The sequence below is a fragment of the Prosopis cineraria genome, unplaced genomic scaffold (genome assembly GCF_029017545.1).
Source record: "Prosopis cineraria cultivar Desert tree isolate PC_DT_omini unplaced genomic scaffold, ASM2901754v1 PC10, whole genome shotgun sequence".
In the NCBI taxonomy this organism is placed as follows: Eukaryota; Viridiplantae; Streptophyta; class Magnoliopsida; order Fabales; family Fabaceae; genus Prosopis; species Prosopis cineraria.
This window is the reverse complement of record NW_026555341.1, coordinates 13,695,248-13,767,336: the sequence shown is the minus strand read 5'-3', so window position 1 is coordinate 13,767,336 and position 72,089 is coordinate 13,695,248. Positions and strand designations below refer to the sequence as shown.

The following is a 72,089-nucleotide window of genomic DNA, read 5'->3' as shown; positions in this document are numbered from 1 at the left end:
AAAAATTCAGTGGGTCCCACACATTTTTTTTATTCTCTTCTCTCTCTCCCCCTTTTTTTTATTATTATTTTATATTTACTAGTCAGGCGGCGCCGAAAGCAAATTCGTTTTCTTCTTCTTTTCTTTTTTTTTTTTGGCTACCTTTTCCCCCTTTTTTATTATAATAATAATTTAATATTTTTTTAATTAATTTTTTTTAAAATTTTTTTTTAATTTAGAATTATAATCCTAAATTAGATTTAATAATCATTTTCTCTACAATTTCCTTACCTCTAAATATTTTTCAAATTTTTATTAATCCAAATTAACTATTAAAATTGTAAATTGGGATGTTACAGAAATCCATAATCTTACAACATGTGTGTTTGTATGGATGAAGGCAAGTAGGGGTGGACTAGAATGGGTTAAAGGTAAGACTTAAACAGTTAAATCAAATTCAATTTCTCAAAAATTATGACAATTTACATATGTACATTTTAATCAATTTAATATTTTATTTTGTTACATCATGAGAGATTTAAATACTTGACTCCACTCTTATCTCACCTCATTACGTTAGGAGGCATATTAATATGGGAGAATGACAAAGAGAACTTAAAAGGATCAATTAATTCAAGTAACCCTAGTGTCAACTCTAAAAATTTGTAACTCAATCTCTCAATTTTGCAGCTGCATTATGATAAATTTGTAACTTATTTTCCAAATTTTAACATAGTTGAAAATAAAATTTATTTTCCTTATTAAAATTTGGAATACAAGTTTCAAATTTATCATAATAGAGTTGCAAAATTAAGAAATTGAGTTGTAAATTTTTAAAATTTGGCACTTAAGACTAACTTGAATCAAAGGGACCTTTCTCATCAATCTCCCTATTAATATAAATAATAATAGATATATTGGCCCACTAGTCAGAAAAAATAATCTTGTATCTAGAAATATGAACCAAATTTTGAAAATTTGGGAGAATGGTAGGTTTACATTGATATACAAGGGGTTTATCATTGATATTTAGTAAGTTTTATTGGTAAAAATTGAAATTGGCAATGAATTTATTATTGATATATAATGGTATATTATTGATAAACACACACACACTCATACACATAAAATAAACTAGTTATAATGCAAATATAATAAAGTTGAGCTATTTGCTTAGTTTAGTTCTATAATATGGGTTATATATGTAAAAGCCTCTATAAAATTATAAGAAGCACTAATGAGATAACTAAAAGTGATCTTATTTTTGAGCCAGTAAATATAGGATGGGTCGCTCATTTAAACTAATTTTTTTTTAGACTCAATCTTGAAAAATGAAGCATCATGATTGAACACAAGACATGTGATTCAATATTTACATCTCTCAACTATAGACACAATCTTATAAACATGGCCAGCAGCTATGTTCTCAATTCATCACATTTTCTTATTTAAAAAAGTATCCAACACGTAAAATATCCACAAGCATCTCACTTAATAGAATTATTGTCATAGAATTGTAATATTTGAAATATACATATATATATATATTGTGTTCACAAATCAGGCAATTCAATCAAACAAAGTTAGCACGCGAGGTAAATTAAATGGTTTCCTCTCCCAAGAAAAAGCAACAAGAGTTACCTATACAAGCTCCTCAATTAGGGAATGACATTCATCGAGATAAATTATAGTACTGAGAGGCTCCAAACCATGCGCCAAGACCCTAAATCAATAAACCCTTGCCTCCTACTCTCTCCTCAACACCATCTCTCTCGCTCTTCTCTTGAAAATGAAGTATAAGGATGCTCTTTATAAAACAAGTTAGTGAGATGTGTTGGTGCGACTGGTCCTGAGAGATGTGATCTTGTCCATGTGGGAGCAAAACGTCAAAGGGGGATGATTGTTCACACCCATATTATCTTTTGACCACGAACAGATGTACTATTCCTCTTTTGCCTCAATTGTGATGGAAGCAAATTGAGACACCAGTCTCTCTTTGTCCTTAATCTGTGGACAATCGTGGTCATTCACGGCTATATTCACCGGCAGTTGAGATCATAACCTTGAATTCTCTGAAAAAAACCTAGTGTGTTGTGATCTTCCACCTACCCAACTCTATGATTAACCTTAATATAATCATTAAATCAAGCTTTAATCACTCTAAAAACCTTAATTACAAAAATAGGATGTTACATTCCACTTGTGTTCTAGCTTCTAATGGATATTTAGAGGTTTATTTAAGCGTCTAACTTTTGGATTAGGTAGTAATTTAGGGGTTTGTTATGAGCAGTTTAGAGTAAATCTTAATGGTAAACAAGGGAGTTAATGATAATATGAGTGACTAATGATAATGATTAGACTGTTAGGAGTCTAAACGGGCTAATGAGAGTTAGAAATAATTTTAGTTGTGGTTAATTGTAATGGACTTGATTTTTATCACAAGTTTTCAAATATTTTCATATAAAACAAAACCTTTCCCTTTCCCTGTTTTATTTGTAAATAAATATTTTTCTAAAAAAAGCTACCAAAATAAAAAATACAACGAGATTCCACAAAATAACTACTACTAGGCTTAAGGCAAAAAAGCCTAAAAATAGTTCACAACAAGCCCTGGTTCAATTACAGTTTTTAAATATCATCAATCTAGCTAAACACATATTTTTCCTATATAATACCATTAATTTATACAATCCAGAATAAATAGCCTTGGCCAATAAAAAAACCATAGTCTAGATTAGTGTACTCAAAAGTCATCTAGTTTAAATAAAAGGATTACACAGTTCTAATCAAATACCTATAACAATTTTTTCAAAATAAAGTTATATAATTAGTTCCTAGGTCATGGCAACTATAGTCATAAAATAAACAAAAAACCATGTGTGAAGTCGAGAGAAAAAAGCCTAAACTCACTTCTTTGAGGCCCTCCAAGAGCTCTACCTGACTGCTCACTTGAAAATTAGTAAGAAATAACATGTGATATCAAAATTCACAGTAACAATTGCATAGCCTAATCTACACTAACATACCTTTTGAAACCAATCCACAAACATGTGTGTGTATATTTGCAATATATATATATATATATATTAATTTAATTTTATTTTTATAATATAGATATTTATATATAATTTATTTAATAGTTTATTATTATGCTATGAATAAATATTTTAAAAATTATAATTTAAAATAATTAATATTTTAAATTACTTGTATATTACTAATAATAATAATTTAAATTGTATACTTACTTATTCTTATTTAAAAATGAAAATATTTAATAAATAAAACTTTAAAAATTTAAAATTGTATATTATATAGATAAACTATAATATAATATATGGATAATAAAATGTTTTTTTTTTCAATAATTAAATATTTATTAAAAATTAATTTTTTTTAAATAAAATATAATAGAAATAATTATTTAGTAAATTACTTTTTCCATGTTAATAATAAATATAATCTTAAAAAATACTCCCACCGTTTAAAAATGTAAGGCATTTTTAATCAAATCTCACTCCCTAATAAGTAGTTACCTACTTTCCACTACTACCCCTACTTTTCATATTTATCCCTATTAAACACACCTGCACTAATATGAAGTCATTATCAATAGGAATACTTTTGGAAAAAAAGGTAATGATACACCTTGAAAGACTAAAAATATCTTATTTTTGAATATCCAACTCCTCAAAAAATGACTTAAATTTTTTAATGGAGAGAGTAGTAATTTAAAATAATATATTTATTAATATATATGTATGTGGTTAAGTATAATATATTGAATTAAGATTGAAATTACTTTCAGCTCAACTGGTAATAAGAAGGATACAAGATACTAATGAGTGTAAGGTTTGTGAGTTTGAGTTTGATCAATTTACAAATGAAGGTAATAATATGGATATGACAATAATAAATGATGTGATGGTGAGGTGATGCTAGGGTGATACTGATCCTTTAAGTGAAAGAAAGAGACTTGATATAACTCATCGGAGCCACAACAAAATTGAACAGTCTCATTTTGTTTTGTAATAGAGTATTGTCAAACCTGAACGTTGAATGCCACAAATTCTCTATCACAATTCGTTGCCACAACATATATCTTTGGCCCGTATAATATCATTGCCACAACGTACAGTGTCGTTTCCTCGATAAGGTCCACACGGCTAAATTCAAATATCAAATTTAAATACCACAAAACGTGAGAAGCAAGGCAACTAAGAGTAGGGTCTTAGGTTCATATCCACCCAGGGATCCATTTAACTCTCTGCCGGCTGGTAAATTTGATTCTACGACTACAGTACAATAATGTAATTGATTGTCTCATTTCCATCAAATAGATCCTCCATTCTCCATCTGGTTGTTTTAATAAGGATTCATTTAAAATTAGTTAAATTTGTTAACTTTTAATCAAGGAATTGTTTAATTAGTTTATTATTAACGAATATTAAAAGTTTAAAAAAAAAAGATTTTAGGGAAAAATTAATATTTTAAGCAAAGGATTTTATTATGAGGATTGGAAAGGTAATGAGTCTAATAAGATCGTTAAATGTCATTTTTGTCCTCAAATTATTCTTGAACTTTCCCTTAAATTTTATAAAACAGTGCATTTATCTCTTGCTATTAAGAGAGGAAATATCTGTTAAATAAGTGCACTGAGGCCAACAAATGTCTTGGATTCTATTAGATGTTGATTTGCATCAAAAAAATTTTCTTTCTTTTATGTTTTGAGAGTAAGATTGCACTAAATAGAATAAAGATGTTGGTTCCTGAAGTATAGTTTGAAGGATAAAAAAGTAAATAATCCTTCCTAGCCACCATCATAAACCCAATAATATTCCAGCGAACATAGGGAACCCCTGGTGGATCAAGACTTTAATTTTCTTTCTTGGACAACACTTTGGTTATCCATTCCATTCCATTGTTTCAGGATGTGGGAGATGCATTTTATCTCTCATATTGGATTTCACTAGAATTATTTTAATTTTTTATATGTTAATAATATATATTTATTTATAATATTTTCTTTATCAATTCAAAATTGAGAATTTTTAGGTTTTTAAAACTGTTATTATATTATGATAATATTTTTATTTTTTATTGTGTCCTATGCTCTTTTTTAAAGACATACAAGACACGATTGGGCATTAAATAGAAAAATTGTAAAAGAAAATGTATTAAATAATTTAAATAAGTTTAAGAAGAAAAAAAAATAACTGAACTAGCTAACAAATTATATCAAAAGTATTAAAGGGCATTTTTTTCCCCTCAACTATTTATTTAGGAGATAATTTAAATTTACATATCCTACAATTTAAACCTTTAAAGTTTGAAAAAGGTACACTAGGCACCTTGTTGAAGCGAAAATTGTATTACATGAAGTTTAGATACTAAACGTTCCTAACAAATAGTTGGGAGGTAAAAATGTCTTTTAATCCTTATAAAAAAACAAACAACTAAACCAAACTTTCTTTAAAATTGGTTTGGTCGGTTGGGTTGTTGTCAATTTGGTGTCATTAATTTAGATGGATTTTGAAATAAGTTATGCATGACACACATGTTATATGTACAGTGAATCACAAATAACTAAAATTAATTTTAGATATCCTATATATCTTCATGCAAATTCTATACCACATGTTATTTTTCCTACAAAAATAGAATATTATATACAATGCTACCTAGCTCAGCACATCACAATCACAAACTAAGTAGCTACCATATTCTCATTCTCCTTATCTCTTGCAATTTATAAATTCTTTGCATGTTTTAACAGAGATAATCATTTTCCCCATTAGACATAAAATTTACTATGAGGAGGTGTGAACTCGACCTAATACCTCTGGCAAGCCTACCCCTCATGAACTAAAGCTACTATCTGATATTGATGACCAAGATTTTTGTGATTTCAACTTCCTATAACACACTTTTTATTCTCACCAGCCTTCCATGGCAGGAAAGGACCCGCTTTTGTGTTATCAGAAAGGTGCTTTCCTCAACCCTAGTCTTTTACTATCCATTTGCAAGTTGACTTAGAGAAAGTCTAGTCGTAAACTTATGGTTGAATGTAATGAAGGAGTTTTATTCATTGAAGCTGATGCTGATGTCTCTCTTTCCCAATTGGTTACACTCTTCAACTTCCATTCCCTTGCTTTGAAGAGGTTTTTTATAATGTTCTTGGTTCAGATGGATTCACTAACTTTCCCTTTTACTCATACAGTATCCTCATTCACTCATACAGGTATCCTCATTCATTTATACTCTCTCATCCTTAAGGCCAAGTTTTAAACTTTTTAGTCAATAATATAAAACAAAATTAGATTAATTATTTTTCCAATTTTACCCTTGTTTATTTATTACTTTTGAATCCCTAAAAATTTTTACTTTGGTTATTAATTACAAAGAATGATAAAATTAGAAAGCTACATCCTCCTCTTCCTCAAGTTATAAGATACTTGTAGGAGAAATTTAGTATCCCAGAATATGAGATACTTTGAGAATATTAAGGTTTCATTAAATAAGCTTATTGCTATATATTCCTTTATCTGTTTATTTATTTTGTCCCTTTCTCTTTTCAATATATTAAATGAAGAGTATTTTTAAAAGTTTATATTTTTTTTTACAAACATAAGGTTGTTAAGTATATTTAATTAGGTTTATTGGTATGTGAAATTTAGCCTAAAAGTGTTTTGTAATTAGGAACTGAGGAGTATCCTTTTTACTTTTAACGATTTAATGATATAACTATCCTTCCTTATTGATAATGGCAAAGTCTGTTAAGATTAGAGGGAGAGAGAGTGTGTTGTGGTATTTTCGTTATAAATGCTACAGTGTTCACTTCAACTTACTGCAACATGTGCTAATGTTGTGCTTTTCTTCCTTTATCACAAGTTACACGTCTCAAGTGTGGTGGGTTTTATTCTCGCTATTCGCTAAATCACACAGTGATTATGCTCCTAGTATACTCAATTCTTGAATGCCTTAGCTAGATTGCACGAGGTACTTGTGAGTCTTCAATTCCTCCAGTTTAGTGTAGAGAGTTACTAAATGCAAGGGACCACCTTGTATTACATGTACCCATAATGAATACATTGAGGTGCTTGATGATGATGACAATAAGTGATGAACCCATGGTCCACCATTCTTTCTTCTTTAGACCCAGCAAGTTAAGGCCATTCATCAATTGTTTCCTTGTCACCAAGGTTGTCACAACTCTGCATTTGAGGTTCTCACAGCATTCATATGGCGTTGTCGCACCATAGCTTTACAGCTTGAACTAGATAAGGAGGTTCGGTTGATGTGCATTAATAATGTAAGAGGTAAGTCAAATCCTCCATTATTGGGACTTGGTTATCATGGCAACTCTTCTACGTTCCCAACCGTCGTCACCACTGTCGGGAAGTTCTGTAGAAACTCATTTAGAGACGCTCTAGATCTTGTCAAGAAATCTAAAGCTATGACAATGGAAGAGTATATACAATCTGTAGCAGATCTTATGGTGATTAGAGGACGACCTTGCTTTACTACCTCAAGGTCTTGGATTGTGTCAGATGTAACACGTGTTGGGTTTAAGGACGTAGATTTTGGTTAGGGTAAGCCAGTATATGCTGGACTAGCAATGGCTGGTGCTAGAGCTATCTTTGGATCAAGCTTCTTTGTTTCACATAAGAATGCAAAAGGAGAGGAACACATTATTGTGACAATGCTCTTGCCGCACACAGCTATGATGATATTTTTCAAGGAGTTAGACAACATGCTAATTAGCAAAATATGATGATAGAAAAGTATGCAAGCTAACTCCTACTATTAATAAAATCTAACTTTGACTATTAGTTAATAAAAAAATGATAGAAAAATACCTCAAAAATTACAGACAAAAATTTAACCCGATAATTTTGAATTTGGAATTTACTGCGAGGCTAACAATGCATGGTGCTTCAAGCAATAATCTTCCTGAATAACCTCAAATGGTTTCAGAGATTTTTTTGTTAGTGGCTTAACATGTTGGTTACCTGTCATTATTTCATTTATGTTAATTTTAAAGTCTCACAGGAATGAGGGCTATATATTTTAGCATGTAGGTCATGGTTTTTCTTTTAGTAGTTCTTTCTACAATTAACTTATGTGTTTTGCTTATGCACTAGTATATTTTTATTTATAACCCTTCCTTTATCTATTCAAAATGGGTTAAAAGTCACTTTTGCCCCTGTACGTATTTTTTAGGAGCGCTGGGTATCCTATACTCTTAAATGGGACGAACTTACCCTTGAACTATTTTTCAAAGGAGTAAAAACCCTTTTTGTTAATCAACCGTTAATTTTTTTTCATTTTTTGCTAACATGGCATGTGCGTGAGGCCTATGCATAGTGACATGTAACACGTGGCATGTCTTTAGTACTAATTTGCCCTTGAATTTTTTTTTAGGAGCGCTAAGCACCTTAAAATTTTTTTTCTCAGAGTGTTGGTCACCCTAAAATCTTGTTAAAATAAAATTGAATAAATATTGTTAAAATATTAAGTATTTTAACATTTAATAATTTAAATATTATTATTTAAAACATTACACCATCCAATTTAATATTTTAATATTTTTGATATTTTGCAATTTTGTATCAAAAATGAAATGAATGAACCTCTAAGTTAAAAAAGGGATTTTTTTTTCTTCTCATCTCTCTATTTTTCTCTTATTAAGTAACTTTTTTGCAGCATATTAATGAAATAAGCGATATCTTTCAAATAAATATTTTTTATTATTATATTGTTGGCCCTAATTCATCATGTTTATGATTTTACTATTAACACAAAAGCATACAAAGAGTATTAAATTTGGATAATGCAATATTTTGGACGAAGATCATTAGTTGACCTAAAAAATTTAGAAACTTAACCAATATTAAAAATATAAGTAAGTTCAGACACTTACAAAAGGCGTAACGATTTAGATACTGTATTAAAGAATAATATTTGGATATTGTTGAAATATAAAAAATATTAAATTAGGTGATATTATGTTTTTAATAATCATATTTAAATTATTAAATATTAAAATACTTAATATTTTAATAATACTTATTCAATTTTATTTTAACAAGATTTCAGGGTGCCCAGCCCTTCGAGAAAAAGACTTAGGGTGCTTAGCGCTCCTAAAAAAGAGTTCAAGGGCAAATTAGCTCCAAAGAACATGCCACGTGTTACATGTCACTATGCGTGGGCCCCATGCACATGCCACATCAGCAAAAAACAAAAAAGTTAATGGTTGATTAATGGGAGGGGGTTTTTGCTCCTCTGAAAAATAGTTCAAGGGTAAATTTGCCTTACTTAAGAGTATAGAGTACCCAGCTCTCCTAAGAAATAAGTACAGGGGCAACAGTGACCTTTAACCCAAATTGTCAATTTTGAAGTTTTAGAAATTACTATCATATTAAGATAAAAATTTGGGAAAATTGATGAAAAAGACTTTATTGGAAGGGAAATTGGTCCCAAGGACCAACCTTGTCAATCTCCTAGAATTACATGAAAATTATTATGGATTACCTATAAATCAATATGGAAAAAAATTTGTAGGCATGCCTAAGGAATAATTTACATGTAATCTCTAGCAGATTACATGTAAATCAATCACACAGAGAGGATGCCCTTATTAGTGCCTCAGATTTATATGTAAATTACCATTGATTACATGTAAATCGATGTGGTGCCAACATGCCTAAGGAATAATTTACATGTAATCTCTAGCGGATTACATGTAAATCAATCACACATTGAGGATGCCCCTGTTAGTGCCTCAAATTTACATATAAACTATCATTGATTACATGTAAATTGATGTGCGAAAAAATTGATGAGTATGCTTGAAGAATAATTTACATGTAATCTTTAGAGGATTACATCTAAATCAAACATACAGAGAGCATACCACTACTAGTGCCCTTGAATTATATGAAAACAACTATGAATTATATGAAAATGACTAAGTTAAAAGTTTTGCACCCTAAACCAAATCCCTTATACCTAAGCTATACCCCTTACACCCTAAGCCATAATACATGTACCTTAAACCAGAAGCATTTTACCTAAGCTATACCTCTTACACCCAAGCTAGAATCTTTGTACCTTAAGCCAAAATCAAAAAATATATTATGGAGAGTATGAACAATTGTATGCCCATGTTAAACTACATCATACCTTATACAAAAAATAAATAAGATAACACTTACAATAAGTTCTCTCTTTTTTAAGTATTATACATCATATAACAAGGCATGTTAACCTGTAAAATATGTTAATTCAATAATGTAACATTGAGAACAACTACATTGTCCCAAGAAAACAAGTAAATGTGAAAAGCAAGAATAAACAACAATAATTTCAATGAAAGAACATTAATTCCATTAAATTTGGTCTATCTTTCTATAAAGTACAATCAAAATGATAAATAAAGACTATAAGGCACCCCATATAAAAAAATATATACCATAGGGACTTAAGAACAACATTGTGCCATGTTAAACTACATATTATCACATACAAAGAAAAGAAACAAATAAAGGGGATGGTCATAAGTACACTTCAAAGTACAACGCAATTTCATTCAATTTTCCAAGGAAATCTCTTCATCAGCATTTCCTTATAGCTCACTTGAGTTAAATTTGCAGGAGCTTCTTGACTTGAACTTATGTTTCCTCATCTTCATATAAAACCTTATACTTCGGTGCCTTTAAAACATTATGCTTGAAATAAAAATTAGTAACAATCACAATTGGGTCATTCATGCCATGCTAAATACAGGTATAAGATGTTTATCTAAGGTATAATTGGTTCAATAGTATTATCAATTCCCAAACTTATCACTTTTACGTTAAGGTACTTCTGCAAGGGTCCAACCCTTCTTCTAGCAATTTACTCTCTGCAATAAAATAGTAAAATGAATATTAGCACAAAGGATACTGCAAAGTATGCAATATCAAATACTGTAATAAAAATAGACTCAAAATTTTAGGAGGGAAACAAAGAAAAATTTCTCATTACATTATATTACTTAGATTAAATAAAAGATAAAGATGTTGAATATTACCTCTATTGCATTCCTTCATAGATCTTTAGGACATATAAATTTTCAAATTCTAACACTTCATTCTGAAGCATATATTATAAGAAAACATCTCATGTCCACTATTTTTGGCCTTACATCAATCAATTACAACTATTATTCAAATATAACATGTAAGGAGTAAGGCAAGTAAAGTCATCGTTTTGAATATCACTTGAATGACAATTTTCATTTTCATAAGAAAATGAAATTGGATCATTATTAGTTAAGATTAAAAGAAAAACATCAATCAATGCAAATGTTTACATGCACTTTCTCTCTCTTTTAATTTATGAAAACTAGGACTAGACCACCAACTACAACATATGAACTTTGTATATAAGATTGGAAATCCTTTACTAAGGACAACATAAAATGGGGAAATGAATATTAAAGGAAAATAATAGATAGTCAAAACTCTACCGGTTGCACTATGATAATAGTTAACTAAATCTAAGGCGCTGGAGCAATAGAACAAGACTAGAAGCAAAAACTGTCAAATGGCTTTACAGACTTGATCTGGAAAGAGATAACAAACTTAAAGTTTCACCATGTTAGTATTGCAGGAAACTTTCATCTTGTAAGCTTCAAAGGAGGATATATTCTCACCTTTTCTAATTGTGAAACGTTCTTTTGCATGTGTAATGTCATGCAAACATAAATAAGGAAATATTCACATATTGTAAACATTGGTTTGGAAGGTTTTCTAGAATTTTTAACTATAGAAAATAAGTTATGGAACGAACAATAGTATAGAATCATGTTTAAAATTCTAGGAGCCCCAGTTCAAAATTAATTGCATCATTGGATAGAATTCATCAATTGGTTGTTCATATTCAATGGGTTTCAAACTTCATTAGTACAATTTATTTAATAGAGTGGAGATAATCATTCTTAAGTCTTCTTCCAACAATATTAAAATTTTCTCATTAACACTAAAAGATAAAAGTGTCAAAAGTATATCCTTTCAGTTCACCAAAATGCCTAAGTGGACTTCGCATCAACTTCTTAGTTTTGTAAATAACTCTTGAAAGATTATACAGTCTACAATGTGTCATCCCTCAAAAATTAACCATGACCTGCATTGGACATATGCACAAATACACATCCCTTAAGCCTTGATTAAGAAATCTCTAATTTGATATCTGAATTTATATGAAATATGATTTGAAAATCACTGAAACATTTTCATTTAAACAAAAGGCTTTCTAAATTTTCTATAAAAATTAAGTAGAACCTTCCCTATAAATGGAACCTCCAAAAATCTCTATAATAGCCATATATAGCCTAAATTAGAAATACAAAGCTCTACTCCTCCATAACAGACAGACAAATAAATTATAAATAATAATCCTACCTATAGTTAACATGGAGCAACTAATCATAATTTCAAAATATAACACATAATTAAGCATTTACATCAAATGGAATGTATCCTCAAAAATCTTCTAATCAATCCCGCAATGAGCCCTCAAAGGTTAGCAAAAAGGTATAGCGTCAATTATGCTATTTGAGACCAAATAAATGTTTTATAGTGAATAAATCCCAATATTAATAAAATTTAAAAGGATAAATTGAATAAATAACAATGATTATATAAATTAAAAAGACAACAATTTCATATAAAATATTTTATAAATTTTGAACATAAGAGACTTTATATAGCCTTGAGTAAAATCTTAAGCCATTAAATTTATAATATCAAATATCCTTATCACTTGATCTCAAGAAGATAAATAATTAAAATAAATAAATATAGTAGCATTTACTAATTTAAAACAATGGAGTATGAAATCACCAAATAATTAAAAACTATATTTCTGGGGACTTATTAGAATAATTAATAAATATGAACACATAATCTACGGAGGTAAATAACCAGATATGGTTGAAGCCACGAAATAGACATAGGCACACAGTCCACAAGGATAACTAACCAAATATGATTAAAGCTATGAAACAAACGTAGGTACAAAACCCATGAATAACACATGTGAGAATAGAGCTCACGAAGATAAACTAACTAGTCATTGATTAAGGCGCACCAAGGGCTAACGGAACTGTCGTAGCAACCAGTGTTCTATATAAAGTTCCTTTTTAAATCCACTTTCAAACATGCAAAATAATCATTACTTTCAAAATAAAATTTTCTCTCCTCAATATCAAACTCGCATGACTCGTATAAAATATCATTTCTTCTAAATATGAAAGTTAACAACTAATATCTCAAACTTTATCACAAAGTTTCATTATTGTCCTTATTGAATAAATGACCACCAGAATTTGTAAAAGAATTTTCATCAATCAAAGAGAAAATAAATAAATAAATAAATGTTGTGACTTCAAGAGTTAGAGTAACTCAATTAACCAAAGTAATTAATACTAGCAATATATCAATACATGTAAATTATTTAAAATAATATTTTGATAAAAAGAAAATTTATAAATAAATAAATTGATTGGGATGTTATTCACTTACCTGAAACATTCCCAAACATATAATTTTCTCCTAATTAGCCACTTTTATAATACTGTCCATGCCTTAATTCTCTAACGCCCAAAGGAACATTATTGTTATTTCTTTTATATATTTTATAAATTCAAAATCTTCAATCCAAACAAATTGAAAGAATGGAGAAAAGAGAATCTCATCAACATCAACCTTTCACAAATAAGAAGGAAAGTTTAATCAATAAATCCTCAACAAATACATATATAGACAACACTCAAAGTTTCCAAGTTTATCTATAGACAAAAAGCAACTTCTATTGTAATATAATTAATATTATCATTGGTATATATTTAACTTTCATAAACTTAATTCCTCAAACATTTTATCAAGCACTATTTGAACTCAAAAGCTAATAAAAGAACCAACAAACTTGGTTCTTGAATTATTGACCCCTAAAATTTTCTAACTACAATTTCAACCTTATATTACAAAGAATAATCGCCTATTATAACAATATACCCAACAATAATTCACTTATCACATTCATTTGCTACTAAAAACTAACATCCTCCTATCAAACAATTCATCAATTATTGTGTGCATTCAAACTAAAACCGCACAATTATTCTTTAAATATTTTTCCCAAAATTTCATGAACATCTATATAGATTTACCAAACTTTTGAAATTTCACTCCTTCAACTAAAATCAATTTAAACTCAAATAAATGCCAAATCTAAACACATGTTCATCATGCAGCCACCAAAGAAAATATAATATCGCTACTTATCAAAAGTGAAATTCTTAATCTTCAATTTAAGCTTGTTAGAAAATTGAACAGTGAAGCAAACTTTTAGCAATCAATTCTTATTCAAAATTTTAGCAATTTCCAGTCACAATACATACTCAAATCTGACAAGGGAGAAAGTGGAAGTTGGCTCACCAATAAAGCAAAAAGAAACGAAGAAAAGACAACCATAATTGCAGTGACAGAACATGAAGATAAAGAAGAAGGGCTGTGACCTGAAATAGGGAGCAGAAGGACCAGCAAATCAAACCCCCAGCAACAACAGAAACAACTCCCATGTACACACTGGCAACGTGTAGAAGGAATAGAGAAAGGATTCAAAGCATCACAGCACGATACGGACGAAAGAGGAAGATATCGACGGCACAGAGATGAAGATTCGAAGCTCACAGATCTACCACAGTGGCTGATGGAATGGTGACTCTCATAACATTTTCGCCGGCGATTGGAAGGACCGAGGAAGAGGAAAAAATGGAGGGATTCTCTCTCCTCCCCTGAAGAATGATCGATGTTTCAAGAAAAAGAAACAGATGGAAGAGATAAATTGATCATCCTCCTTCTTATTATATATATATATATATATATAAAAATAGCATTTTAGTAATTTTATAAGACTGGAAGACCTCTTATGCATAATGAAGATTCAAGCCCATAACTTGATAAACTACAAGTTGCCATTAGACCAATAATCTTTCTTGTTACCTCCACTACAAAACTTTTTAAAAATACTCTTAAAATACTTGATCATAAATTTTAATTAATTAATTTTTTTAATTTTTTTTGGGTTATTACACAATGGCTCTTCCAATACATATTCTACTAGAAACTAGCAAAAGTCTATTTGAGTACAGAAACCAACTCTAGATAACTAGGGCCACTATCATTGTAATTTGTACAATGTGGAAAAAGTAATTGAGAGATTATTGAACAAAAGGTTATCATTGAACTTCGAAACTTTCTCTTATTCGCTTATTCATTAGCAACTAATAATAGGCCCACAACTACTAGTATATAGAATAATTCAGAAACAATTACTCAATAATCTATAGAGAAAACTTTACCCAAGGAACTTGACAAACTATCTTTGTTTTGCTATAGAGAAAAAGAGAAGAACACAACATGATTCAGTATGCTTTCGAAGTCAATGAGCAATCTATCAAGTCAATGAGAATTTGAAAAAAAACTTCACACCACTGACCTCCACCCTAGCACTGCCTAACAACAAAAAATCACAACTTTCACCATATGGAAGGAAAAGAAGCTATGGATATGAAAATTTAATGATACTAGTAAGCACTTCTATGGATGCCATCATGCATTTGCATATGCTAACATTTTTTTACATTCAAGGACAAATTTTGACTCCTACAACATCCAAATGAAGCGAAAAAAAGAGAGCAAAATTTACAGATAAGCTTCTCTGCATCGAATCTCATTTCTTTGGGGAAGCATACAGAAAGCAAGAATAGAATTGGATTTGAGATGAAACAAATACTTTGGGTTGAAGTTTGAGGGAGCTAAGAAAGTGGAGGAGGATAAAGAGATTGAGATCACCAAATTGTGGGAGACCATGGAAGACACTTCAAGTGAGATAATAGTGAAAAGCTACTTCGTCCAAAACTAGAAGTGAAGATGGGCGGAGTTGCCTATCAGTGGAGGAGGCCTCAAAAGCAATTGTAGCACATTTGCAAAAGTTGTGAAATTAAACGCATATAAACATGAGAGAAGTTATTAGATGGCTTGGAGGATCAGGGTTGTCAGAAATCATTTTTGATTTACTAAAATGTTTTCTCCCAATAACAAAGGGCATTTTCATTCATTGCCTTCATCCTTTTCTGAATAAAATAATAAGATTGGTATTTCAACGTGCTTTGATCCTTAAGCACAATTTAGCTTTCAATCTAATCCTTTTCACCAATTTTCCCTAAAAATTTTGTTATAATAAATACTCTTTGTGCCAAAAACAAATATGATTTCTATTATTGAATTTTGATTTTATAATAAAAAAACATTTTATTCATTTTCTTTCTTTCTGTATTATTGTGTGTGTGTGTGTTTAGGTGTTATAAATAATTTTTAAAATCTATTAAGAACTAGTAGCCCTAAATGGTTTAAAAGATTGGAAAAGTAATCATACAATGAAAAAATGTGTGTAATGATTATATATATTTTGGATTAAAATTCATTTTTGTCCTGATAAAGTATTTTCAAAGAATAAGCTACAGGCACCTAAAAAAAAATTGTGGAGCAATACAACGCATGATCTTTTAAAACGGTTGCAATGTCAAGTCAATCGTTGATCATGATACCTTTTAAAGCAAAGTTAACTATATTGGAAAAAAAAAAGACGACATTAAACTAATTTTGAAAGATATATGTTTATATTATTAATCAAAAAAATTATATGATATATCCATAGCACGTAGAAATATTTTTAGGAAAAAATTAGCTCAGAGCCAAAAATTTGTTAGGGGTCGGAATAACAAAGTATATATAATAAATAAGAAAAAAATTAAATCTATATATATATATATCACTAATATAACATAAATATTTCAACCTATGTATTTATATTCAATTTTACATATATATATATATATATATAAAACAAAAATAAATATATATCTTCATTTTAAGTGTTGCTCATTAATTTTTCATAAAATAAGAATAATTAATAATTATGTTTAAGATAAAATTTTTGAAAATTTACTTCTCAATATAAATTATTATTAAATTAACAAAGATTTCATCTTTCCTATAAGCATTGTATAATTTAGATGTATTTTTAAAATTTAAAGTTTTGTTTAGTATAAAAAATTTATTACTTACTTGTTGAATTTACTATTTAATTTTTTTCAATTGATATTGTAATGATCAGGAAATTTAAGAATTTTTGAAATTAAAAATAGACGAATAAAATAAAAATATTAATAAATAAATTAATTAAATAAATCAATAATAAAAAACAGGGCTTGCAATAGTTGAAAAAAAAATTAAGAGAGATAATGTAATGATACTAAAAATAATATTATTATTATTAAGATTTGTGATCACAAATTTTCGTTTTATTTTTCTTATATATAGCTTTCGGATCAAATAACGGTGCTTAGTGGAAGTTGTGGGTGCTATTTATTCGGCTGTTTCGGGTTCAAATCCCCACTTGTGTAATGAAAAATGATTTATTTTTGATTTAGCATTGTAAAATTACTAGAACGCCCTTGAAAAAAAAAAACCAAAGAAAAAATACACCACATGTCAGATTTTTTCCTCTCCCTCTTGCCATTTTTCATTCCGTGCTCGCACCAGCAAAATGGAAAGAGAGGGCTTGAAAAAAAACATAATAATAGAAAACCCTACTGTGCAATTCTTCATCTCTTCCATCGCCGGTGTGAGAGAGAGGGATGATGAGTGATTTTTCCTTGCTGCCGCTGCTGTAGGTGACGGTGCTGTCGAACCTTCTTATTTTTGTGTCTCTGTTTGCAAGCAATGGATGAGAGGGTGCACGACTGATTCTGTTTCAATCAGCCACCTCCACGTGTTCCTCCTCTTCTTGTTGCCGGTGAGTGGTGTAGTGAGGAGTTAGGTTCGTTGCTGTTGAAGGCTCTGTTGGGATTGGCAGGCTCATCTTCCTCATCCCCTGTTTTCTTCGCTGGTTCCTCTTCATCTTCTTGCTTCTATTTTGCGTCAATACTGTTCTGTGTGTGATGAAAAACTAGAAATCCTCCAATCCATTTCCTTTATTGCTTCTTGCTACTGTGTGTGCAAATAAGAGATTGGTGTCAATCAACCTTAAAATGAAAACTTGGAAGCTCACTCTAAATGAATAATGATGCCTTGAGCACTTTGGTTACGCAGGAAGGAAATTGATTTAGATGTTCTTTTTAAGATTTAAATTGATTTTTGTCAAAGAGTTGAATTTGAAAAGCATGATGAATTTAATTATGAATGATTGAGAAATTGTTGGGAAATATAATTAAAGACTTAATTGATTATTGTATGGTTTGATTTTGAATGCACGCAAAGTATTTGATGGAATGTTTGACAGGGGTATGTTAGTTGTTGTAGCAAATGAATGTAAAATGTGTCACTGTCAAGTAAATTCCAGGTAATTATTCCCAATATTGCTAAGTTGGAAATAAAGTTAGAAAGTTTTGAATAAAGATATGTGATTATTAATTCAAGGACCAGATTTGTATGGTCTTATGTTAGTTTTTGAGTTTGTATAAAGTATTTGATAAGATATTTGAAGAGGGAAGTTTATGAAAACTGAATATACATGAGTGATAACATTGATTAAATCATAGCATAAGTTGTTTAATTTCTATAAGAAGATTTGGAAAGTTTGAATATTAATTGTATATATGTTTGTACTTTATTATATTCAACATGGTTTCTTATGTGTGAATGATTGATGTTGAGACTCTCTTTCTCATTTCTTTAAATTTGTTTGGATTGAAAATTTTGGATTTATAAAGTACATAAAGGAGATAACAAAAATGTCCCTTTGGGCATTAGAGAATTAAAGCATAGACTACATTATAAAAGTGGTTAATTAGGAGTAAATTATATGTTGAGAATGTGTCAGGTAAATGAATAGCGTCCCAAATGATTTATTAATAAATTTATTTTTCACAATTATGTTTAAATACATTCATAACTGATTATATTGTTACATTTTAAATTTTGTTATCAATTGTTATGGAAAAAAATTTCTATTGTACAAAGTTTTATAAGAAGATTTAGAGTTATTTTATAACTAAGTATCTACTATTATTTAATATATTAGCAATGTTTAATTTTACAGTTTAAAGAATGAGTTATTATTATGACTCATGCATGTAAAGTGTGGGACCAAATCAAAACACTAGTTGTTAACGACAATTTTGTTAGCCCTTGACACGTTATAATACACCTAGATAGTAAGGTGTTTGTAGAGATACTAGCCACATGTGCAGGCCAATGCATGTGAAATGAAGGGATGGATATTCATGAGTATTGTACTCACTTCTTGTTTCATGGCTCTTTTTGCACTTGTTTCATGGTTTCTAGCCACACTTGATTAGTTACTTATCTTCATAGATTGTGTCTACACTCGATTGGTTATTTATCCTCGTGGGTTGTATATCCACATTTGTTATCTGTTTTAATAAAGCCTTGCTAAACAAGATTTCAAATTTATTGTTTTTAAACTAATCCTATAAAGTAAGCTAGTTTTTATGACTGGATTTTTTTATAACGATGAAGCATCTCCTAACTATTTTTAACATGAGCCTAATAGATAGAAAGTGAATTTCTTTATAATAATAGGATTTCATGATTATTGTGTTATCATTATATGAAGATGTTTTTTGATCAAGTTTTTAAATGATGTTTGAGTTTTCCTTTTCTACTATTCTAAATGACTATTTTATATAAATTTATGCCTATTACATTTATATTTCTTTCTTTTATTTTATTAAATTTTAAATTTAGCACGTTATCCACCAGAAAAATATTTTGGTTATAGATGGTGTAGATCAACTTTTATCTCAAGGTGTTCATTGAGGCATTTTATCGTTGAAAAGGGAGTGGAGGAATTACTTTAGACAAATCTCATTTGATGTAAATTGAACTTTGTACTAATTTAATGGTTTGGTTTAAGTGATCCACATTGGCTATAAGTAGGATTCTTATTTTTCTTATCAGATTGCATAATTATTAGTAAGGAGCAGAGCTCCTTTGTTTGAAATATTATTTTTTGTTATTGATAAATTTTGAAAAGCCTTATATTAGGGAGAGATTCTATCAAAGTTTTATAGAAAATTATGAATTTTGTTTGCATGAAGAGTATTGAAATAAATAAATGAATAAGTAATATAAACCTATTACTAAATTAAATGTATTTATGGTTTAAAATTTAAAGCTTCGTGAGTTAAGGCTTATGGGATATGAGTTTTGTACACATATCCTATGCCTGTCACACCTTATATTTTTAGGGCGTAATAGATATGTTCTTCATTTAATATATTTTAAGATTTTTGTTGCAGTGCTTTGTAAAATTTGGTAGTAATCATTCTCATAATTTCTTTCATCAAATATAAAATAAAAGAAAAATCAAATGATATCAATGCTTTAAGAGTAATTGTAACATTGTCTTGTTGAAAATAAATAGATCCTATGACAAATATATCTTCAAGCTACTACAACAGTTGGATTATACATGCACAAAAGGCTACTATAAAATTGAAATGAGAATTTCATATTGTGTTATAGGCTTCTATGATATGCCAATTTAGGGGGCCAAAAATATATAACCTTTACATTTTACGGAAAAAAAAATAAATTGTAAGGGGGGCAATAGGCCCAACTGTCCTATAAGTGGAATTTTATAGGTGTAATCCTACTTGTAACCTCATATACTTAATGCCTGCCTACTAAATATAAAAAAATTAGACTAATATAAGATATGCATAATACCATCTAGTTGGGAGTGTGTTTGTGCGTGCGCGTGAAGTCCATCCCAAAATATTTCATTTTTTTTTTCTCTTATGCATCACCATAAATTCTCATGCCAAAAGTCTAGAGCTAAGAATATTGGTTGGGTTTGATGACCTACCAATTTAAGCATATTTTTATAAGAGTTTTGGCTTGAAAAAGTAGAAGATTTTTAAACATAATCAGGCCTAATTAACTACATGATTGGACTCAAACTTAAAGATAGTTTTTTCAAAGGCATTTTTTGCATTCATCTGAACTCAAACTTGAGACGTCATGATTAAACAATCATGATCCTTTTCATTAAGACTAATGCATGCTGATGTGGTGTGTGTGTGTGTGTGTGTTTTTTTTTTTTTTGTATATAAAAAAGATTTAGGTGAGTTGGGTCTTAAGGTCTCATTAGGACTAATGCATGCCTCTAGACTTAAAAAATGCTTATAAAGGTACTTATGGATTACCCACCAAAAAAAAATCCTTACAATTAGTAATAGAATTTAGTTCTACAATCTTGTGAGTTATAAGTCGAATTCTTACCAATTGGACTAATCTTTGTTAATGGCAACGTGTGTATTTGTATGGACGAAGGTAAGCTAGGATGGACTAGAATAGGTCAAAGGTGAGATTTGAACAGTTAAATCAAATTCAATTCCTTAGAAATTTTGAAAATTTACATATCTATATATTTAATTAATTTAATAATTGTATTTTGTTGCATCATGAGAGATTAAATACTTGCCTCTACTCTTATCTCACCTCACCCTTTACGTTAAGAGGGATATTAATATAAGAATGGATAAATTGGCCCATTAGCCCAAAAAAAAATAAATAAATCTTGTGTCCAAAAATATGAGCTAAATTTTTGAAAATTTGAGAGTATGGCTAATTCACAATAATATATAAAGGGTTTATCATTAATATATAGTCAGTTTATCATTAAAATTTTGAAAATTTATAAGGAATTTATTATTAATATACAACAGTATAATATTGACAAATATAATAAATTAGCCATTATGCAAAATATAATAAATATTGAGCTATTTGCTTCGTTTAGTTCTATAACATGAGTTATATTTGGAAAACCCCCTATAAGAATTACAAGAAGCATAATGAGATCCCTAAAAGTGATCTTATTCTTTGAGCCAATAAAATATGGGATGGGCACTCATTCAAACCTATTTTTTTAGACTCAATCTTGAAAAATTAAGCATCATGATTGAACACTGCACATATCATATTCAATATTTACATCTCTCAATTGTAGACACAATCTTATTACATGGCTAGTGGCTGTGTTCTCAATTCATCAAACATTTTCTTATTCTAAAACAATATCCAACACATAAAAATTATCCACAAGCATCTCACTTAACGGAATTATTCTCATAGAATTATAATATTTGATATATATATATATATATATATTTATTCACAAATTAGGAAATTCACTCTAAAATAAAGTTAAGCATGTGAGGTAAATTAAATGCGGTTGCCCCCCGCAAGAAAAAGCAACAAGAGTTACCTATATAAGCTCCTTAATTGGTGAATGGCATTCACCGAGATAAATTAGAGTATTGGGAGGCTTTAAACCATGCTCCAAGACCTTAGATCAATGAAGCCTGGCACTCCTCCTCTCTCCTCAACAACATCTCTCTCTCCAAAATAACCTACAATAATTATCCAAAATAAAGTTATATAATTAAGTTCCTAGGTTATGGCAACGATAATCACAAAACAAACAGAATATGTGAAGTCGAGAAAAGAGAGCCTAAGCTCACTTCTCTGATACCCTCTATATAGCTCCACCTAACTACTCACTTGAAAATTGGTAAGAGGTAACATGTGAGATCAAAAATCTTAGTAATAGTTGGATTCTAATATATACCTATATACTTTTTTTAAACCAATTTGCAAATGCGTGTGTGTGTGTATTGCAATCCTTTCACAAATAGTATACAAAACAAGGTATGCAAGATTTAAAATCATACAAGTAACAATTTCTAAATCAATATCAAATTAAAACAACAATGATGCATTACCCAATCTCACTTTTATGACTCCAACTCTCTTATTATCACTAAATGGAGCCTAAACTAAGGTTATGCCCAACTAAAGGTCCATTGCCATTGGAATAAGAGTCCGTTCCTTAAAAAGGCATTGCCCATCGCCCCAAAATGTCAATGACATTAGGAATTACAAGTAAAAGACTAACATATTGCATTATTTGCATACATTTTAGGATGATATTCTTACATTATTGCATTCTTGGAAGCTTAATTCTTTCATACTTAGACATTTTTAGGCCTTTTGAATCAATTAATTGTGATTTACTTTTAACCTAAAGGTCTTAGTCATTTTGACAATTTTTGGGACATTAGCTTGGTTTGTGTCTTTTGTCTTTCTAAGATTAATGGAATAAGTTTGAGATTCAAATTCATTCTAGGTAGCAAAAAAGACATCAAAAGACATAAGTTACAGGATGTTTCAAGACAAAAACATTAATATTATGTTATCATGTTTTATAACCTAGGACCTTGGAAGTGACATTGTATCTTATAGTTGGCTTTGAGTTTTTATTTGAAATTTTGCACACATGCTTTGATCACTCTAGTGAAGATTGGATTATAAGACAAAATACAAAGCAAGAAGATCCTAAAATGACACATGTGCAAGAGTTGATTCAAAGAGCTTCTAATAACTCTAAACCATGAGGATTTCAACAAAGCAGCCCCTTAATCAACCTCTCATCATCATTTTAGAAGTGTTAAGGAGTTTTGATCAAGGGTGGAAGCCTCTATGAAGAGCTACAAATGTACTCAAATTAATCTAGCTTGATTAGTGGTCACATTTATTAACTCCCTAACCAAGTTAGTTAACTAATTTCAGATTTCTCCTTAGCTTTGATCTCCTAGAACCCACTCTATTCTACTTATTTTACACCCTCACATGCTGATTAGGAAGGCTGGACGTGAATCACTAAGCTCACTCAAAAAAATCACATTGTTTTCATCACTCACGCATTCTCTCACTTCACAATTCTAGATCTACTTTCATTTTGTTTGCTCTCTATTTTCTCTCATTCTCTTCACTTCCAACCATCATTGTCCTCTTCTCAATCAAGGTTTGAATCTATGGAAGCCATTCAAGGAGTAATTTCTATATGGATTATAAAGACAATCACCATGAATTGCTAGATCTTCTTAAAGGAGATGAAGCCTATGCTTGAGTTTATCTAACTTTTCTTTTCATTACATTTTTCTTATGATTCTTCTCATCTTCTTCTTTAATTCTTTTGTTTGTGTTCTTGATGATTCAATCTAGGTTTTAGTTGTCTCATCTTGGCCAAATTTCTTATTTAAAGAATAAAAAGATATATACTTGATTCTTGAACTAGTTGTGCACTCTGAGTGTTTGTGTGTATGCCTTAAGGTTTTGATAAATGAATACATATTTTCATTTCAATTTATTTCTATTTAGACATGCATTAGCTATTGTTTAGGTCTTAAACTGTAGTTAAAATCATAATCTTGATTGGTTTAAGATATTAAACATGATCAGGGCAAGAGTTAGGGTTGGTTTCACGAGCTAAGTCATAGATTGGCATAAGCTTTCAAAGTGTTTGTGAATTAGTCTAATCACTTGTGCCTAGTCCCAAAGGTTATTTAGGCACCTTTATGTTAATTGAAGGGCAAGAACCGAATTGAATCAAGTCAGGAAGATTAGGATGGTGTAGGTGGATTCAATCCTTGAAGAACAACTTTAAATGCTTGGTCAAACCTTTAGCATTTTCCTTTTGTCACTTTATCAAAAATCCAAAACTATAAATACTCCAAACTCTTAATCTCATTTGAATTCTCCTCTACCATTAACTTGTTATGGTCTATGAATTTGTATTGATTGCCATTGCTTGCTTCCATGGGATTAAAATGACCTAGGATGTACTCTCTTTTACATTTTAGTTTTTCTTTGAAAAGCTTGACATGAATGAGGGCTTTTCAAAAACCAATCAATGTGCAAGTAGTGGAGGCAAACCACATGACATTAAGAGCAAACCATCATCCCCAAACAAATAACCATAGCACTAGCCATCCTTATTAACTCTTTTGCATAATATAAAACAAATATTACATTTCACAATAAAATCATACAAGTATGCTTGAAAAGAATTCTAGTTATTCTCAATCATCAATTTTTCAAATTAATTGTATAATAGTCACTAGGATGCTTTAAAAGGAACAAATTGTTGTATAACAAATTTTCATATAAACACAAGCATGCTAGAAAGTTCTAAACCAATCCTCAAGAAAACAATAAACAAGCCCTCTAAGGGCATAACAACATTTCCAAGCATCAATATATATACACACACACACACAACAATAAAAATTAGTATCTCAATACATGAAAGGATATTTTAATATTGCCTATTTTATGAGCTATAACTAACTTAAACATGCAAGAAATTCCTTAGCCACACAAACAAATTAACATACAATATTAAATGATATAAACACCATTATATATATATATATATATATTATAATTTGTCTATTAAAAATAAAGTTCAACTAAACTTCTCAATTTCCCAAATTCAACTTCAACCTTCAAAATCCAAATTTTCATTCTCTGTCAACAATGTAAATATTCCACAAGAAATTTTAACATTTATTCACTATTTCTAAACCTAAAAAATAATCATTTCAATCCCATAACCGCCCAATACTTCAAAAATTAACCTATAAAATTCTTAAATTTACAACCATATCCTTCCAATCTAAATTCCTCCAATTAAAACCCAAAAGTAAGTTAGATTAACTTATCAAAAATTCCAAAAATACAATTTAATCAATATAAATATCCTATATATCATAAATCAAAAATTTTATAACTAAAATGTTAATTTTAAACTCTTAAATCAGTCAAGAGAATAAATCTAAACTAATAGAACTTAAATACTAATTTTTTTCTACTATCTTATAGTTCCTGTTTGTTAAAAGTTAATACTTACTCTAAGCCTTAACCTTAAAATTTATTCCATTTATCAAAATATTACTATCATTAAAAAGAGTAGGAAAATATTTATTAAAGGAGTTTTGAAAATGGGGGTAATTTTAAATATGAAATCTTACCCCTCAAAATTTTCTAAAATCCAAGAACCACCGCTTTGTCTCTTCTCCCCTCCCCTCCCTATTGTCGTGACTTGCTCGAGAAGAAGGAAGAAGGAAAAGAAATTGAATGGGAGATATACATTGGGTGGGTATATATATATATATATATATATATATCCAACTTAATTTACTCACTACTCAAACCTCTTCTGCAACTCCTTTCTTTCGTTTTTTTTATATTATTATTATTATTTTATTTACTCTTATATATATCATTTTATTTTTATTACTATTATTATTTTAATTTTCAAAAATATTAACTTGAAATTTTGTCCTACGTTGAACTAAAAAAATATTTCCTAATTAATTTATTTACATTCAAATATTCTTCCTAATTTCTATTAACTCTAATTAACTCTAAAAATTTAAATTGGGATGTTACATTAATGACCACAATGAGAAATTTGGGTTAATATTTTGATTAAATAAAACTCATGTTATGATTATTGATGATAAAAACCATTGCGGAATCTAAATTAATCCTCTATTGGTGCATTTGAGCTTGTTGGAAGTTCCACTTGGTACTCATGGGTACTCTTGGTTGGCAAACTAAGTTGAGGTAACTAGGAACATAAATTCTTGTATATACTATTTGTTTGTAATTATGAGTTTTGTGAGATATGGAAATAATATACATATGATTTAGAAAATAATGTAAAGTGGGTGATTATGTTATAGTATGTCATTGGAAATGCTTCTATGTGATAGATTATGACACTCAAGCATACGGGTTTAGATATTACTAAAATTGAGTATGAGAACATGATTACATGTAATATGTGCATGTGATGCATTTTGGCACAATCGTGTTGGGTGGGAGTTCATTCTAAGTAGGGTAGTGACTTCAAATCCATGTTATAAGCCTCTACTGCAAGTGGCCCTGGTGGTTGGTGAAAATATGAAAATTGCTTAGTATTGCCATTGTCCTTAGAAAAATGATATGGGTGGCATATCTTGCATCACCGGCTTCTTACAAGGAATGGTATGGGTCAAGCATCATGACACCCTTGAGATTCAAGAAAGGAAAAATTCATGGTCCAAGAGTAAGTATGGTAACCTTTGTTCAAGTAATCATACATGATTTATTTGAAGATTAATTGAAATTGAATTAGTTTAGAATTTATTATTTGGCCTTGAATTGAAATTTGGGGATGTTGAAGGAACCCTAATTGGTAGAAATTAGGGGTTTTGTATAAGTTGATTGGATTGAGGAATGATTAGAATTGATGTCAGAATGTGAAATTTAAAATCAATTGAAACAAAGATTTGGAGAATTTAGTTGGAATTAGTGACTTTATGTCGTAAATTTCATTTAATTGAAATTACAGTTTATAAGTATGTTATTCACTTTGTAGTTTGGTTGTTTACGTTAGTGGCTTACACAAGCTTGCTTAAATTAATATAGAGTGAGGTAACTGCAGTTAATTTATTTTATATTCTCTTTCATTAGATTGTATGAATATTTTAATATGTATAAAACTTATATTGGTGTGAGAGGATTACTATTGGTGGTGAAAATCCATGAATTGTTTTATGTTATAAAATTGTTGGTGAAGTGTGTTGTATTTTGAACGATAACCTGTCATAATAATGAATGTACTATTGCAAGAAGTACATTTTACATTGGTTATTTTAGACATTTTACATAGGTTTAAAAGGGTTGTTAAACATTCTATGGTGGAAAGCACGACTTTTCATCTCGGTTAACAAACTTTCCATGTCAGTTATGTCCAAGCCAATGTGGAAAGTTAGACATTCCATGTTGGTTACAACTACTAACTAATGTGGGAAGTAGATATTTCACGTCAGTTTGGACATAACCAATGTGAAAAGTCATTTTTTTTTTAATGTCCATTTTGTTTTCTACCTTATCCATAAAATAAACCCATAAATTGTCAAGAATATATCTAGCAGGTAAAAATAGCTAGCCAATTAGTAAAATCAATTAGTTATATGTGTAGCTAGCATAATATTTGTCCATTGTGTCTAAAGTAATCAATCTAGCAATTTGATCGACTAATTGTTGTAACTAATGCTACCATAGAAGACTCCATTACTTGATAGTTATTTTAGCCTATATTTGATAGGTTTTATCCATCAAGTAAAAGGGTGCCACATATTAGGGCTATACTTGACAATTAAAAACCATCAAGTATTAAGAGCTTTACTTGATGATTATTTCTAAACAAATGTTAAGTATATGCTTACCTAATTGTTTCTAGAAGCATATACTTGACGGTTATCTACAAATAATCATCAAGTACTTACATAATTGTTTCTAGAAGTGTATACTTGATGATTATCTACAAATAACTATCAAGTATTATAAAAAATACTTGATGGTTATTTATAAATAACCGTCAAGTTATTATGGCAAAAATTAGGCCTCATTTTTTTGGTTCTTGCCATAATTAGTTGATGGTTATTTACAAATAACCATTAAGTATTTCAAAATACTTGAAAATTATTTGTAGATAGCCATCAAGTTTACAAATACTTGATGGTTATATCTAAAGAACCGTCAAGTGTTCATGATATTTTTTTTTAAAGGATGAGCTACTTTCCAAGTAGCCGTCCTATATAAAGATACACAAAATAGAAAATAAAACTAGTCAACCATTATCCAAAAATAATACAATGAATGTTTCTATCAAGATTACTATTAAAGGATAATAAATTAAATTCCTATACCTATAGCCCCTTAAACCCTAATTTGCAAACTAATTAAATTTTCAAAACTAATTAAGTGGCCCGCCTTAGGCATAAAAATTAGCCAAGAAAAATGTAACATGAAAATGTATATACCTACTTAACAAACTATTAGGCTGGCCTAACTGCTGCTGCTACCTACATATTGAACATGGCTTAGGCCACCTCTTTAAGGATTTTCTCTACATCTACAATTATATAATGAATGCAGTAGATGTCCTTGAAGTACTGTGAGCAAATAGTCACAACAAGTTCAAGTTAATAGCTAGCTATTTAAAGTTGGTTAAAATTTATAATTTAAATGTAATTAAATTTAATATGCCTTGTCTGATAATGTGGTAGGTGCATGGGTGATTATGTCTTTCATGAATTACATTAGGCAATAACCACAGTCATTGCTTGATTTGGCTGAAGTGGACACTACAAAAAAACCACATATATATCAATGAAATTGTATAACATGTCATGATTTCTTGATTAAAAATTTAGTCAATTAAATGAATACATTAACAGTGACTCATTTCTCAAAAAAGTCAAATGTCCTCATTTGGGAGGACACATTCTTGTTGATCACAGTGTGATACAACACCATAGCACTAAGAAGAAAGTATCGAATGAATGCAAGAAATATATATATATATATATATATGGAAATTAGAAATAACAAGTAAAAAATATAATTCAACTTACTGGTTAAAAAGTACGACCATATCTTCTCCATTGCTTGGTTCTCCATTAAATAGATCAAGATAAGAACAATATGTTGATATATGATCTAGCAACAACAATAATAACACCACTAAGAAGCCAAATTTTAATGAAAATCATATAATCCACATTAAACACTATATATATCAATTTAAAAAATCAAAATTATAATTACATAAGCCAATTTTCAATCAATTCAAACACTAAGAATGTAAAAATTGATAATTCAAGCAATAAAAAATCAAAAGTAATCTTTCAATTACAGAATAAGCACCATCAAGTAACCAAAATTCTAAATTTCAAACACCCATTAACAAGAAAACCAATGGAGAGACAAAATAATCAACATTCGAATAACTCATTACATATATAACTCAAAATTAACAACCTACGAATTCAAAATGAGGATTAATAATTGAAAAAGCAAGAACCAACCTTAAAAGGAAGAGAATATATGCAAAAATGGAGAAAGGGCAAGCCACAAGCAAAGAATCCAAGAGCACAAGCACGAGCACCTACGGGCATGATTGGCATTGAAAATCAAAAACCCACAAGGAATCAAATGTGAAGTCATGCATTTTGGCTGCTAGAGTGACGCAAAATGGGTTTCAAGTGGTTTGGATGTGTTTTGAATTATTTTAAAGTTGCAAAAATGTGAAGAGGGAAAGTGTTTTGGAGTTATAATTTAAAATGCTAATATTTGATAGTTATTTATATTTGATGCTTGTTTTGAAACAACTATCAAGTATGTTCTAGACATACTTGACTTTTTTTCAAAACAAATGTCAAGTAATTAATTTTATTTCAATTTGTTTTGAAAAATAATGAATTTGATGCTTGTTTGAAGATAACTGTCCAACATATTGAACATATTTTTGATGGTTACCTTCAAACAAGCATCAACTATATGTCTTTCCAACAATAATTAAGGTAAAATATATATTATATGGTTTTTTCAATATAATCATCAAGTATAGTTTTAAATACTTGATGGTTGTTTTGAAACAACTGTCAAGTATTCATTGACTTTTTTATTTTTTGCTTTATCATATGACCGTCAAATATGGGGTGTCTAATTTAACAAATTCTTATAGTGCAACATTATATTTTTCCATTGTATCTAATCTTATCAACTAATTGCAACATCTTACATTGAAAAGTTCTCTTGAAGAATTTGATGAAAGAATTTAAACTAAAATTACAAAATCAAATAAATACCTTATGCAATTTCATGGTACTTCCTACTTTAGTTATCTTATACATGTGAGGGATAATATAATATCCACATTCTATTTATCCTAACTACTCTGGACTGAAAATACACAGAAATTTAAAATTAAATAAACTAGCTTTTGGGTAAATCTCATACAAGTGAATGATGATTAAAGATAGAAGTAAGTGTTCATACTCACTTTTGGGTAAATCCAATAAATCGCTATCTCCTCCTTACGTAATCTAGTCGACATATAATATGTTTAAAGCACTCTATCATGAGTTGTAAATGAAAAAAAACATTAAAAATATACATCGTCAACATTCACTTAACAGGTTTTACTAGGATGAATTTACTTGTTGAAAATCTATTTAATCTTATCACTTAGTTTATTGGCCAGAGAACAAAACCAGTATACTATAGCTTCAGGAAGGCAAGGAATGCAAAGTGACCAATGATACCTGCAAAATATAAAATTGTTTTATATTTATTAAATAACATGAAACAACTTTAGAAATATATAAACATGAATAAAAAATACTTGTCTTTCAATAATCAGCGTTAGATAACATGACAACCTTATATCTACCATATAATTCATCGCATTATGTCTTCCTCCAATGTATTGCATTCCTTTTCCCCTACAAAAGCTTCCTAGCACAGAAATCCAAATTTTTCTTTTTTTTCTATTTCATAGCATGCATTGTAAAGGTTCTCATCATTGAAATGTGTTCAAATTAAAACATTAGTGCCATGAAAGAAATCTATGAAAAATGGAGAAAAGTAAATACAAGATTCCTAATTGGGCAAATGAAATGTCCAGTTCCTTTAAAATTAGAAACTCCTTGAGGTGTTTTTTGTCAATTGGAAAGACATATTGCATTTTTGCACCCACGATACTCATTGGCATTTTAATATTAATGGCCTCTATCATATTCTTGTAAACTTGTTACATCCACATTTGACACAAAACTTTTGGGCCATAGAATGAAAGCTCTTTTTGTTTGGGCTACTGTTGCAACTTTAGAGGTAAGAAATGGCACCGATGCGTTATCGTCACCTATCCAAACATTTGTAACTATCACCCTAACTTGATCATCTCAATTTTTTTAATGATGGATTGAAGACACAAATGTATTGTATACTTGACCTTCAGCAAAAACATGTTTTTTTTTTTGAAACCTTTGAATAAAGATAGCAATGAGTTCCTTTGTCATCTGGTACAGGAGGATCAGGGTCTACTAGTGCCAATGCCAGTGCCTCTAGTAAAATACAATTATCTTTGGTGCTTTGTATCATAGGGGAAGTCTGGACGAAATAAATAAAAAAATTAAATGTTAATAAAATTAAACACTAATCTACATTAAATCAAATGCACACAAACCTAGGATGTATGTTCAACTACTATAATTGTCATGCCCAAGACTATAGATTTCATCTTCTTATAAAGCTGGGTCATTATTTCTTCTTGGAGCAATGCATAAAATTCTCATTCAACCTCTTATCGAACCTCTTTTCATATACCAAGTTGAGTAGCTTCCCTAATCTAGAACTATTCCTAACCTAGTTATTTATATCTATTTCTTTAGATTTAGGTTCTCTCTTAATCTCCCAGTCCACCGAGATTACCTATAGATTTGATTAAATGGTGGCTAATCATGAAATCAACATGAAGAGCAAAAGAAATAAATATAATTGGAAAAAATATATGAATATAAAAGAAAAGAGTCAAAACAAAATAAATTAAAAACTAACTCCCTAATTTAGCTACATCCCTACCTAAACTAGGTAATTTAGAAACATATAATAAAATTAAATAATATCGTTCTAAAATTCTCAATCATTACTACCACAGAATAAGCTAAATATAACACCACATATTTGACATTTATAAGCTAAAAATGACAAATAAAAAAGGATCTAAATCCTTGATGTGTTTTTTTTAAAAAAATTGTCAAATATTTAAACATATAATTGACGATTCTATAATAGTAACTGTCAAATATATCTTTTATCTAAAATTATGTTATATATAAATATATTTGACACTTGTTTGAAAACAACTGTTAAGTATATAAATTATATACTTGACGGTTATATCTTAATAAGTGTCAAATATATAATTTTAAAAAAGAAAATGTTTACTTGATGCTTTCTTTGAAACAACCGTCAAGTATGTTTGGCTAATACTTGACAATTGTTTTAAAGAAAGCATCAAGTAAGTGATACTCGACGATTATTTCATAATAACCGTTAAGTATTTTCTTTTAAATTTATGCTCTAAAACCTTTCCTTTTCACATTTCTGTAACGTGAACGTTTTTAGAAACACATCTAGACTCCCTGAAATCCATTTTTCATCATAAGAATTGCCTGAAAACACAAATTCACACTCAATTCATAGTGGGTTTTGCTCATGATATCCTTTTTCTCAACTTCATGCATGGTTCATTCATCCAAGACTACATTTTGTGTATTTTGGGTTCGTTCTCAATACCTTGCTCTTGAGTTTCTCTTTTGTCTTCTTAATTCTTTTTTAGGTTTAATGTTTAGTGTAAATCCCATCTGAAATTCCCCTTCTTGCTCTTCAACAGTGAGAATCGTGGTCTTCTCTGATCTCCTCCTCCTCTACTACTTCATCCTCATGTAGTGGTGTACTTCTCTTAAGTAAGTTGACCTATCCTTATTCTACCCTTTAATTTCTTCCTTGTGGTATTATTGTCTATTGATTGTAATTAAGAAGTTAATTGGAATTACTGATTGGTATATGAAATTTTTATTCATTCTTACAAATTGAATATATGTATATATCTATATAGCTTGGGGTATTAGGTTCTTTGTTAATAATGAAGTTAAATTTAGGATTATATAAAAATTATTTTACTATTAGGAATTATGATTTTGTTGAAAATTTGCTTCCCTTATTGTGGTAGTATTGATAATTTTGTTGTTGGATAGCTTAACTAGGTCTAGTTGAGTTATATCATGGATTTTTAGAATGAAATTTTTGTATCAATTACTGGGTAATTTGATTGAGTATAATTCAATTATATGAGAACTTGCATGTTGAAATTTTTTTTAATAAAGAGAAGGCATAAAGCCAAAGAAACTCTCTTTTTTAAGCCATTATGCTACTAAATTTTTTACGATTGGATAAAATTTTTGTATCAATTATTGTTGGATAACTTGATTGAGTATAATTTAAGTTATAAGAAAACTTGTAGGATGAAATTTTTTTAATAAAGAGAGGGAAAAAAACTCAATAAACTCTCTTTTTTAAATCGTTATGCTGCTAAAATTATTTCAATGACTAGTATTAAAATATAGATATTAGTTTTAAACAAGATTAAAGAGGAAATGTGCAAACATGTGGTTAGTAACTTATTGATTGATTGATCCTTATATCTAACTCTCCACTATCTAGGAGTAGTCAAAGTCACTAATTGTATTTTCTTTTTAATTTTCTAGGAATTATGGATGAGGAATGAATGTCTGATAATAGTCCATCCAAGGAATATTGGAATAGGGTAGCAAACTTTGTTAAGTTTGCAGTTAAGCATGCGGAGGACCCTGTTAGAATTGTTTGCCTATGTTTAAAGTATAACCTTATGAAGCAGGTTAGTCCAAATACTTGTGAAGAATACTTAGTGATTAATGGAATAGATCAAAATTATAAGTGTTAGACAATGCATGGTGAGACAAGGGATGATATTAGTTATAGCCAGCAATATAGTGAAAACTATGCATCATCTTCGATAGTTTTGACATATGTGCACTTAAGGAAGATTGTCTCAAACAAATGGCCAAAGTGATTGAAGAGAACCTCAAGAATTGTCTAAAAATGTTTGAAAAGTTAAAAAGTAATAACAGACGCTAGTATATGCTAGTTGTAGTGTATCAATGTTGTCAACAATGTTAAAATTGTACAACATGAAAGCAAAACATAGATGGAGTGATGTGAGCTTTACTAAGTTGCTTGGGTATTTGAAAGTAGAATTACTTCTTAAGGAAAATTAGCTTCCTTACTGAACAAAACAAGTGCTACAATCAATTAGCATGAGTTATGAAAAGATACATGCATGCCTTAATAATTGCCTTTTATTTTAGAATGACTATGCATCATTAATTGAGTATCTGAAGTGTAATGCCTCATGCTATAAGTAGAACAAATTGAGTATGATGTAGGCACTATGGTATTTTCCAATGTGCCTAGATTTATATGCATTTATTGTAACATCCCAAGTTTTAATTCTCTAATTAATTAAATTTAATTAGGGTAATTAAGTAAATTGGAGTGGTGTGTGGCCGGAGAGGTCTAATAATCTTATTTGATGCTATTTCAGCCTTACTGTGGGTCTAGTATCAAGGCGAGCCACTCAAGCATCGAAAGGAGAAGAAAAAGAAGAGTTAAAGTTGCTGTGTCATACACCGTGGCACGTAGATCATCCGCCACGGTGCACAGCCATCTCTGAGTGAGGGAAGACCTCTCTGTACCATGTGTCGTGGCACGTTGTGCATCCACCGCGGCACATAGCATTTTCTGTACTTTATTATACGTTAATTAAGACAGAAAAAGAAAGAAGAGAAAAGAGATAAAGAATAGGCGCATCTAAGCTCTGCTAAGGTTTGCTTAGGGATTACTTTGAGAGTATTTTGAAGGCTACAAATATCCAAGGTAAGTATCATTCCCATTAATCTTTCCTTTTCTTCCACATTTATGAGTTTGTGGTTAAGGTATGATAGTTGAAGTAGAATTTCGGTCCATATAGGTTATGGGTCTAAATTTGTTGACTCAAATAGAGTTAATAGGGGTAGATTAGAGTATTAAACCTAGATATGATGAGTATTGGTGTCTTGGGTTGTTGGGCACCATAAATACCCAAAAATCCCATTTATTATGGTGGTTGAAAGTTTGTGATGCCATTAATGGAAATTTAATGGCTCATTAATGCTATTGGGAGCTAAAGGTAACTATTAAACCTAATGGTTAGGCTCCATCTCATGTAAAGTGAAGGTTAGGCAAATTAGAAGTAAAGATTGAGGGTTTAATTAATTGAGTTTGGGTTATTGATGGAATTCAAATTGATTGCTTGTAGTTTTGGCTCTTGGTCACCTTTTTGGAGTGAAAATTCAAGCTTGGAGGCTAGTTAATTGAGGAGTAAACCTTTGACCTCAAAGGTTTGAGGTAACCAGGGGAAAACTCTACTTTGGGTAGTTGTATGTTAATTGATTGTTTGAATGCTAATGGTGGATATTACATGTATGAGATTGATTTTTATGTAATATAATGCATTAGTTTTCATTGAGTGTATGAACATTTGATTGAGCACAATGCTATTTTGGCTTGAAATACAAAATGCAAAGTCAAAATATTTTATTATGAAAATGCTTATGTTTTGAAAATGAAGGCAATGATGAGTAGAGGTAATTGTGTTAGTCATGAAATGAATTTTTGAGAAATAGATGAGAATATACACTTAGGTAGCACAAGATCGTGAGCCCAACATGATTGTTGTATTAGTGAGTTTATGAAAGTGAAAATCGAGAACAAGTGAGTAGTGATTATGGCATGATCAGTGGCGGGAGTTCGCCTAGAGATTTGGGAGTAGAGAAAATTCATATGGTAATTAGGCTGCCCTCCAATGCACAGGGGCTATAGCCTTGTCCCACTGTTTGTCAAGGGACTATCCCATAGTTTGTCGAGAGACTAGAACCTAACTATCTCCACCGATTAATTGAGGAGAATAGCCTAGGGTATAAGACACCCCAGGGATTCGAGAATAGGGGAAGTCATAGTCTAAGAGTAAGTTCTGTGATCTTTGGCTGGGTCACACCTCACAATTGGTGAGCTTAGGTAGTCCAGTCACACGGATGGAGCCCTAATCAGTATTATAGCCCACAGTTTCAATCTGAGGAAATAAGGAGGATATAAGGTTGGTTGATCATTGCCTAAGTAAATATATGACGTCACACATGCTAAGTGGTGGCAGGTCACAAGAGTATGGATCTTGTCACATATCTAAAAATATGGCGACAATGCACCTAGTTATGTGAGTAAAGAAGCTATAAAGAGATAAATGATAAAATGTGATATATAGGGAAATGTTTTATAACTTTGATCTTATGGTGCATATATTTATTTTATAATTGATATATAACTGTATAGGGTAGGTTTAACCTTAGTTATTGAGTGGCTAAACTCACCCCTCTTATTTAATACTTTTCAGGCTCTAGCATTGGTGTTGAGAGGGAGAAGACTAAAGAGTTGGGGAATTAGTACATTCCTTCCTGTATGCCTCTGGTTTTAGATGTAGTTATGTAATAGCATATGTTTGCCAATTTTAGGATGCATATTACCCATACTTGCACTATTTTGGTTTGGAAATGTTATAATTGTATTTTGGGCCCTTAGCCTTGGTTTATGTTGTCATATATATGTTTATAAGGCCAAAATACTAGTGCAAGTATAGAAAAGAAGATTTAAACATGTTTTGAATGTTTTAGGGTTTAATGCAATGCTATCTTACCTCCCCCTTTGTTTTTGGTAAATTGGGGTTGAGGAGTGAATTTCAATCATAATGATGTTTCAATGCTTGAGATGTGTTGTACTAGTAGTCCTAGGTCCATTGGACATGGTCTAGGTGTTAGGAAAAGCTTTTGGCACTTGTTGAAAGTTTTGAACACCCATTTTATATAAAAGTGTTGAAAAGTGGTTAAATGGTGTTTAGGTGTCCAACTTCCTAGTGTGATGTGTTTTGGAAGTGAAGCCTGTGCCATTAGTTAGTACAGGAAAAGGACTTTTCATAGACACCTAGATCACGTCAATCAGATGTCGGACGTCATTTTGATAGTAGAACCAGTGAAAATTCGTGCAATACGCCATGGCACATGGCGCCTGAGCCGTGGAGTGTGGCATAGAGAGCAACACACCGTAGCGCAGAGTGTGTCTGCCATGGCGCATTGCTCTATATTTCAATATATAATTTGTTTTCAAACATTTTCAACTTCTTTCACTCCTCTAAGGTATCCCATGCTTCTGAAAACGTATCTTTACTCTGATGTGAAATATTTTTATCAATATGAATTTGTTTCTATTTAGAAAATTTAGGATTCCTTATTTTTAAATTAAAAACTTGATAATCACTCTTCAGAATTAATCCCTCATTACCATGAACTTGATTTATTAAATGTGTTTAGTGAAGTGAGATATTACATGTATAATAGTGCAGAAGTTGAGAAAAGCTTAACATATCATGTAGATGAAAGGATTAAAGACAGTATGCTTCCTCATCTTGATGATTCTCTATAATGGAGAAAGATTGATTATCAGTACCCTGAATTTAAGAGTGAAAGTAGGAACTTATGCCTTACTTTATCTACTGATAGGATGAATCTATATGGGCTTCAAAGCAGTAGCCATAGCACATGGCCAATAATTTTAGTGATTTATAATCTTCCTCCGTGGCTTTGTATGAAGCATAAGTATATGATGTTATCCATACTGATTGTGGGACCCAAGCAACCTTAGAATGACATAGACATATATTTGGCTTCTCTAATTGATGACTTAAAGATCATGTAAGAATCAGGTGTAAAGGTATATGATGGGTATAGGGAAGAAAAATTTAAGAGCTATGCTCTTAGGTATAATCAATGACTTTCCTGCCTATGGTAATCTATCAGGGTATAGCATTAAAGGGCAACTTGAATGCCCTATTTGTGAAGAGGGAACACATTCTACAAGGTTACAACATGGGATGAAAAATGTTTACCTCGGGCATCATTGGTTTTTACACGAGAACATCATTATCAATGGTTAAGAAAAGCCTTCAATAGAAATCTAAAAGAAGGTAAGCCACCTTTGCCACTAACAAGTAATGAGCCATTTGAGAATATCAATGATTTGGATATTGAATTCAGCAAACCTTTTGTGAGGCACCTTAAGACAAGTGGATAGAAGAAGAGATCTATTTTCTTTGAACTCCTTTATTAGACCACCTTAGATATTTGGCATTTTCTTAATGTTATACATATTGAGAAAAATGTTTGTGAGAGTCTTATTGGAACTTTACTTTAAGTGCTAGGAAAAACGAAAGATGGCATAAAGGCAAAGTTAGACATGGTTTCTTTAGGAATAAGAGAAGAATTGGCACGTCAAGATAAAGGAAACCATACCTTTCTCCCTTTGGAAGCTCATACGCTATTGACATGGCAAGCTCTAGTTTGATGAGCTTTTACCAGAGGCAATTCGTCAATATTGCTCGGTTAATTACCTGAATTGTGTGTGTGTGTGCGCGCGCACGTATGCATATTAACTTGCTTATTTTTTTCACCTAAGTCACCTTTATACTTCATTCGTGGTTTATGGCGGCCTTGAGTTGAGGTTCAAGTTGATTAATCCTCATGACGTCTCTCTCTACAATGATATTACCAAGTAAGCTCTTGATGATACTTTATTTCTCGCTCTATATTACTAAAGGTGAGCTACTAACACTTGTTACAAGTAAATGTTTTTTATATTTATTTGTTTTCTAACACTTATACCATTTTGTAAGGTGACTACCATGACTTCCTTTTATGGAATGACTTGAGTATTGCTTCAAAGTTTATTTTGATTCTTTCTAGTAAGTAACCTAGCCAAATTACTTATTTGAGTCTCCATATTCCTCAAAGTGTTACCTATTTGTGATTCTATATTCTTCATAGAAGCTCGAAGTAACTGCTTGTTTAAGTTAGTCATTCTCTTGGCTAATGCTTTTCATGCTATTCACTTGGTAGGTCACCATTTAAGCCACACTACAACCAAGCCAATATTTAACCATGATTTCATTTGTTCAATAGCCACATTTTTAAAACGTAGCAAAGCTTCATACCAATAGTTGGAAAAAAATGTGGCTATTTTAACCATGGCAAGAAACAAGCCTCAGTTTTAAAAAAACGTGGCTCAAAGCCACACTTTTTGAAAAAAAAAAAAAAATATGGCCATCGCTAACCTGACATATTGTCAGACTTTAGCCACATTTTTCCAAAAAACGTGGCTAATTACTTTTATTTAAAAACATTAGTAACATTTTTGGTAGCAAATTATATATTTTAAGAATTTTTCAAAAATTTAAATATTACATATTATTATATTAAATCCACGTTTAACGTGGCTACTGACTTATTTCATTAAATAAAATTTGATAATTTTTTTTTGAAAATTTAAATCTTTTTCACAAGCTTTTGAACTATTTAAATACTACAAATTACTATATTATATTATTATTATTTTGTAATATTTTGAAAAAATTATTTCACAAAATTTAATTTTCAAATTGTTTTCGAGAATTAAATTTTAATTATTTTTTGATTAGATTATTAACACAAGTTATTTAAATTATTTTTGTTGCTGGTTGATGTATATATTTTTGTTTCTACTTATAAAATATTTTTAATCAATATTTTAGAATCTTATTAATATATAATATTTCCCAAAGAAAAAATATAATTAGAAAATTTAAAACAAATGGAAAAATTAAAAAGACAGATAGAGTAAAAAATAGATAAAATAAAAAATTTACTTACAAAATAAGAAATGAAATAAATAAAAAAATTAATAAAATCATAAACAACTTACATGAAAAAAAAAAAGAGTCAGAGGATATTAGAGAACATGAGAAAATGAGATATGGTGAGAAACAAATGAAAAGCAAGCAACAAATGAAAGCAGATAAGAGCATATATAAAAGCAGATAAAGCCAACGTGGCTTTATAAGCCACGTTTTTGGTACTAAAACATGGCTTAATAAGCCACGTTTTCTAAAAAAAAGTGGCTTCAAGCCACACTTTTGTAAAAAACGTGGCTCAACATGAGCCATTATCAATTTTTAAAAATAATTTAATTTAATTATTTTATTTTTTATTTTATATTAATAAAATCAAATATTTTTATTAATAATTAAAAATAATTAAATCGTCCTAACAAAAAAAACTACTATATTATTAACTGTTGTTATGTAGTTTAATTGTAAATTTAAGTTAATAAAATTTATAATATTAATTATAACTCATTAATTAATTTCTAACAAATTGATTAGTCTTAATAATTAAAAAAATTATTTTATTTTATACTGTACAGAAATAATGATTGTGAATAAATTACTCTACCATAATCAACATTATATAATTAAATATATTTTGTTATGCTAATTTTTTATAGTACTAATTTTAACCAAAAGATATTTATATAATAATAAATATATTATTTTTGTAATAAAAAAATTTTATTTTTTAAATAAAATTTAAGTATAAGATTATGAAAATTATGTTGTTAATATTAATACAAATAATTTATATATTATTCCTGAAAAATGAAAGGAGAATATTATAACTGAAAAAAAAATTAATAAAACATTCTTCATCAAAGTTTTAACAAATTTAAACATAAAGAAAACAAAAGAAACAAATATTCATTAATTCATTACAAATAATGATTTCAAGAAGAAAATTCATTTATGAAAAGAGCCTGGAGAATTGTTCAAATTCATATTTGATCTACTGTTTGGACTAGCATTGGAAGATGAATCTTGCAAATAATAGCAAATAGGTAACATTAGAAAATATAAGATGAAAAAAGCATAAATAAAACAAGTTAAGCATAATTACTGAATTAAAGTGTCGCATTAGCCATTTCATTTCTTCCATCGACAGCATGAATCTTTCTTCCATTTCCTTTTGCATGGTCAAAAATCATTCCTCCCTTTCCCTTTCCCTTTCTCTTCTCTTTCTCTTTCCATAGCCATCCTTTCTCTTTCTAGATCCAACTCTTCTTGCAATCTTTTATTTTACTCCTCAACTTATGACATCCTTACTCTCATTTGGTCAAATTCATTTTCTGCAAAAGGGCCTAATGTACCTTGACTTGAACGAGAACATCTAAATACTTGTGTCGATGTTGGAGCTAATCTCAATCCCCTCACACGTCCATAGTGATTTGGGCCTAAACCTTGTAGTGAAATATCATTACCAACACTAAAATCTAATGAATACTGACTTTCATATATTCTTTGAGCTTTTCCTAATTAAAAAAAGAAAAATTAGAAAAATTTTGAATTGTTAATTGTTAATCAAATAATTATTATCTCACAATGGCTGCAGCCGTTTCTTCATTGGAAGGATTGCCCTCTTTGTTTAAATGAGTTGCTTTGTAAAGCTCTACAAAGTTCACTTGTTGTCCATCTTCTTCTTCCTATAAAAATAATATTTCTATTATTGAATATATATATATATATATATATATTTGATATGACAAATTAAAAAAATATCATATAACCCCTTCTTCTCAGGAAACTGAGAATTCCAGTCGTATGGTAAATCTTCAAATGAACCCCACTTAGAGTATTTTTTTGTGAAATCATCTATAAAAAATAATTATTATTAATAAATATATTTTATTTTGAGAAAAAATTATTTTAAAAAAAATCTTACTTGGGTGTTGGGATTTGAACGATGATCAATGAATGTTGCCCAATCTTCTCTAGAGACACCACTTGACACAGCATTCTTCAATTCTTCTACTGATTTAGTACCATCTTGATTGTTTTTACACAAATCATATTTTGAGTATTTCCACTTTTCTCCCATTGCTTTTAAAATAAACTTTTTGTACTCGAAATCATCAACCAAAAAATAACCCTGCATAAGATATATAAAATATATTAATTAATGACAATTATGAAAAGAAACATATTCTTCTTCTAATTACCTTGACAATATTTTCGTAAACATGATCTTTCATTATGTCAAGAACCTCGCACCAATCAAGATATCTTAATGGAAAATTATTGTAATTAATCGCAAGAATTCCTAAAAAACTTGTCAAGAGCCCACCAATACCTCTAATTGGTTGATTAAGTGTGTTCCACTCTATGTGAATTCTTTCACCATTTTGAAGCAAAAGCACATCTTTTGATTTCAAACATTGAGTGGAAGTGTTTCCACTTTCCTCTGAAAAAAAATTATTAGAAAAAAAATTAGAAAATGTACATAAAAAATATTGACTTTAAATACCTATAACCGTTACTCAAAATCCTCTTCTTTTGGAATCTTGTCCACGACGAGTATGCCTTCGTCTCTACATAGATTCTTGTTCCCTAAGCTCCTCTTGATGCATGATGCCTCCTCTTGTTGAATGGGTGTCCCTTTTTGGCTTTGATTTAAATAGTCATTAAGAGCATCAAGCATGACTCTATCATCTACGGGTGACATTGAGTCAAAAGTAATATATACATAGGCTAAACACTAGCAAAAATACTAAATGATTGGCTAACATCATAAGCTAGCATAGGGTGGTAGTCAAGATAGGAGGTACTATCACGCATATTAACTCATGTTCTCCACCTGTTCATCTTCTTCTTCCCTACAAAGAAAGAATTCAAAATGTATTAAATAAATAAAAATATGAAATAAATAAATTTATATATTTTAAAATATACCTAGATAAATTCATATGAGCTTTGCTACAAGGAAATAACTCTTCTAAGTTTTGGGGATGAACAGGTTCAAAATCATAGCAATTATTTTCATCATCTTCCATGTCATATATATCTCTTAGTTTTAGGTGCACAACCATATTCCAGTTTTTATTTTGCTCATCTTCAACATAATAATCCTATGTGTATTAATCAAGAAAAACCAACTGACGTGATCCCCAATTCATCAGTAATGATCCCTCGACGATTCGAAGTGTTGGCCCACTTGCATTTGAATAATGTCACTGTAAATCTTCCTTGATAATTGAGTTTAATTATATCAACTAACTTTCCATAATAAGCCACACCACTAAAGCACATATCACCATCACTGCTACTTGGATAACTTATTGTGCCAAATGTTCCAAACACACCACAATTTTGAATTGTGAGTCCTTGTTCACGTTCAAGCGTGCAAAAGTTGAACCCATTTACATTATAAGCAATAAATCTTTGTGTAGAATCAAGGGGCCTAGCGGCAAGAAATTTTAAATCAACAAAGTGCGAACCAAACAAATCATTCTATATCTAATAACACAAATATCTACTTAGTTGATCCATGAAGTTAAAGAAAAATTAAATAAAATAATCCAAATATAAACTTACTCTATAAGAAAACCAATCAACAAATTCTCTATGAACTCTCTTATCAACTTCAAGAGATGATCAAGTTCTATTTCGTAATTGTCCTTTTACAACTCTTCGAAATTCCCTATATTAAGAATAACTTAATATTGTTTTCCAAAATAATAAACTCACTAAAAATAACATTATCATCAAATACTTACTCAACAAACAGATCCACTTCTCAATAATTTGTAAGCACGTGCCGATGTGCTTATAATCTCCCTTTGGGAGTGAGAGTAAAATATTCAAACCCACCCACATATTTTCTAACTAGAGAGAATATAGTAAGTGCAGAAAGTTGATAATAGGTTCATCACCAACTCGATGAGGGCGATTGAAAACTGTCTCAACTCCCTCTAAATATCTAGAATAAAATAATAATATTTCTTCACCCACATAACCTTCTGCAATTAAATTTTTTGGCCAAGCTTTATTTCAAACATATGATTTAAATTTTCCCAGTAACCTCCAAACAATTTATAACTTTAATATAAATGTACAATTGTATTGTGAAGAGAAACATATTTTCTAGATATCCAAAAAATATATTTTTCACTCACCTCTCTATAAGATACATCCATCAATATTGCATAGGACCTCTGAGCTTGACTTCTTCAACAAGATGCACAATTAAATGGATGATGATAGTGAAGAAAGAAGGCAAATTAAAAATTTCTAGATGACATAAAGTGATACCAAGTCGACTTTGAAGCTCGTCAAGATTACTCACATTCACAACCTTTTCACACAATTTTTTAAAAATAAAATACAAATAGTCAGCACAGTTGATACTTCTTTTGTAAGAGTATTTTTCATTGCTAATGGAAGCAATTGCTGCATCAAAACATGAGAGTCATGACTTTTTAGCCCCCCAATCTCCTATTGTCTCAAATTAATGCATCTAGAAATGTTACTCTTATCTATCAGGAATGGTGATATTTTTTAATGCTTTAAAAAAGACATCTTTATTAGACTTGCTCAATGTAAACTTGGCCGGATGAAATTTTTCATTATCATCTAGCCACAAATCTAGTCTAATGCCCATTTCTTTTAAATCTTTTTGTGCTTGTAAATAATCTTTTGATTTTCCAGGCTCATTCAATAATGTGAAAAGAATATTGTCACAAACATTCTTCTCAATATGCATCACATCAAGACAATGGCAAAGCATGTTATTTGACCAATAAGGTAAAACAAAAAATATACTTCTCTTATGCCACTGTTGAGAGTCCTTACCACTTGAATTTTGAGCCCTTTTTTTTAGATCTTTCATCATTACCCTTGCCAAATATCACATTAACACTTTCAACTTGGTTCAAAATTTCTCACCCTGACTAAACCTTAGGTGGCATTCTCAACTCTGATTTTCCATCAAATCGAAAAGCATCAAAATGATAGTCGAAATGATAAGCAATCAAAATTACAAGTCAAACATGCTAATCTTGTATGAACATTCCATCTAGACAATGTTCGAAGACCAGGAAAATCACTAATTGTCCACATAAGTGCTGCACGCATCCTAAACATTTCATTGGAGTAAGAATCATATGTTTCCACTCCAACATTCCACAAATCTAAAAGTTCTTGAATTAAGGGCTGCAAATACACATCAATGTCATTTCTTGGAGCTTTTCATTTGGGAATTATCATTGAAAGTATTAATGAGCCCTATTTCATACACATCCATGGGGGAAGATTATAAGGCATAAGAACCACTGGCCAAATACTATAAGCACTACTCAAAATTCTAAAAGAAGTGAAACCATCAATTGCTAATGCCAATCATATGTTTTGAGGTTCTAAAGCAAAATTTGGATAAGTCATGTCAAAAATTTTCCATGCTTCAGAATCCCTTGGATGCCTCATTAAACCATCAATATTCTGTTTATATACATGCCACCTCATATGCTTTGCAGTTTGAAGACATAAACAGTCATTGCAATCATGGCTTTAATGGAAAGTATCTCAAAATTTTCACAAGTTTTTTCACTTTTTTTTAGATATCAATTTCCGTCTTGATGTATTGTATATTTTGCAGGTTTTTCTTTTGTCATCTTCTCCCTAATATAACATACAACATTTGGGAAAACATCAATTTTTTTGTACTCCAATCCTAACTTAGTAATAGTCTTTTTTGCTTCATAAGTAATAATTCCAAAATCATTGATAAAGCTTTGTTGCTTATACCACAAAAACATTTAATATGGTACAATCTAATTAAAAAAGATAATTTTAAATATTTCTCATGCCCATCATATAATTGCTCTTGCCCATGTTGCATTAATTCAAAAAATTCTTTTGTCTCTTCATTCATCCCTTGATTTTGATTTTGTGATAACTCTTCAATTAGAATTGAAGTTTTATTTTCTTATTGCACCCCAAATACATCACAAACTAATTCATGAATATGACCACTTGTCTCATTTTCTTGTTCTCTAATTTTCTATGTTAACTAGACCACTGGAAGTAGTTCCTCTAAATTCACGTTTTTGACCATATAAACCCTAACATGTATATCTAAAAGGGAATGGTTTAGCAATTAAATGGTTTCAAACCTCCTCTCAAACATTTCATTTTCTAAAGTTACACTTAAGATGAGGACAAATAATTTTACCCTCAACACTACTGTTTGCAAAAGCAAAATTTAAAAATCTTTCAAAACCATTCATATATTCTCTTGTGTTGCGAAGTTTAGATATCCAAGATTTATCCATTTTTTATATAAAATAACAAAATAATTATATTTAAACATAAAACTTCAACATAATTTTTATTATTTAAATAAATATAAACAACGTAAATAAAAAATTTCAACATGCATATCATAAATTTAACCACATTAAATAAATTTAATTTAAACATTAATATAGAATTTAAATCATTCTATATAGAAAATAAAAATTTAAACCTAACAAAATATTACTACATAAATTCATGTCATATTTCATCCATAAAATTTAATTTTTCCAATTCATAGACATCAAATGTAGAATAAAAATAAACTAATAAATATTATCCATTTTATATAATTAAAAAATATAATATAATATAAAATAAAAATAAATTACCTCAAGTGAGCAAAGCAGCGAAAGTGAGCAAGATAGCAAAAATGGGGAGTGAAGTGTCAAATTGATGGCTTAAAGAACTTTTTTAAAACCCTAAAAATATATAATAAAATATAATAATAAATATAAATTTAAAAATATATATAAAATGAACAAGAAAAAACAAAAAAAATATGAAGAGGCAGACCTGTAATGCATTATGCACGAATGTAAAATTTTCAGAGGGGGTGGGATGATTTATAAGGCTTTTAAGCCACGGTTTTTCTGAAAACCGTGGCTCTAAGCCACATTTGTGTTAGAAATCGTGGCTGGATTTTCTAACACAAATATGGTCTAGCCACATTTTTCTGCAAACCGTGGCTCTCAGCTTTGCATAAAAATATGGCTCTAAGCCACAGCTTTGTAGAAAACATGGCTTTTATTGATGTCAGTACCCATTACTCGCTATTTGCTCCTTCAAAATATTAAATTAACCACTGTTTAAGAAAAATAGTGGCAATAATCCATCGCTATTACCACCTTTTTTGTAGTGCCAAAGATTGTTCCAACTTTGTTATACGATCCTCAATTGTGTATCTTTGTTGTTGCAAGCATGGTGGTACTTCTGGCCCTTGAATGGAAGAATTTTTTCAAGATAAATTTGGATGATTTTTCCATCCGGGTTTGTATGTGTTAGAATATGAATCATTTCTAAGATTAATTCAATCAATATCAGCTTTCATATAATTAGCCTCCTCCACACAGTTACTATCATAACCTATATGAAGAGAATTATTAGAAGAAACTGAATTAACAAAACTAAAATTTTTCAATAATAAATTTAAACTCTTTGTTAAATCCCATAATTCATGTGAGACGTGTGATGTAGACACTTTATTGGCCATCGCCCTCCTTTCCTAGACTGCCTTCTTTCTTAAATTTACTACTAGCATTTTATAAATCTCCTCCCTTTCTTCGACAATCATATTACTTGGATCACCTCTATAACAACCTAAGAATTTTACGTAGAAATTAAAATAAATGCACTAAAAAATTAAAATATAATAGAGATGATAATTAGAGATGGCTTAATTATCGTCTCTAATAGAGACAGAAATAGAGACTCATTATATTATTAGAGACAGTTTTAATTTTAAAAAATATTTAAAATATAGAGACATATTTAAAGATGACTTATATATGTCTCTAAAAAAAGCATCACAAAATCCATCTTATCTTCTATCATTATTCATTAAAAGTTTAATTTTTTAAAAATTAAAATGTTAGAGACAAGTTTAGAGATGAACAAAATTTCTTCTCTAAATCAGTCATCTCCAAATTCATCTCTAATATTAATTTTACATTTTTTTTAATTTAGAGACTGAATTTGAGACTTTTTTTTATATATATTTAGAGACAAAACTTCAACCATATCTAATTCCCTCTATATATTTCTTTAAAATTTCATGATTTTATTTTTACTAATTTAGAGATGAAATTAGAGACAATTGAAATAAATATAATAGAGATGGGACCATTTTTATCTCTTAATGTGTCTCTAATTTAAAGTAGAGACAGATCTAGAAACGAAATCATATTTTTACTTTTTAAATTTTTGGATTATCAATAATTTTAATACATGTTTGAAATATATTAAAATGCAAATTAATTTTAAAAGATGTAGAAAAAATTTCATCATTGTCTAGTGAGCTTCTCATTCAATGCAAACAACAAAAATTTGATATTTGTGTTTAAAAATATTTATCTTTAGAATTTATAGTGTTTGAAAATGTTTTGCATGTCATTTAAATTTTTATCTTCTTTCTTTTTTTGATACAAAAAGACGAGCTTAGTCTATTGTCTAAGCGAGTTATTGTAATCCGCAGAAATTAAATCAACTAAATTAGCAAGGATATCTCTTATACGATGAAGACCAGGCAAACTATCAATAGCTTGCTTAGCCATATAATTTGCCAGTGTTTCCTTCTCTGAGGATGTGTCTGATAGTTACTTCCCATTCATGTCAAAGCAGGTTTTGAATCTCCTGGATTAAGTTTCGATCATGATGCCCACAGGGCATCTCTTCCGTCGCAGCCTTAACAGCATCTAACGAGTCCGTCTCTGCAATGAGCCTTCTATGCCCCGAATCCCAAGCCACTTTCAAGCCTATCATTAAAGCCCATAATTCAGCAGTAAAACTATCTTCACCAATCTGTCCAAACATAAATCCATCCACCATAGCACCCGTGCTGTCTCTGGTTATACCTCCACAGCCTCCTCTCCCTTTGCTTGGCGAGAAAGCTCCATCAACGTTTAGTAGCAGCCAAGCCGGAGGAGGAGGAGACCACTTCGAGCTACTTCGCATCTCACGCCTACCAGTCATGCTCACTCTGTCCACTTTCATCGTAAAGTGTTTTATACTGCTCAGAGTAGAGTTAACTTGAGCTGTCACAGTCTCTATGGTCATATGGTTCTTTTCAAAGATTGCCTCATTTCTGCATTTCCACAATGCCCAGCAACTAACTACAAATTTTCTGCTCCAATCCGCATGTTCCCCTCGTGTAGATCTGCCTAAATTTCATCGCAGCCACCTTACCTGATTGAGACTGAAGAAAACCTCTTTATGAGTTGGATCCAGAATTTTATTCCAGTAAGCAGCTGCTTTATCACAGTCTTGAAGGACGTGCAAAATATTCATTAATTTATTCTATAATCATAATTGATTGAATGTTTTGTTTCTTTTATGTTATTTATATTTTCCTTTAGTATTTTTTTTATTATTATTAATAAATTTTTATCAAATAATAAAATTGTCTTAAAAGAAATCATTAACAATATTGTATAACAACACATTAAAAGAAGAAAATAAAATCAAAACTCAAAAATATCTATGAAATTGAATATTAAAAAGAATTACTAAAAAATACATTTGAAATGACTATAGATAATATTTATACGGCTAGAATTAATTATGTTAAGGAAAATATCATTTTTATACTAATTACATATATATATATATATATATATATATATCTGTGTGTATATGAATAATGTACATTTTCAGCATAAGAAGGGGAAAATAAAATAAAATTTGAAGTATATAAGAAAATAAAATATTTTATTAATATATAGTATAACAAAAAATTATATAAATAAAACAATATTTAATTTATGGTAATATAATTATTTATGAATATATATATAACATATTTATAATATTTTAAATTTTCAATTTGTTCCATATTAAATAAATTTGATAAAAAAATTTTAAATAAAAAATTAATAAAATATATTTAAATTTAATATTAATGTAAATATAAATTATTTTAAAATTTATTATTATTTATTAAAAAATTCGAAATTTTAAAAATAATAATTAAAAAAAATTTATATGGTCCTAATTATTTTTATTAAAATAATTTTAAAAATAATTGAAAAATTGTGAATAAAATTTATTTGTAAGAAAAGAATGGGAAACATTTAACCATTTTGGGAGAAGAAAAAAATTTAATTATTTATTTATTAATTTTTGACAATAATATGGAGTAGATAAAAGTAAAAAATATTTAATATAAACTAAAATAATAAATATTTTTAAATAAATTATATACTTAAGTATTTTCATTTAAAAATAATATTTTTGTATTAAAAATTTGTTTCATTTTAAATTCATTTTCCTAAAAAATAATACTTTATTAAAAATATAATATAAATAGTCACATAAATAATTTTATCATATTAATACTTGAACATAAAATTATATATATATATATATCTTTTTAATAATATAATATTTTATATATGTGTATGTAATTAAGTAATATATATTTAATTTCACATATAATAATTGTAGATGTATTTCAATTCAACTGATAAAGAATGAGGACTTAAGGCTTGGGAGGTGAGAGGTCAAGGGATCAAATCTTGACCTTGACATATATTTTGTAAAAAAAATGAGATGTGACAAGTGGTTGTAGCTGACATGGCATGAGGTGGTGACATGATGCATGACATGGCATTGGCTAACTCACACATGGGCAGGTGAGTTGGCATGTGCTGATGCACATGTGGCTGGTGAGGTGTCAAGTAATGTGGCACTAACATAGCAATACAAACAAAAGAAATTTATATTTCATTTTGTAGAGACGGATTTAAAGACTATTTTATTCCTTCTCTATTATTTTATAAAATTTTTATAGCATTTTATAGCAAGAAATTTTTCATGAAAATCAGAGACAGCATTTTTTATTTAGAGATGGCAAAACTCTATCTCTAATTGTTTAGCGACACCTCTTTTTGAGACACTGCCATATTTGTCTCTAATTAAATTCATCTCTATTTGTTTAGAAACAGATTTTTCACTAGTTAAAGATGGAATATTGTGCGTCTCTAAATAACATTTTTTTATAGTGATGATGAGGTATTTTCAATGTATTTTTATTAATTCTAAAGTAAATATATTAAGAAGGAATGGTAGAGTGGTGCAGTTTGTGTCAACAACACACTTAAGAGGTCATGTCACAACCCAAAACTGAGGGTGTGATTAACACGGAATATGAGATAGACTCACATTTTATAAGCCTTAATTAACCAAAAAAATAATTTAAGATAATGATATATAATTTATGTCTAAATTTAAAATTAGTAAAGTCTTAACCATTCTATAGAAATTTCAGTAGAGTCTACCCTCTAGTTAGGACTTCCCAAAATTTTCATAATAACAAACTTGTCAGCCAAACCCTAAAAGATGCTTAGCTCTACACTAGTAGATTTCACAATAACAAAATGGGACAAAGACCTAATTATAGCATACATGGAGTACTAACCACCATTGTATAATGTAATGAGTATTTACATTAAAATAAATGATTGAAGCGTGCTTCCACTCTCCCCAAAAGGAACAAAACCCCTTCATGATCACCAAGAGGTGCAGGGTCAATTACATTATTTGAGACAAAAAAATTTTCAATGAGTAGTGTCCCGATCAAAATTATAAATAAAACATGTAAAAGTAGTAAATAATAAAATGTAGTCTAAAATAAATCAATGGAATATTAAATCACATGTTATAACTATCAATAAATGACAAAGTTGATCACAACAAAACCATGAAATAACCCACTAATTTTAGAATTTTAAAGGTTATCAAGCATTGTACAATTAATAAAAAATATACAAAAAGAATTTGAATCATGATATAATGAAGAAAATTTTATAAATAATTAATATAAAATAAAAATTTTTAAATTCAATCTAGGAGAAAATTTACCATATAAAATCATGTACAATTAAATAACAATTTATTTATTAGACTAAATTTCAAAATAATAATAATCTTTCAAAATATCACGTTTTAGTGAGATTTAATCAGGATGATTAACAAGCGTGGACACACAGTTCATGATGGTAAGTCACCAACAAGTACAGCTTAAAACCATAAAATAATCAAGCGCAACTAAAAGCCATGAAACAAGTGCAGGCATGTAGCCCATGAAATAAGGTGAGAACGATGCTCATGAATATCCATTCCTCTATTTCACATGTGTTAGCTTGTGCAAAGGGTTAGCACCTCCTACAAATACCCTGCCAGCTAGATGTACCATAGTGCATCAAGGGTTAACAAAACTATCGTTAGCATCCAGAGTTTTAAACTCAGTCCCTCTAGTAAAAATTATCCAGCATGCAAGGAATTGAACAAAAAAAAAAAAAACAACTCTATTTTCATTTCTAAAATATACCATTCAACTACTATCTTCCATTTCTAAACTCATTTTCATTTTCTCCTTGCACGAATTATTGTATTTAAAGTTTTCATATCAACATAGAGTTAAATAATTAACTTACTTTTAAAAATTAGAACCATTTATTCTATATCAATTTCAATCAATTCTTATTCATAACATAAATCATAAAAATAGAATTTATAAGAATATTTATACAACTTATAAAAGAATAATATCAAAATTTAAAATTTAAATAAATTCTATAAACACTTTGCAAGAAATTATCTAGGACATTACCCACTCATTTGAGAGTTTTTCAATAATTTCTAAAGCTTACTCATCTCCAACTTCTCACTTATATTTCAAATACTTCCATAAAATCTCCAATAAATAAATCATAATTCTAAAGTTATTTATCAAGGAATTTTAAAGCACTTGATGACATTCAAATTTAATCCAAAATAACATTATAGCCTAAAATATACAATAATAAATTCATTATCAATTTAGTAATTTATCAAAAATCCAGCTAAAGCAAGACAAGATATTTACATCTCTTTTGTACCTTCTTAAAGATTGATAAAGTGCCACAACTATCATTTAATTTAACACAATGTACTCTAGGTATTTTAGGATCCCAATTTAATGACCAAATCACTACTTACACATATTTGTTCAAAACTAAAAGTATGGAAATTAAACAGCTTGCATTATTGTCAAATTTTCTATCATGCATTTTACAAACACCTTGAGTGCACTAAGATTCAATTTACAATAAGCACCTAATATGACTCTAATACTTTCTTCAATTTAGCTCCAATTCCTTCCTTAAACATTTCAACAAACATTCCACACATATTCTAATTTGACTTAAGAAACAAACATCTTGATATAAAATAGATAACCCCACCTTCAAGCTCAAATATAAATCTTTAAAGTTTTCTCAACATCAATATAAAATTTTAAACTAGAATATAAATTTCCTCCTTCTTGTTAATGAGTTTCAAATTTAATTATATTAATCCATTAACACCTTCCTTTTCTCTCAAACATTTTGAAAAACACCTTGGGAGCATTTATCAAAATTCAGTCCTCAACAAGACTCCAACAATTTAATCAACTTCCCATACTAACTATATCATCAACCTTCAACTTGGCATCACAACAAAAATGTTCACAGCACCAACCGAAATTTTTATTCAAATTCAAAACTAATTATGACAGCACCAAGAGAAACAGAGATGCGTCTTCGGCAAGGAAAGAAGGAGAATTCACGTTGCTATTGAAACCGAAGAAGAAGAAGGAAGAACAAGTGTCTTACCTACAACTAAAGTGCAGTGGAGCTGCCACTCTTCAGCTCGCCAACCACACCGATAAAGAGAAAGGAAGTTTCACGAAGAGGAAGAACAGAAATTACAGACTAGAAAAATAAAGGATTTGAGCTTACTAACCACACACACTCAGATGCCCAACAGCTAAGAAGGATAGGAAGTTGAAGATGACTCACACACTTGCCTTACACGCCGAGGATGAAGTTGAAAAATTCAGAAATGAAACAGAGCGGCAAACTAAAGTGGGAATCCGGTGACTTCCACATTGCTAAAGCAGATGGCGTTGATGGTGAGAAGGCCGACGGCAAGTTGCTAGTAGTGGAAAAGAAGATCGACAAATATAGAAGCTGATCGGAGAAGGAAGACAGAACCGACTCTCTTTCTCTCTCTCAAAGTAATCTGATATTAGAGATGGCAGAGAAGGTGAGGATAAAAATCTGATTAAAAGGAAATTGGAAAAGTACCACTAGTGGCACAAAAAAAATTATATGAAAGGGCATTAAATATTTTTATAATTTAAAACTAAATAAAAAAACTTTTTTTTATAGAATTTAAACTCTTAATCTTCAAAAAAAATTACTAATATAACTTTTAATAAATTATCATTCTTTATTTGTTATAGAATTTTAACAATTAAATAAAATATTAATTAAGAGAAAAAATTATTTAATTTAAAATTTAAGATCATTATAGATAATGAGTTTGAATCTTTATCTTCATGGTATCAAGAGTGAAATTTTTATTTTTTTGCTGCAACCTTCATAAAATTACCCTCTTACCTATCTTTAAAAAAATAAAACAATAAATAATTAAAATTAGGAGAGTTAGACAAAAACGCAATAAAGAGAGTGCACCTCGTCTTCTCCATCCTCTTTCCTTTGCTGTTCAGTTCACCAGCTTCGGTGTGAAAGAGCTTTGTCCGCCATTGCTGTGAGTTCTTCTTCCTCCGGTCGCCGCTCATTCACTGTAAGTTTGGGTCGCCTATCATCCTCTTGTTGAATCTGAATATCTTAATTCATATGTATAATAAAATATGATAGAATAAAGTAATTCATGCGTATCTGAAGAATCCATGAGTGCTAGAAAAATCTCAATTACCTCGAGTATAGGCAGGTACACAACCCACAGGTCCCTAGAGCCTTCAGAGAGTTCAGAAATAATGGATGTAGAGAAAATGAGTCGTGTGTTTGCGGTTATCAACTCATCGACTTATATAGATTAGATAGGTAATTGCCTTATTAAATAATAAATAATTATATATCTTATTATCTCTGACTCAGTCAGTTAAGAGATAGGGAATAACTGACAGCTACTGGGTTGTGGGTTGGGCCTCTGCCCATTAGGCTTACTTGTGTGGTCCTCCTATCACTGTTTATATAAGATCATAAAGACCAATCTGTTTGGGCTTATTAATTAATGTTAATCCATAATTAAATAAATATTCCAACAATCTCCCACTTGGATTGCATTAATTAAGCAAGTTGTATAAACAAGGCACAAACAAAATTTAAAAAATGAAACTCCACAAAATCACTGAATCCTATGGGGAAACAAGTGATATGATATCTCACAATCTGAATAAAACATGAAATTTTATTTCAAAACATAGCTCAGTAAGATAACAACATAAATCACTGATTCCTATGGGGAAACAAGTGACATGCATAGCGTACCACAACAGAATCATTGAATCCTATGGAAATATAAATGATATAGACGCATCTAACTGAACTGAACATAACTCACAGAAGAAAAACAAAGCCTAAAGAGAAATTGCAACATAAAAGGTTCTCAAACTCCTACTAAACTAGGGCATCAAAGGAATTCACAATATCCATACAAGTTACATGATTTTGAAAAACTTCTACAAGTAAGCCTTTAGTCAATAGATATGCAAGCATCTGCGTGCCAGAAATATGTACCACACGGGTTTGAGACTCAGCAATTTTCTCTTTCACAAATATAAGTTTGATATCAAAATGCTTTGTATGGCTGGAATTTCTATGATTATTAGCATGGTATACTACAAATTTGTTATCACAATAAATGGTCAGAGGATGTGATATTGACTCAACTAGGCGCATGCCAGATATCAACTTCCTCAGCCATATAGTGTTATGTGTAGTCTCAAAACAAGCAATATACTTAGCTTCCATGGATGAAACTGTCGTAAGTGTCTGTTTCACACTCTTTCAAGAGACAGCTCCTCCAGACAACATGAAAATACAGCCAGTTGTGGATTTACGATCATCCAGACAAGAGGTAAAATCTGAATCTGAAAAGCCAACAATCTCAAGATCTTCTAATCCCTTAAAGTCATAATCAGAATACCCAACAACCTCAAGAGAATTTTACCTTCTGTAAGTCAACATATGATTCTTCGTACCTTGAAGATACCTCATAACTTTCTTAGCAGCCTTTCAATGATCTGGACCTGGATCATTTAAGTATCGACCTAGCACTACAATGGCAAAGGCTATATCTGGTCGAGTACACACTTGAACATACATAAGGTTGCTGACAGCGGAAGCGTATGATATCTTTCTCATTTCAGCCCTCTTTTTAGCATCCTTGGGACACTGTAACTCTGACAACAGCTCACCTTTTTGTACAGGAGCAGGTGAAGGAGAACATGAATCTATTCTAAATCTCTTAAGTACACGCTCAATATAAGTGGCCTGTGATAAACCAAGAATACCACGAGATCTATCATGATGAATCTATATCCCAAGAACAAAGGAGGCTTCACCCATGTCCTTCATGTCAAATGGCAAGACAATAGGTGCTTTATCTCATTGAGGAAATTTATTGAATTGCTGGCTAACAAGATATCATCAACATAGAGAACAAGAATGGCAAAATTGTTCCCATCAAACTTCTGGTAGATGCACTGATCTGAGACATTCTTAACAAAATTGAGAGAGGTGATAACTTCATCAAATTTTAGATACCACTGCCTAGAGGCCTGTTTTAGCCCATAGATGGATCTCTTTAATCTACACACTAGATGTTCTTTATCGAATTCAACAAAACCATCAGGTTGTGTCATGTAGACTTCTTCATACAAATCACCATTCAAGAACGCAGTCTTAACATCCATTTGGTGAAGATCAAGATCAAGCTGTGCAACTAAAGCTATTACCACTCTAAAAGCATCTTTGGTGGATACCGGAGAAAAGGTTTCTGTGTAATCAATACCTCTTTCTGGTTGTAGCCTTTAGCTACAAGTCTGACTTTATATCTATCAATTTCACCTCTAGCTCCTCGTTTTGTTTTAAAGACCTACTTGCAACCCACTGGTTTAAAACCCTTTGGTAGCTTTACAAGCTCCTATACTTGATTACGGTACATAAAGGCAATTTCTTCACTCATAGCCTCCAACCATTCAGAAGAATGCGAGCTAGAAATAGCCTCTTGGTAACATATTGGGTCTAAACTATCAATGGCATCTGAATCAAATTCCTGCAAATACACCATGTAATCATCTAGAATAGCAAACCTGCGAACCCTTTGGGACCGTCTTGGTTTAATAACCAGATCCCTATCATCCTCTAAAGGTGGTTCATCTTGAGCTTCATCCTGATCCACGTCATTATTTCCGTCAACATGAGGGGTTGTCAAGATAGGCATAGGCAAGATGTTACTTTCATCATACAAAGTAATATGCCTAGACACAGAGCTCCTACTATCTAAGGCATCTGCAAATAAATAAGCTCGGTCAGATTCAATTACCCTAGTAGTGTGATTTGGATAATAGAATCTGTACCCACGAGAGTCGATATAATAGCCAATAAAGAAACCATCAATAGTTTTTAGCATCAAGCTTCATCTGTTGTGGATTGTAAGGTTTTACCTGTGCTTTACAACCCCAAACTCGCATATGCTTCAGCGCAGGAGTCCTTTCAAAATACAACTCATATGGAGTCTTTGGAACTAACTTGATAGGAACTTGATTCAAAATATAAACAGCAGTTTTAAGTACATCACCCCACAAGAATTCTGGCAGTGAGGAGTGACTGATCATGCTCCTAACCATATCCATGAGAATACGATTTTGCCTTTCTGCAACCCCATTTTACTGCAGGTCCCAGGCATAGTATAATGAGCTTCAATGCCATGCTCTTTCTATAAAGAGAGAGAGAGAGAGAGAGAGAGCGTGCGCCACGTGGCACATAAATACAATAATAGCAGCAAGTCTCCTAACACCTCCCATAATAATCAAACAAATTTATATTAACATTGTACAATTATATAACATTATAATCTTCACAATTTTTTCATTTTCAACAATATAACATGACATCTCATTTGGAAAAAATACTTTAAAATACATATTCACAATTTTTTTCATAAACATAATAAAATAATTTCTCAACAACAATTCATAATTTTCTTAATTATCACCCAATTAACATGAAACAACACTAATTAGAAATTAAAAGTAAGGCTATCTTGTGGCTTTTTCAATAAATTATTCCTTACAATTTTTCTTCAACCACAATTTACAAATAATATATTATTTATAAATATTCATTTTAATTATTGAAATTGATAAAATAACTCTAATATTAGAATTAAAGAATATAACATAATTTCTAATCTTTATTTTAATACAAATCTAGAATTAGTACCATCAAGTAAAATTTTTAACTCCTCTTTTAGTCATCTATAAACACTAATAAGCTAAAATCAATCTCTAAATTAATTTTTATTATCAAAATTTTTCTTTTTATTTCATAAATTTGCATCTAAAATACTTAAAAATTGCAAATTGAGTCTCAAGTCTAAAATCATCATTCTATAGTCATAATAATCTACTTCTCATCCCAAAAAATTATCTCAACTTTAATGAATCAACATATATTTTCAAACGTAACAAAAATCTATCCATAAGAATTTAGGGTTTAACTTATGAGCATTAAATTCAAACCCCATCAATAAATTTATATCCCAGAACATTTATTATACTACTAATAATCTTAGCTATTATATTTATTTATCATAAATTTATCCCTCTTCTAAACCATAGATTATTTTATCATTGGCCAAATCAAAAACTCAGGAGAAAATCTTACTAAAAAATATATTTAAAATACTTATATAATTTTAGTTTAAAATCACACTCTAAATATCTAAACTCTTACCTTTAAAACTTACATTCCCTGCGCCAAAGAACTAGCTCACAGTCGCTCCCTCTGTTTGCGCACGGAAGAGAGAGAAAAATAAAGGAAAAATGAGAGAAGGAAAGGGATGTCCGTGGTTTTTAAAAAGTGTGGGTCCCACCTTTTTTTTTTGCTTTCCTTTCCTTCCTTTTTTTTTTAATATATGTATATTTACACCTTACACCTATGCACACGGATCATCCATCCCTCCTTTGTTCTTCTTTTTTTAAAAAAAAAAATATTAACCCCTCTTTCTCCCCCTTTCTCTTTTACTTTTTTTTTATTCTTTCCCAACACTAATAATGGTGATAATGATGATGACGATGATTTTTAAAAACCTTAACTTAGAATGATATCTTAAGTTAAACTTAATAATCATCTCTTATTAATTTAATTAATTTTAAATATGTTCTAAAATTTCTATTAACTTAAATTAATTATTGAAATTTAAATTAAAATGTTACATGATTCATATAAGAATTGATGTGAAAATATTTAATAAAAAATATTATTTAAACGTACTACATTAGTGGTTTTTACAACCAACGTGGTTTCTATTTCTAACGATGGTTATAATAATAACTAACGTTAAAAATTTTCATAAAATTACATCATTGCCACCACCTCTTTTTGAAAACCAATGTTAATTAGTGACGTAAAATGACATTTTTTTTTAGTAGTGATGATTTTCATGATGAAAGATTATGAAGCGTGTTTTTTAGAACATGTGTTACTGAATGTTGCTATTGAAAATTTTATTGTTGCATTTTATTGGGTTGTGTATGGGTGGATTGGATATGCAGGATGAAACACACTAACACCATGATGTTGTCACCACAAACGAGTTCCCGGGTTGGATTCTTTTCAAACCCTTGGCACTATCCTTGTCCTTTGACCAGGATCTATGTAGGTTCTTGAGACATTTTGACACCTCTTAAGCTTAGTGGGTAAGAGAGGGAACTCTTGACCTAATATGAATTCTGTGACCTTTGACTAAACTACATGCCATAAGTGGACTTGGGTTCAGTTAGAAGTAGGAGAAGGATATAAGGATGATAGATATGAAAAATTTGTAGGAATAATTTTGTTAACGGGTATTATATTTTGTGAGTATGTTATAGCACCCACTTTACCATACCTTATGCTCCTTACTAGCGTATAATATGTAAATTAATTGTTGGTTTTTGAGATTTCGTCTCACCTCATAATTTATTAACATTTTTCAAGTAACAGATCTAGAAGGGTTTTGTCGATCAGAAGACTTTGGAGGCACTGTGATAATTCAATTGTAATGCCTCTTGGATGTTACATGTGTTTTCAAAATTTGTATGCCATTTATGACTCATCCTACTTTGATACCATTCTTGATTTATATGTTATTTGTAATGGATTGTCAACCGCATGATTTGTTTAAATTCTGCAATATAAGAACAGTGATATTAGAGATGGCCAGAGGCCTAGTAACTTATTTTGAATTATTTGTTGATTGACATTCTATATGGACCTTTTTTTTTTTTACCAACGACATTCTATATGGATTAAAAAAATGAATTTCACTTGTGGATGTCAATGGATGTTGTTGGGCATGACTTGAGGTTTGGAATGTATTGATGGGCTTTAAGATGGGTTAGTATGTTTGTGAGCCTCGAATGTGTCCCAAGACCCATCCTCCTTGTATGGAAGTTACTGATTGAACAGTTTTGTTCATTTAACCATGATAGATCTTAAAGTGGGTCTTTTCTTTTCTTTCATGATTAGTTTTGTTAAGTATATATATTTAGGCAAATCCTTTCTACTATGATAGTATCTTAATTAAGTTTGTTTGTTTTTCTCTACCATAGAAGGATTATTATTGGTTTTTGAACTTTGTAGAGAGTTTAAATCCTATCTATCGTGGTAAATACTTTTATGCCATGGTAATTTTGTCTTAAAATTATAAATAAATCATTTTGTTTCTTTTAATCATATAGTAACTTTCCAATGATTTAGTTTAATTATTTTCTACTATGTTAATTAATGCTATTTAAATGAGTTTAATCATTTCTTCGATGATCATAATAGAGTGTTAAGTGTTCGGGTTGTTAGGACGGTTATTACATCTAGTATTGAACGTGTGCCCTTCATTTATGTCTAGTGCCAGACATAATTAATCACTTAAATGGTCCCCACTCTTTTGTCAGTATTTGTGGATGGACTGATGGACACAATGCAATTAGGCTGTGTCCGCAACCAGAAATAGGCAGAAGCTAATTTTTGCCCCTATTTTCACTTCTAATCCTTCCTCATTCTTCTCTAGATGCCTCAAAGACTCAATAGTTAAATCAGTTAGTCTAATTCTCAATAATTCAACACAATTCATGTTTATTTACTGCAATTCATCTAAGTTAAAGAAATTAAAAATTTAGGATATTAAGAAAATAATAATGTGCTCTAATTGTAATGCCTTACGCCCTATACTTGGGGAACTTATTGGGTACCAAATGAAAGTGGCATGATATTTTTCCCATCATACTTAAATTTATAAGCATGTATACTATGCAAAAGATGTGAAAAATTTGACATAGTTGATCATACATTAACAATCATGAAATTTGACAAGTCATTGGTAAATTATCTTGACTGATGTTAGTGAATTCTCAAATCACTTTAGTATATTCATAAGTGATATTGGAACTTTTCAAAGCTTAGTTTCTAAAATTGTGAGAGATAATCTATTTTCAAATAAGGTTTTATATTTTCACAAGATATAATAACAATATTCCCATGCCACATTACTATATTCATAAGTGGCCTTGTAACATTCCAAAAGTTTATGATACTAGGGAAAAATCTATTTCCAAGTGGGGTTCATGTTTTCTCAAGTTACAATAATAATTTCCCATTTTACGTTAGTAATTTCAGTAGCCTTATGTTATTATAGTAATTACACTTGCACATAATTAAATTTGAAATAGACATCAACATTACATTATACTGATTTCAATATATATACACTAAATTTGCATCCCTTTTTACATACAAAATATCTAATTTATCTAAATGGTACTTGTACAGTCTATTTTTTAAAAAATAACGTAAACTACAAACTTATTTACATGACTTGTCACCACCACAAGTACAAAAAATATGGCATAGATGTTTGTATAAAAAGTTATTCAATAGCAAAACACACTAAATAAATAAAAACTAAATATATTTCAATTTCAAACCAATTAATATGCATATGGTTTTCATCACCTTTTAATCCCTACATCTATTTTTGGATTGGGATTCCTACATTTATTCTTAGTATGTCTAGCCTAATTACATCTTAAGCAATGGTACACCTTCTTGTTTTGAAATCATGACTATCTTTGCTTGGTGTGTGGTCGTCTTGGGGAACATATAGTCATCGGCGGTTCCAAAAAGGTATTGTTTTCATAATATTCATAATGTAGCTCAATTAACTGAGGCATATCAATGGTTTCCACCAAAATCATTGTGAAGCTATAAATTTTTCTTGTGCACAAATGCTTTTATAAATATAGTTGTATCATCAAATGTCTGTCCAATATCCATAAATAAATTCTTTCATTTTACTTATTTAATCTCAAGGAGTAGTGCAAGAGCATTTTGTATTGAACTTGGCAAAGAGAGTGATATACCTTCAAGCACTTTCCTAGAGGGAGATTCTGGCAATGACCATGGTAAGAAATCTTTCATCATGCATCCACAATTACTCACAGGTTAATATTTTTTTTGCTGAAGTGCTTGCCATATAAGAAATAAACCTGAACAACTAGAAGCAATATATAAATTTATTATTTCACAACTATCCTTTTGGTAATCCCAACTATAACTACAACAATTCAGTATTCATGTTACATTTTTTAACATTGGCATACTTTTCATCACAGAACAAAAAAAATCAGCATCCACGTTACATCTTTCTTTTATTTCACTCAATTTTTTCCAACACTATCTGTGTCTTACTTTACTAATATCACTATTATCCTTTCTGTAATCTCAACTATGACTACAACAATTTAGTATTCATGTTACATTTTTCAAAATCAGCATACTTTTCATTGTAGAACCAGAAAAAAATCAACATCCACGTTATATCTTTCTTTTTTTTCACTCAATTTTTTTCAACACTATCTATCTTAGAAATCATTTATTGTATGTGTGTGTATATAATCAACAAGATCTCTTTCTTTCTTAGTTATAGAAGATAAATGATGTAAAATGTCATTTATAAAGATATATAAATTGTCTTTTTATCTAAAAGAAAAGAGAAGACATAAAAGGTAAAGAAGAGAAAAACTGTAAAACTTCAAATTTTTCACACAGGAGAAGGAAGAAGATGAAAAAGAAGCAATATATGTAATGACCTATCACCAAGAAGGAAAGAGACAATGACCCAGATGACGATCTACTCAATCAAAAACTACAATTTTTTGCTCAGATTTTTCGTGCACATGAGGGCAAATTTTTCACGCCCAAAACGAATAGAGAACACAAACATAAGTTGATATCTTTTAATATTTGATAGAGGATAATTTTGTAAAGTTAGGTATGTCTTTTATTCTAATTAAAAACCATGGTCCTTAATTAAAATTTTAATATTTTATAGTCCTTAATTGAAATTAATATTTTTAGAAAATCCTTAATTGTCATTTTTTCTTTTTGCAAGCATCACGTCATGTTTATTTTATTGGTAGTCGGACCCCAAAAAAGAACGATATTGTTGGTCATTGCAACCAGAAAAAATGCTAATTAACAAATATGCAAGGTTTATAAATGATTTAGAAATCATAAAAAGGAAGGCTTTATAAAAATGCGTTATCTTTGAGATGATGATGCATTAATATCATGGTTTTTATTATTAATTTTCCAATTTCAAACTTAATGCGTGAGAAAACAATTCATTTAAAATAATAAAGATATTATTATTTTGAGATAATGAAACTCTTAATCCCAACATTTGCTTCAGTTATGGACTTTATTTTTTAAATTTAATTTTTATCAATTTAATCTTTTATGTTTTCTAACTAAGTTATCATGTTAGCCTTTTAGTCTTGAAATATAAATTTCCCTTAAATATAATTTGTGTATTCTTCAAATTTGTGTAAAGTATATGTTAACAATTTGGCGTGTACATGTGACTAATTGAGAACAAATACTCTACACCCTCCTCAGCCTGTAGTAAATATTTTGTTATTCATGTTAGTAGACTATAACAATATTACTCTGTCTTCAAACGATTAAAACTAAATTGATAATTGATACAAAGTAAAATGACCAAATAAATAAATAATAAACTCCAAGGAACCAAATTGATAGTCAAACACTCAAATTTGATTGAAGAATTAAAAGGGCTTGAGTTTACTAGGAGGGAATAATCCTTCATAATATAACAAATCAAGATTTAAATTCACGTTAGAAGTAACATTCATGTTTAATGCCCAACCATACTTCGAGTAAGATTACGTCCAATAAAAAGATACTTATAAGCAAAAAAATAAAATCATTATCTCTCAAATTCTTTTTATTTTTCCCTAATTTTGAGAAATATCACGAGTTAGATAAGCATTATTTTAAAAATATATATATGATATTATTTTTTGTTGGGAAGTTCAGATAAGGTACGTATACCATACTTTTTTTATTTTTTTGGTGCGACACTAAGAACCATTATTGATAAGAACAATAACTTACAACAAAATTCCTAAAGCAAAACAACAATAAAATAAAAAGAAAACAACCTAACAATCCTTCATCATCCTCCATCTCCTGTAATAAAAGATGGTGGTTGATCTAGTATTATTAAGCAACAGTCTAAATTGTGAGAGAATTTAGCAAGGAAGTGAGCTTGATTATTCTCCTCCATGCACACATGTCTGAAATACGCATTCCACTTCTGGTGAGTTAAGGATCTTGCTTCTTCAATGACATCTATAAATGAATGATGGTGCTCACAACCCCTCATGATCAAGGAGATTGCAGCTGAACAATCTGAGATCACAGTGACATCTTGAAGCCACTAAATCCACAAATCTATCGCCCCTGTTCGTCCTTGATTATTCCTCCACATCCGCTACTTCCATTGTCACAAACCGAACCATCCACTTCAATAGTAGCCCCTGTCACTTTGTTATTAGTTGTTTTCTTCTTGCTATTTGTAGAGAGGTTATACTTTATCAGTAGGTCCTTATCCACACATGCTCTAAAGAAAGACGAGAGGCCCTTTTGATTCTCCTCAAGTTGACTTGAATCAAATAGCCTAGTACAACATGCAACCCAAATGTCCCAACACACATAACCAAAGAGGGCATCCCACGAAATCTTATGTATGAAGGGCTTTTCTGCATCATGCTTCATGTTCTAAAGAATCCACCCAGTGCCTTATAGGTTGGAAAAAGTTGTCCAAAACTCTGGTTTAATTAATGATTTCCACAATTACTGTGCATCAGTGCAGTCTCTAAGTAGATGCATGGATTCCTTAAGGAGTTGGCACCCAAAGGGGCAGTTCCCCGAATTCATCCAGACATCACCAAGCTCTGAGGTGATTTGTAAGCATCCTATCATGGGAAAATAACCATAAAAAGGTTTTAATTTTCTCTAGTATATCCCATCTCCAAAATCACTTCCAAATGTTGCTGTTGCAATTGCTAGAACTTGTAAACAAAAAATAATATGCAGATTTAATAGAGAAATAACTGTCAGAAATGAGTTTCTAGTAAAATGTATCCTCTCCTCTCTCCTCACGGGGTGAATGTGCTCTCATGAGACGATTAATACTATCACTATCTAACCACATCTGTAACTTCCTTATATCCCACTCTCCCTAAGCAGTAACAAATTTAGAGACTTGATCATTCCTGTCAATGAAGCCTTTTCTTACCCAATATAAGATCAACAATAGGACTATTAAGCTCAAACAAATTATCAAACCAGAAATTCAAAGTTTTACCATTTCCAATTTTTCTTCCTACTCCAGCTTTAAAAGTATCTCGCACCCCACAAATGCCTCTCCATTTGAGAGAAGAATTCTATTTCTTCTTGATTATTGGCCACTGTCCATCTCCACAAAAATACTTAACATACAAGAAGAACTTGTACCCACAAGGCATCATTTTTGTAGTGTAGATTCTAGCATCACTTCATCATAAAGGCTTCATTCTGTTTCCTCAAATAATGCATTGGAGGCTCTTTTGAATTCTTATCATCCACTGCATCCTTAATAATGTGATTTAATCTTTCTATATAAAGGGCGAAAATGTAGGGAGAGATTAGGTCACCCTATCAAATACATTTGGGTGGTTCGAAGCTACATACTGGTCTAATCACCATTCCATAGCACACTAATAGAAGTACTACCAACACATTGCATTGTGACTTCACACATTTTTTCAGAGAAACCCATTTTCATAAGTGTATCCCTAATGAAAGACCATTCAAGTCTGTCATATACTTTTTCTAGGTCCACTTTAATAGCCATCTAATAGAGCTAAAGAATTAGAACAGATTTATATATCATTTCCTAAGGCCTATAACATAGTCTATATGAAGGAAAGACACTAAAGATATATCTTCTAATGGATAAGAGAATTACCTAAAGGTTCTTGACCATAGGGGGAAAAAGTGAAGTAGGAATAGGGATTAGGTTCAGCTAGGATTATGTTCAACCTTTTGTAACTTTTTGGGTCTTAAAATATTTCCTTCAGGCAAAGGAGGATGTAGAGTATTTTGAATATTGAGAATGGTGAGGAGAGTTCTGTCCTCTCGAATGCCAGACTAGGGGTGGACAAATCATCTTTTCTTTATCATTTTATCTTTCTACTTCAATTTGTATTTGTGAAAGGCTTGTGTTTGTATTGCTGCTCAGAGGGTGTAGTTTATGTTGTTTTGTGCTCTATAATTGCCATCTGAGTGTAGTTTCAGTCTTTATTTTGCTTGTAATTCCACTCTATTATTTTACAATAGTAATTTTTAATAACATTTATAGTGTATTTTCTAGTTTTGCTTGTTTTTAAGCTTAATAGAGTAAACGATTCCATCACCATCATTCCACTCTTCTTCTTAGCAGTCTTCACTAAGTGAATAGCTTCTTGAGATAAAATAATGTTGTCACCACTCTGTTTGCCAACAATAAAGTTATGCTAATGATGTCTCACTAGTTTGCCCATAACTCACTTTAAGCATCTACTAATAATCTTAGAAACAGTTTTGTAACTTACATTACAGAGAGAGATGAGTCTAAAATCTTTCATTAACTCAAGCTGATCAATCTTAGGAATAAGGACTAAGTTCCTTTTATTCACCTCTTTGACTTTGTTAGGAGCATTGAAAATATCTTTGATTATAACACATACATCCTTCCCAATAAGATCCCAATATTCCTAGTAGAAAAGGCATGGATTCCATTCGAACCAAGTGCTTTGAAACCCCTTAGATCAAAAACTATAGCTCTTATCTCATCATTGGTAACTTCCCTAACAACACTGCCAACTCTTCATCACTCAAGGTAGGAAATTGTGTTTTAGATAGGTTGGCAATAATAGGTAGAGAATTACTAGTAAAAAGGTTCTTGTAATAATTCATAGCCAAGTTCTTCAATTTATCTTGGTTCATACACCATTCATCATCATCCTTTTTAAGTGCATCTATGTAAGCTCCTTCTGCTTCTAATTGCTGTCGTTGCATAAAAAAATATGATGTGCTTATCCCCCCCACCCCATTTAAGCCACAAACACCAAGATTTTTTATACTACATTAGCTCTTCTTAAGCCAATTACTTCTTATATTCAATCCAGAGTTCTTTCTCAGTCTACAATAGGTAATGGTTATCTCCCTTCGATCTGGCCCTTTATATGCCATCAATTGTCCTTAACAAGTATTTTCTCCTCACTGGTATATTACCTACATTCTTCATTCCACTCTTGTGCCTTTTTAAAAAAACTTTATATAACTTTCTCATTCCAGCTGCTAGAACTCCAAGACTTCATAATTATGTCCATAAAGTTATCCTCTAAAAGCCATGTAGCTTGACAATTAAAAGAAGGTTTCACAAAATAGCATTTATGAAAAGGCTCACATCTCACAAGAATGGGCTGATGATCTAAACCAAATTTACTAAGATGGAAGACCTTAGTTAGTGGAAAGGAATCATTCCACGAGGAGCCCAATCAATTCGCTCCTTGACGAAACATCTTTCCCAAGTAAATCGACCCACTACACCAACTTCCAACAATTAAGAATTATATTTCGAATGCAATCATTAAAAAGCCTCATGGAAGGGAAATTAAAAGCCATCCTTCTCATTTTATCTTGAATAGAAAGGTTGGTGTTAAAATCTCTAAACACAAGACAAGGCTTTGAGATACCCTTACAAAGATCATACAGGTCATTCCACAATTGTTTACTCAGTACCTGCTTCAATTCAACGTAAGCACAAGAAATCCAACAATTATCCTACCTAATAGCAGTAGATACAGCAGGCACATGGATAAATTGGCTAGTAGAAGTAACGTAATGAATAGTGGTATTTTCCTTGTTCCAAAGAATCCATATAACCCCAATGAAGCCCACAAATTTGACTCTAATCCAATGATTGAAACCTAATTTCCTCACAATTTCATTTGCTTTCACGCCACATACTCTTGTTTCAGACAAATCCAATACATCCACATTATTACCTCTTAACATATATGTTATTCTTCCAATAAAAGTTTTTGAGGTAGTGTGATAGAGATAGAAGAGAAAGAGGGAGAGAGAGGAGAGGGCAGAAGGAGAATAGAGAGAAACAGAGAGATTAATTCCATTTATAATTTCTCCTTACAACCTAGAGACTTATTTATAGAGAATATATCTAAATACCCAAACTACCCTTATATTCCTAATTTCCCTAATTATCCCTATTATTCCCAATTCCCATGTATCAATACTCCCCCCAACAAGAGATCCTTGTCCTTAAGGATCAGTACAAAAGCAGGAAAATACATATCTAAAATAAGACTAGCTATATATATATAAATATTTTGTTGGCCTTAAGTTGCTAAAACTAAAATAATTTGAGAACAAAATTAATAGACATCAAAAGCCCAAACATGTTATAGTGCTCTGTTAATCTAGAAGCCCATTATGGCAAGCCACATAAACTTGTGAGAAGCCCATTGTTGAAGCTTGAGAACATCCCTTAGCTCCATTTTCAAGACCCAATTCCAACCAAAAGCTTTTTGAGAAGCCCAAACTTCATCAACATAATGTCAAACATCATTGTAATTAAACCCATTTGGCATTATTCCCTTTTCAAAAGGCTTTTGGGCCAAGGACATGGGAGAAACCTAAAACATGTGCAAGCAAGGTCTAACAACACTTTTATCAAATCCATTTCCAATGGGTTTTAACTGATTGACAAGTGGATCACGCTTGTGGTGCCTCTGGAAATTATTGGTAAATACCTGAAGAAAACACTTATAGTTATGAATACACGTTCTTATCGTTGGAAAAAATCAAATAAACTTCAGCAAAAACTCGAGATCCACTCTCTCTTCACTCAATTCGATTTCTTTAATAACCCTACCCGACCCAAGCTTTCGGCCATCTGCTATTATCATCACCACATCTATCACCATCACCGCATAGCTCTGCTTCGTCATTATCCCTGAAAACATCAGCTGCATGGCCTTATACTCACCACAATCCCCCGTGGCCGCGACTCCACTTGTGCTCAATAAGTCAAGTTCTCCAGACCAAAGTTCCTCACTGTCTTAAGGAACGTCTTTCTGGTTACCCCTTCCGATGAGCGCAGGAACAAAGCCACAAAATATGGGTAGTTCAGATTCTCCACTAATAGCTTTTGAGCCAGGCAATTTGACTGTGAACCATTCATCTCCATAGTCTGACCTAGGTTGAGATGTCCGGCACCAAAGTCATATAAGACAGAAGCTTTCTCATTAGCTTTATAGACCGCGAGTCAGTTTCTGTTATCTAGTAGAGTTGCGATCAATATAATCGCTGACCTTATAGCAGCTAGGCTCTAATCTGGACATGTAGATTTTAACAACACTGTCGCATCAGTGACATAAGGACAAGCCATTGAAGTGGGAATGTCTAGAAAAATTTATGAGCCATCGTCATCACTATCAAGGTTCTCGTCGAGCTTCAAGGTTTTGAGCATTTTATCAACTTCCTCTTCATCTATAGTCAGGCTAGCAACTTCATTCTGCGTCACTTCTGTAGTCCTTCACTCTTGATTTGCTTCAATCTTGACATCATCTTCAAGTTTTTCTTCATCTTCAGCAATATCATTCAACTCCCCCATTGTTTTTACGTCTATGTTACTATTCTGTTATTGGTGGTTGAACTCGAGCTCAGTTGCAACATGGTTCAACGTGTTAAACAGTTCACCCATAGTGACCACAGGAGAGTGCAAGCGCTGCTTGGTAAGCATTGAAAGCTTAGTCGAAATTTCATACATTTGTTGAGAAATGTGAGACATGGTTTGCTTGATCTCACTGAAGTCATGAGTCTGTTGGTGTAATATCTGCTAGTTGCATCTCCAAATGATATTCGAGAACACTAAAGTATTCATTGGATCGGCTCTCCAGCAGAGCCATGGCCAGAGAGGAGGCTCTAATACCTTGGATAGAGATAGAAGAGAAAGAGGGAGGGAGAGAGAGGAGAGGCAGAAGGAGAATAGAGAGAAACAGAGAGATTAATTCCATTCATAATTTTTCATTACAACCTAAAGACCTATTTATAGAGAATATATCTAAATACCCAAACTGCCCTTATATTCCTAATTCCCCTAATTATCTCTATTATTTCTAATTCCCATGTATTATAGTGCCTCTACAATTCTAAGCTAAATAATTCATAAAAACTATATATAAGTAAACAGATAGAACCAACCTCTATTGGGTGTCCAAAACCTACCTCTTGCATCTCAAACTATAGATGTAGCATCTCACTCCCTTCCTCCCTCAATTTCATGTTCTGTATCCATTCTGAGAGATTTGGAGGCTTCTTAAGTGGCAGCATTAACCCTTTCTCCAACTCAATGGGTTTAGAGTTCATGTGTACAGTAGCTAGGGGTTATGATTCTCCCTCCCTTGAATGGCATCTTTCACTCCTTCTGATATTGATTCTATTACGCTCGCCCCAAAGTTCAAAGGCCCACCATGTGGCATTGATCACTAGGCCCTTGATAACTGGCCCCTCTTATTTCTAGCCACTCTCTTTTTATCTTCTTTTTTCCTCCCCTCTATAGTTTTGAATTTTTGGTATTGGGCTTCCTACAACTGGGCTTGACTGAGTTTTCACACCTAGTTTCATTTGGTTTATCTTCATAGTTCAGTTAATCTACTCATTTTGACCATTGACTGGGGGCTTAGAGTTACTTGTCTCCCCTTAGCTTAAGCATCCAACCACTATATGCCTCGTCAACTGAGATCCTAGGTCATCTGAAAAGATGTTTACTCAAAAACTATGTTGTCTCCCGAGCCTCCTTGCTTGCCTCCGATGACTGAGACTCACCATTAGTTGTTTCAGTTGCTCGTTCAAAGGGCATTTTTCTTGAATGTGACTATAACTATTGCATCTAAAGCATATGTTAGCAAGGCCTTCGTATGCAACTGTGAAGATTTTCCCTCTTATGACAAAAGGGGACTAAAGTTGTTGATTCAAATCTATCTCAACACACACTTTGGCATATCTCTCACGTTCTACTGCTGTCTTAGATTTATTATAGTGAGCAAGAGTATTAAGATCTACCTTCAAGCCTTTCCCTATCCTGTTACCCAACTCTAGCATAAATTCCTTTAAACAACAATGTAATGGAAGTGAGGGAACCCCAACTCAAATCGCTTGCTTCCTAACTTCATTATAGAATGGATTAAAGTTTTTTGATCATCTCGAAACCACAAGATAATTTCCTTAGACAAGCCAAGAACCATCGAAGAGAAGTGTTTTATATAGTTCTTTATCCTCTACTCTGAACACATAGTCATTGTTTTCTAAATCTATGAGTTCAAACTTATTAGTTTACAAAATCCGGTGCACTCGGTCCTTCACCATGCTTAAATGCAGTCTTTCCAATGACCA

At 30.5% G+C, this 72,089-nt stretch overlaps 1 protein-coding gene and 2 long non-coding RNA genes across 6 annotated transcripts; 2 read left to right on the top strand and 1 right to left on the bottom strand.

Annotated features, from left to right (window-relative positions):
* Window positions 1-6,036: 6,036 nt before the first annotated feature.
* Window positions 6,037-7,570, top strand: LOC129322432 (benzyl alcohol O-benzoyltransferase-like). Its single transcript, XM_054968760.1, has 3 exons — window positions 6,037-6,102; window positions 6,200-6,220; window positions 7,136-7,570. The coding sequence occupies exons 1-3, from the start codon at window positions 6,037-6,039 to the stop codon at window positions 7,568-7,570; spliced, it is 522 nt and encodes a 173-aa protein (XP_054824735.1).
* A 9,988-nt stretch (window positions 7,571-17,558) lies between these two features.
* Window positions 17,559-37,123, top strand: LOC129284659 (uncharacterized). Its single transcript, XR_008586909.1, has 4 exons — window positions 17,559-17,979; window positions 33,196-33,268; window positions 34,945-35,786; window positions 36,829-37,123. It is a non-coding gene; the product is annotated as an uncharacterized LOC129284659 (long non-coding RNA).
* A 4,039-nt stretch (window positions 37,124-41,162) lies between these two features.
* Window positions 41,163-46,883, bottom strand: LOC129284606 (uncharacterized). Of its 4 annotated transcripts, XR_008586889.1 has the most exons (5): window positions 44,301-46,495; window positions 42,653-43,001; window positions 42,071-42,277; window positions 41,730-41,831; window positions 41,163-41,588 (listed from the first exon to the last, which is right to left on the bottom strand). It is a non-coding gene; the product is annotated as an uncharacterized LOC129284606 (long non-coding RNA). The 4 variants fall into 4 exon arrangements; XR_008586890.1 differs by lacking the exon at window positions 44,301-46,495 and adding an exon at window positions 46,809-46,883 and having other exon boundaries at window positions 41,163-41,831; XR_008586888.1 differs by having other exon boundaries at window positions 41,163-41,831; window positions 43,720-46,495.
* Between the last annotated feature and the right edge of the window lie 25,206 nt (window positions 46,884-72,089).

Excerpts from the sequence above, each read along its gene's own strand:
- LOC129322432 (XM_054968760.1), top strand. The coding sequence starts at position 6,037 with ATGGTTGAATGTAATGAAGGAGTTTTATTCATTGAAGCTGATGCTGAT. Across the intron at positions 6,103-6,199 it reads ATGTCTCTCTTTCCCAATTG|TATCCTCATTCACTCATACA; the intron begins GTTACACTCTTC and ends TTACTCATACAG. Across the intron at positions 6,221-7,135 it reads ATCCTCATTCACTCATACAG|ACCCAGCAAGTTAAGGCCAT; the intron begins GTATCCTCATTC and ends TTTCTTCTTTAG.